Source organism: Falco rusticolus, chromosome 4, assembly GCF_015220075.1.
Source record: "Falco rusticolus isolate bFalRus1 chromosome 4, bFalRus1.pri, whole genome shotgun sequence".
Lineage (NCBI taxonomy): Eukaryota > Metazoa > Chordata > Aves > Falconiformes > Falconidae > Falco > Falco rusticolus.
This window is the reverse complement of record NC_051190.1, coordinates 36,863,246-36,932,565: the sequence shown is the minus strand read 5'-3', so window position 1 is coordinate 36,932,565 and position 69,320 is coordinate 36,863,246. Positions and strand designations below refer to the sequence as shown.

Below are 69,320 nucleotides of genomic sequence, written 5' to 3'. Positions count from 1 at the left end.
GAAGGACCAGCTGTTTGCAATGTCCTTCCAAACACATCCACACTCTTCCCAACTTCACAGTCGTCTCCCTTGCTCCTCCTGGGACCTCGTCACAGCCCATGCTGTAGGTAGTGACTCTGCAGCCCTTCTCTGAGCAGCCTGAGCTCCTGAGAAGCAAAAATTGCCGGTGGTGGTGGAAATGACAGCGTTAGCCTCGAGAGCAATCAGCCGGGTCTCCGTGAGCTGCGGCGTTGGTGTTTATCCCCTGGCTCCTTCCTCTGGGAGGATAATCAGGCTGAATATGCTGATTTACTTGGGCTCTACAGAGCAGACTGTGGGGAGACATGTAGATAACGCTAAATTGCTCAGGGAACAATATATCTAAGGACATAAAAGGATGAAAATACCTTGTCTTTGCTCATCCTGACAAAGCGATGTGCGCAGAGGTGAGATCTAAGGCTTTGAGCTTTCCCGTAGGTTTCTGGCGTTAACAAAGAGAGGATTCAGAGTGGTGTGGTCACTTCTGGAGATGTGCAGTGGGCTGGGACGAGGGTGCAGGTACTTGGTTGTCTCTTCAGGCTTGGGACATCATGCAAGAGGGCACCACCTCCAGCGTCACCATCTAATTTATGGGGAAATTAGTTCCTCCTCCAGAAGTGCCTCACCTCTCCACAGACTGTATAGGCAGCCTGGGCAGCTGGCTCAGATCTCTGCCATCAGCCTTGCCACTCATGGCTTTCGACACACCCAGAAGATGCAGCTGAAGGTAGGCTGAGCCTATAATAATTCCTGAAGAAACACTGAGTAATGGTATTTATAACTAATTAAAGACTTGACTGAATCGATCTGCGGACAGTATATACAGGCTGATTTCAGGGAGACTTTGGGGCATTTTACTCGAGGGGTGTGGGAGTGCTGCTATAAGCCCCCAGCCACAAGAAAACACCTTGTCCTGCAGCAAATGGAAATGCATGCAGTGCTTTGAGGAACTGGGCTGGAGAAGGAGGCAAAAGGACCCCCAGGGCCTGCAAAATCCCATTTTTACATTTAAAAATAGAAAAGCCAAGCCTTCCAAAAAGCTTGAATGCCTCAACAAAACTTCTGGAGCTGACGGTGCTCAAGCGGGGCTGTTATGGATTTTTCTTTGCGGTATGAGGTAGGAAGGAAAAAGCACCCAGGGAGGGAAAGCTCAGCTGCATTCATTCTTCCCCTCACATGTCAGAGATGCTTTGTTTTCCAGAAGTGCTTATTATTCATACAGTTATCTCATTAGACAGCTGAAACACAGCTCCAGCTTGGGGCTCGTCATGGTGCAGGCCCTACCATGGAGCTGTGCAGTGCCGCAGTTCTCCACCCTGCAGGAAGTCCGGTGGAGACAGCAGCGTGGTGCCTGCCCTGGGCCACCAGTGCCAGCGGTAGTTCAGTCATCTTTTCCCCACTGCGTTCCTCTTTTGTCCCTCTTTTAATCAAAGATTTTGTCCTGGATGCTAGGCCACCATCTAGCAGATATGTGGGCTTAGCATTCCTTGTCCTGCGGGTCCTTCAGCTCTAGGCAGCAATCTTTCCAAAGAAGGTACAGCACAAGAGCTGCTATCTCCAGATGTTTCCATTATTCCCAGATGTTTTCAGTAAGCCCCTCTGCTCGCACACAGCATCTTGACCACCTGTGTCAGAGCTGGGTTGCCAAGCCCAGTTGTGCTGGATCCCTATTCTGCAATGCAGCCACTCAGCTTTGCCATTTCCAGACCAACTGGATGGCTCTCAGGATGAGGAGGACTCTGCTTCCGAGCTTTGATCAAACTTCTGTGTCTCCCCACCTCCCCCCAGCTGGTGAGCATTGCTGGAAGCTCTGGTTTGAACCAGAAACCAATCTCAGACTTCTAACTTGTTTCTAACCGTCTTGGGTTTGCTGCTGCAAATTACTGGCTTTGCAAGTGAGGAAGTTGATTTCTGAAGGTGGGAGGAGGCAGCATGGCTGCTACTAAAGGTGTTGGTCCTGTTTCATTGAGAGCATCCTGTGGAGTCCTGCCTTTGGGGTTTTGTTGGCTGGCCGGAGCCCCCAGTGCTGTCACTTGGAGGGACCACGTGCATCGCGGTGTGCTTCACTGCAATTGGCAGCGAGTGCAGCATGATGGATCCCACCTCCTCCCACCGGTGCACAGCGTGGTCCTGGGGGATCTCTTAGCCACCAGACTCTGCTCACCCAAGCAGCAGAGATACTGAACAGGGTGTCAGCCACAGCGAATGTGAAATCCTAAATATTTGTACACAAAGGCCACGCTGAAATCCCCATCCTGCTCCCGACATCAGAGGTGTCATTTTTGATTTCCCAAACACAGAGAGAGCCCTTTCAGCCCTGGCCTGCTCAGACACTGCAGCTTTAATGTCCAAGCACCCAGCGTGTTTCCACTCCCCTCAAATGCATCAATCAGGTCTCGGTGAGGCTCTGAAAGAGCCAGTTTGTTAAAAAAATACACTTAGTGTAAAAAGTTTATTCCAGTTAATTAGGACTTCATTGCAATGGAAACAAATTACCCAGCTGTCATCTGCCAAGGCAAACAGCAACGGGAGAGAGGGGGTCCTGGCCAGGCGGGAGACAAACAGCCATCTCAGGCAACCTTATTTATGGCCTTTTTATGTATTTCTGTATTTATTTGGACATTCCTGAGCTGGAGAGCTGGGTTATTGCCGAGCCACATGCCCCCCCAGCACTTGCCCAGTGTAGGCTGTTGCTGGCGGCAGGTTATCTGCCTGTGGGGCTTCCCGGGCAAAGAACCAGCACTGGCCTGGGTGGGCATTCCCATGGGGACCCAGGGGCTGGTGTCCCTGTCCCTGGGCACATCCCTTTTGACCTTGTCTGGGTCTCTTGTTTCAGAGATGGAGGTGAGATGCTGGATGTGCAGGCGATGGGCAGGTTAGGGCGAGCTGCTTGTCCCTGCTCAGTGATGGAGGTAGGGGATACGGGGGTCCCTGGATGTGGCAGTGGCGTGGGGATGCACTCAGGAGGGCTGGGGACTGGTGGTCACAGGGAGATTTGCCCAAGCCAGGGACTCGCATGCTTCTGTGGTTCCCTGCCCTCACGGCGGGGTGCCCTGCCTCTGCAGTGACCCTGGGTACGAGCCCCCATCCCGGCTGTAGCTTTACTCTCCCCTTCCAGCACAGGCAATTAGCTTTTAGGCAGGAGAGGCGTAAGTGCTGGCTGATAAGGCTCCCACTCATTTCCAGCTCATTTTCATTTCATTTAAACAAACACCCCATCGACACCCTTTTTTCTTTCTAGAGCTTTTATTGAAAAAGAGGGAGAAAGGAGGAGCTGGGATGGGGAACAGGGAAGCTGGGAGGCACACTGGGAGCAGAGCTTGGTAGGAGCCGGAGGCCATGTGATTCCCGCGGGAGTGCTTGGGGAGCCAGGCAGGATGGTGCTGGCTCCCGCAGCTGGTGCTCGGAAGTGACAGATAAACCCGCAGGATTAGCAGCGTGTGGCGTTGCAGGAGAGCAGCATCCCCTTCCTGGAGCATTAGTCACCCGAGCCTGACGCCGGGCTGGGGGAGGCAAGTGCAAGTCATCAAATTACCTCCTGCTCCGGTCCCCCTGCTCCCAGGTGGCCTGTCCTTGCTTGTCCCTCCAGCTCTGCCCTTTGTAACCAGAAGGTGGGCTGTGCCAGGGCTGCTGTGGCCAGGATGGGGACAGGCCCTGGGGACAGATGGGTGCAAGCAGCATGTCTCCGCTTGGCCACAGAGATGTTCCCCTCAATGTAGCCACAAGCATGGGGGCTCTCCCCATGAAGCCTTTGGGGCTGCATTCTCCCCTGCTGGCCTTGGGGACATGGAGGACAAGAACAGGTTTCTGCCCTTGCGCTGGGACCTTCCAGTGGGCTTGGATTTCTCTTGTGTACCTGGTGGATAAACCCAAGGCTGTTCCACCCTTCTCATCTACCATGATCACATCCAGACCAGATTTTTCTGGTCCTGTGAAGTCCTGAAATTCACATTTGAATTTCACATTGCAAGCAAATTGCCATCCGGAGTCTTTTATACACTCTCCAAGAATGTTTCTGTTGCCTTATAGCTGTGAGATCACCGTGGCCCCCACTCCGAGGTTTCTGCCTGTGATGGCACGTGTTCAGGAGGGAGGAAAGCCTGGATTGGGGCAGGCATCATTGGAGGGGCCTGGAAGGAGGTGAATAGCAGAGCCGAGCACTGATGGCTACAGAGATGAGTCCTGAGACCAGACTGATCTCATCTGAGGGATGTAGGAAAGATGGTGACCAGCACTGGAAAGGACAGATCTGGCTTTGTTTCTGGAGCTTGGAAGGGAGCAGAGGAGGGATTGGGGAGTTTGGCGCAAGCTTCTTGGTTCCTTGCAGTCAGCTGGCCCATCTTTAGAGGGAATTTGAAAACGCAAAGATAAAAATCAGCAAGGAACCTCAGTGGCCAGTTTCCCTGCCTGAGAGCTGGGCTCTGTTGGAGGTAGCCCACCATTGCTTCAGAAGCAACGATGCCCCCTCGGTCCCACAGTGACATGTGCAGGGGTCCCCATGCTCCCACTCTTTGTGGGAGCCTCAGCAGGCAGAGCCAGAGCATGGGGTACCGGGCATCTCCTTCCTCCGGCTGGCAACCCTCTATTATTAGGGATTTTAGTTTTCTCTTTCTAGATTGACTTGTTGTCAGCATTTATTTTTAGCTCCTCCAGTGCCTCGCAGATTCCTCGAGGGATTCTTTCTTTCCCTCTCCCTCCTACAGGTTTGTTTGTAATGTAGTTGCGCTGATTTGAGCCATGAGCAGGAGGTTTCAGCATCGGCGGAGGCTGCACTGCGGTGCTTGCAGAGCAAATTACCTTTGTGGGTTTATCTAAGGTTGATGGGTCCGTGGGGTCCAGGCACCCTGGGGCAGCCACTCCAGCAGAGACTGGGATGCTGGGAGGGAGCTTTGCTCCCACCTACAGCCACTGGTGTGGGTGCCTTGCAGTCATCACTCAAAATCACTGTCAAAGCTTGCTGGGTGGCTGTTGTCCCCCTTGCTCCTCTCAGCACTGCCCTCCCTGAGTTTTCTCTCTTTTCACTACCCAGGGGAAAAACTCAGATCAGCATCACCACACTGGCTATGTGGAAACAAAACCCAGGGTCCTCCTGCAGCTCCACAGCCAGGTTGGATGGAAATTTTTAAGCATTTTTTTAAAGCTCTGCATAAAGTAATTCAAAACAAGTTGCAAGTATATTTTGGACTCCAGTGGAGCTATCGTCGTCGCCTCACTTCGCTCGCTGGCTGCCCCAGACAAGGGCTCACTTTGAGCATACCCTTCTGCCGAGCAGGGGGGGAATGTTTTCATTCCTAATTTAGAGCATCCGTCTCGCCGGGGTCCAGCCCCCCGTCTCCTGCTGAGCCCGGCTCAGCGCGGGGAGCCTGGGGCTCTCTGCAGCGAGTTTACCTGTCACCACCAGCTCCAGGGCTGTGCTAATGTGTTCGTTAGAAAATGTGACTCTCTTTGGACTTAGCCTCCTTCTTCTCACCCTGGGCTGGCGCTTGGTGGGGGATGTGTGAAGGTACAGTTTGTGCTCTGTTTTTTTCCAGAATTTCTGTTATTTTGTAGAGGAGGGTAAGTCTGCTTGTTTTTAAACGCCTAAAATATAGGTTGATATTCAGTACAGTTTTGCTGTTTTTCCTGGGGAGAGACAGCACTGGGAGGTCCCGTTCAGGTATGTCTTTGGTGGTGGTAGCTCCATCACTGTGGCGCCAATCCAGGAAAGTGCATTTTTCTGAAGCATTCATCTTCGCAGACCGCTCTTACCTGGGAGATGCGCACATGCTTAAGTGTTTTGTTGGACCCGGTCCTGTAAAAGCAGGATCCCTTCAGCAGCACGGGGAACCAAAGCCAACAATCCAGGCAAACCTGAAAGCCACTTGCAAGGCCACAAGAGTTAGATCCCCTTGCAGCAGCAAGGCCTGAGCATTGTGGTGTGGCAGCTTCTTTTCCTCTCTGTGGATTAACCAGCTGCGAGGGAGAGTAAGGAGAGCAGGCATCGCAGCCACACATCCCTAAGGAGTGGGTGGTGGGATGTGCTGAAGGAGAGGGCAGGGACTGGTGCTTCAGGGTTGCTCTTGGTGGCTTGTGTTTTGCAAAGCCATTCATCAGCTATCGCCTAACGGTACTTTCAGTCATGATGGGGTTATGGCTGGCTGAAGTCATGCCCAGGGTTAGCAGAGGGGCTTGGGGTACCTCTGCAATGAACCTAATGTCAGACTCTGCTTTCATCAAGCAACCAGGTGCTGGAGGTGAGAGGTTTTGAACATGGTCCCAGGTGCTGTGAGGTGCTGGGGCCATGGTGGACTTTCCCCTCTTAACTGTTTTGCTTTGGGGTCTGACTGCAGCATTTCTAGGGTTGATGTTGTTGTTGTGGCTTTTCTGATCCTTATTTTTATAATGTTCATTAGCACAGTTCCTATCAAAGAACAGCACGTTCCCTCCCTGTCCTCGTTTTCTCCCTGGTTAATAACCCTTCGCTGCTTTGGTTCATTCGGAAAAAGAGACAGTAGGTTTGGGAACAACTCCTGGTCGTCCTAATAGACAGACATCAGCGTTTTCAGTCTGATCTGAAAAGCGGTGTTAATTCAAAGCGAGGGCTCAGTGAAATGACTGCAGAAGGCCCACGTTATGCGTCTGGGGAGCATTGAGCCAACCTGTATCAAAACGTGGCAGTGTGCGTGCGTTCCTCCAAGCTGCTGAGAGATGCTCTGAACCCAGATGGTTGCTTATCCTTTCAGAAATGGGCTGTAACAGCAGCCAGAGCTCCCTCCATCCCTCCCTGAGGCTCTGCTTTGGAGATACCCATTGCTGAGGTCCGTGGTGCAATGAGAACCCTTCTAACAGGGTTAACAGTGCCGGAGAAGAACTAAGGTGCGAGACACTGTATAGCAAAGGCTGAGCTGTTGCATGTACTGTGGGGTTGGAGGCATGTGCTGGGGAGCTGTGTTGGGGCTGGGATGGGATGGGAGGTCGTTATGGCTCCTGGGCATCTGGTCTGCTTCTGAAACCCCCACCATCTTCCTCAGCTGGGTTTTATTGGTGCTGAGGAACAGACGGAGGACACCAGGCTGAGGTTTGAAGCTCTGACAGCCTGGATGGAGTTGCAGCAAGATGTGAAGGGTGTTGTGTCCTGAGGGACCTGCCTCCTGTGGTGACCCCACCCCCCAGGCAGCATTTGCCATGCACGGGGGTGCTTTTTTGGCAACGACCTGCCATGGGCTCTGTGCTGGAGGATGAAAGGGGAAGACAAGACACCCGAAAACCACCCATGCTTCTATTGCCAGCATGAATAATGCACCTCTTCTTGATCCTTCAGGACTGCAGGTTTTCTCCAAGCACAGACTCTCCCATGGTTTATCTTTCATTGCTAACTCTTTGCTTTCTAAATGTCTGAAACCACTTTTGGAGACTTTGGGCTCCCTGCAGCCCGTGCTGCAGAGCACACCACGCTGGGGTTTTAAGTCAGCTGGTGCAAAGTCTTGCATCATGGGTTTGTCATCGCGTTTCTGCATTGCGCTCGCGTTGGTGGGCAGATGTTGTCCAATGGCAGAGAGGGCCTTGCACAGCTGTGGAGCAGTCTCACAGTGTGACATGTGAAGGCCAAGCCCATGATGAAAGGCAGGTAGTGAGAAGGTCACCTGCCATGGGTCACATCTCTCGCATTGGCTTCGCCCAGTGGTTGTGGTCTTTGATACAGGATTCCTTGGTTGGAAATGTGTCTCATCTGCATCACTCCAGGCTCAGTCCAGGATGAGCTGCCACCCTCTCACACTCTGTCCCCTCACCACTGCCCTCAGTCTGGTCATGCATGAAGGGCTTTTCAGCTGCAGGAGCTCTACTGATGGGCAGTGCCTCCTCTGGAAGATGTCAAGTGCTGCTGGTTCTCCTGCTGGGAGGTGACTTTCTTGGATGAAGAGAATCCTGTGTTGGAATAAAATTCCTGTCACTGGCCTTGCTGGCACGGCCATCCTTTGTGGAGTCTGAGGAAATGGGCCTGATGGTGATTTAGTGATGCTGGGCATGGTGCAGTGCAGACAGCTGGCTTCCATGGGTGTTCAAATAGAAAGGGCCGGTCCCTGCAGCCCTTGGGTATAGGTGGATAATAAGAGTCCATGGGGAAACTGAGGCATGGAGACTTTGGCTCACAGATGAGGCCATGCAGCCCAGACTGGTGTCCTTTGGTTTTCATAGTGCCAGATGAAAGCCATTGTGCTGGGCCCTCTCACAGCCCGGCCTGGAGGAGGACCCATCCCTGTGCTCAGTCCCTTGCTGTGGTCCCCTACCCGGCCGGTCCTTGGCCAGATGCTGGCTGGAGATGTGCCCCCCACAGGAACCACATCTCTGACAGATCACAGCAAGGTTCCCAGCCCTGGAAATGGCTTTGGCCCATCCTGCTTGGCTCCCGCTGGGGCACATCCCTCCTCCCAGTCATTGACGCTTGGCTTTTGGGTTGTTCGCGCCAGAACTGTGGCCGTTTACTCTTCCCCGAGGGCAGCGAGTGCCTCTCGCTCTCCCTTGCCTCTTTGCTGGAGTCCCTTGTGCCCCAGGCGCCAAGGAGCTCTCCTCTCACTTGGCTGCAGAAACAGGCTCAGCATCCCAGAAATTCAGGCTTTCATGTGGGAGCCAATAGTCACACAACCTCCATCCAGAAACCATCATTATCGGCCGCTTGCTTTTTCTTGGTTTCTTTGAACTACAGCTCCCAGGATGCCTGAAGATATGCAGACATCCTGAAGACAGTGGTTTCCCATAAACTTTTGGGGTTTCATGCTTTGCAGGCAGGAATGTTTTTATTGCGTCGCAAATCCCTTCAAGTCCCTCAAACCTCCGTGGCGCTTCCCCGCCGTGGGGCAGACGTGGTGGCTGGAGGCGGCCGTGAGAGAGGCACGCCAAGGGCTTTTCTCTCCTGCATTTTTCCCCTTCTTGCAAGAGGGACCTTTGTAAATCCTCATCGTGCCTTTTCAAGGGGACTTTTGGACTGGGAGGAAGTTTGGACAAGCTACAGTTTGCCCACAGGGATGCGTTTCCCATTCTCCTTGTCCCCGTTATTTCAAAGGCTGTTAAGCAGTCCCGCATCCCCATGCGCATTGCTGGGCAAAGCAGGGGAGATGCTAATGGGCAGTGCCTTGGGCAGGGTGGTGAGGGGTTTTCACTGTACTGGGAAGAACTGGAGGTGCAGGGAAGAGAAAAAGATGCAAATTCATACACCACTGCCAGAGAGCCCAGCATGCTGGGTTTTAAATCCTGATGTGCTCAAAGACCTAAGGGAAAACCAGAGAGGGAAATTTTCCTTTGGCACAGAAAGATGTGACTGTAACTGCGACCTGATGAGTCCCCACTCCCAGCCCCCAGTGCAGATCTGCTTCTGGGCCAGGTGAAACATCGGGGGATGGTGCATGCTGCGCATGAGCCCCACAGGTGCCCCTGCAGCTCTGCATCTTCCTGCTGCCCACCCTGGGACTGAGAGGAGGGTGCTGGGAGTGGAGTGGGGTCCATGGCATGGACCCGGCTGCCCCTAATTACCGCTTACTTTCTGTAGAAGAGGAAATGCAGAGGGCAGAATAGGGCTGTGTATAACTCAGTGGCATTTTATAGCATTATTCTTCTGACCATAAAAATAATGAGTTTTTCCCATTTGGTGCTTGGTGGACACCAGTGTTATGTTTTCTAGTCAGACTCGTGGTGTTTTGCCTTCCTCCTTCTACCCTTTGGCTGGTTAAAGAAACCTCCAGAATCCTCTGTAGGTGCTACTTTACCAGTTTGAGGAGCTTTGTGAATGAAATACAGAGGTGCTGGGTGCCCTTTGGGGGCCACCAGCATCACCAATCACCCAGCTCTTGCAGGAGACAGCAGAGCATGGGTTAGCTGTGTGTGGCCATGGGACATGTCCTGGCTCTGCTCTGTGCCATCCCTGAGCAGCGAGGCCAGCGGGATGCTGCTGGGGATCTGTTTCTGGGTGGGTGCCTTGGTGCCTCCAGGATCTAGGCTCATTCCCTGCTGCCCCTCTGCCATCCTTCCCTGAGGCGCCCTGTGCAAGCACACCTACACGCATAAGCACCCCCGTGTGCAGCAGCACGCCCGTGTGCACACATGGCTCCTGGCACCTGCTTGCCTGTCCCGACAGCAAGCAACGGTGGCAGGCAGTGTGGTCCACTGGAGGAGGCGGGTGCCAACCCAGAAAGGAAAACCATCGAGGCTCTGCGGCCGGCTCGCGTTAACCACATCACTCCTCTCCTGCACTTGGAAAAGCCTGGCCGACTGGCAGCCCAGAATAACAAGCTTTTCCATTCCTGCGCGCAGCATGGGATGCAGGGCCATTTTAAACAAGAGTCGGCTCCAGCGTGAATGCAGTGCTCAGACTAAACAACAGCACGTCCCCCCGGAGCGCCTTGTCCCCTGCAAAGGGGGATCAGGCTGCTGCAGTCACATCTGCTGGGGCAGAGTGGGTCAGCCTGAGCAGGGGTGCCGGGATGGTGTGGTGATGCCTCACTGTGTGTGGGCTCAGCCTGAGCAGCGGCCAGAGCAGGTGAAGGAAGATGAAGGTCCCAGGAGGGCTGAGCTCCTCCAGGGACCTCATCCATCCATGCTGATTGCACGCAAGGGAAGAGATTTGTTGTGTTTTGTCCTTTTCTCTTTTTCTTTTATTTTCCCTGGTATCTTTCTAATTAGAATAAAAGCTTTAATTTCTATAGAGGAAGTTCTGAAAACTAGCTGTCAGGGCTGTATGCAGAGCTTATGTCACCTTCAGGATCCCACCTCTTCCAAAGCCCTGCAGTTCATGGGCCACGTTCATATCGTTGGGCATGAGGTCTGTCGGCATCATGTCCCACTACCTCCCTGCTGTGCTCGCCCGTGAGATGCTTCCTGGCTTGTGCCCACATGGGGATGGGTTCCCAACAGGATTGTGCATGCCTGTGGGTGATGATGCCCAGGGAGGGAGATGATACAGGTGTGGGTCCCGTCCCTCCCAGTGGTCTGAGCGTGCTGGGGGGCTGCAGGGCGCAGCGTGACTCACCAGGCTGTGGGCACGCATGCTCAGCATCTCTGTTCCTGCATGGACAGCTGTTGGTCAGAGGCGGGACAGTTGTTATTGTCAAAATGCAAATGAATAAAATCATTGTTTTGGCAGAGAATTTTTAGGGGAAGGACATGCAAATTTACCTTCCGTTCAGAGTGTACATTGGTATTAAAATACAATGTTTGAAAGCCAAAACAAAGGAACATTTTAATTTGGGACTATCAGATGGTTCCTTCTGCTTGGATTAGCATCAAATTCTTTGCAGCAAATGCTGTAAGTTTGACAAAACTAGTTTTCAAAGAAAACAAGAAAGTTCTAAAAATGCCATCCATTTCTAGGGATTGTTGCTGCTTTCACTTGCCTCCGCTGTCGTGAAGCAACTGTCCTGGTACTGAATACTGGACAGGCCAACAGGAACAGGCTTTGGGAAATGCGAGTAGGATGTGTAGTTTGGTTTCTTCCTGGATGCTGCTTTAATCTGGCCTCAAAGTAGCTCATGAAAAAGAAAAGAAGCCTGGGGTTCTGCTCGGAGGCACAGGGCCTGAGAGGTCTGGTAGGACCTTGGGGTACACCTGAAGGGTGCTGACAGACCTCACTGTCGTGGTGGGAGCAAGTTGGAGGCTGAGCTGAAGGGATGTGTTCTGTTTCTTTCCTTGGCCTTCTTTGTAAATACCCTCCAAATAAAACCTACTTTTCCACAGTGCTCGGAAACAGCTGCGCCACTTATTTAAACACATCCATGAGGTATCTCCGTCCTTCTCCCCCTGCTTCCCTTCTCCTTTCATCCTTGGGTATACCTACCCGCCTTGTGTTGCAGATCAGAAATAGAGACTAGCCACCAACTTGCTAATTGTAATGCAGCCTGATAATGCCATCTATAATTAGCTGTACGTATCAAAGTGGTTTGGCTGGCAGAAGGTTTTTTGTGACCCTGTTATCATACTTTAAATAGAGGATCCCATCTGCTCTGCCCGACTCCTTGCTACAAAGCCAGGTCCTGCAGAGTCCAGCTTGGTTCTTCCCAGGGAATCCAGCCCAGCACCCATCTAGGTGCCTGCATCTGCCAGGCTTATGAAGAACCAGGCCTGGTAAAGCAGTGCTCGTTGACAATCTTTAAGTGTTGTTTATGCCCCTCAATGTGGCAAATTTTGGCAACCACCGAGAGATCTGCTGCTGCAAAGTCTCTTGCCTGAGCCCCTGGTCACCACAGCTGTCTGGACATGCTGTCCCAGTGACACGGGGCTGCCCTGGGTTGTGGTTATTGGGGTTTTGCAGGTCTGACCCATCTCTCCTTTCTGGCTTTAGGGTACTCATCAACCAAGAGGCAGCTCATGTTGATGTGTGCTATGGCACAAGGAGCAATGGTTCAGGTTCTCTGAACCACTCAGGGTCAACTTGTCTAGAGTTGCAGCATTGTGTCCCAGGGCTGTCAGACATTGCTCCTTGTTCCCTTTTGTCGAGACCTCTAGCTTTTTTCTTTACCATCTTATGCAGCTCCTGCCATGCTTTCCCCATCTGCAGCATCCCCACTGTCCCTTTCTCTGGCCTTGGGAAGCCTCAGCGTGCTGGCCAGCTGTCCTTCCTTGCAGCAGCTCACTCGCTGGGTTAAAACAGGCATCCCCAGCTTTGCTCAGTCCCACCAGACTGGCTGGTTTAGCTCTTGAGACTCATCCTTGTCAGGTGGGTGAGCCAGCACACTCACAGAGCTCATCCCCGTAGTAGTGCAAAAGCCCTTGACTTCTCTGCAGTGTCACCCACCCTTGGCACATCACAAAGCTCACAAGCCTGTGTCATAACAGATGGAGAAGTTTGGTTGGGTAGATATGCCTGAACTCATCACTTGCTCCAACTGTGGCTGCCCACAGCTACTCTGTTGCACTGTCTAATCTGTCCTGAGCTCCTCAGGGAGGTAAACGAGCATGTGTTCCACTGATGTGCTGTTCAGAGCTGCTGTGCTCTGGGCAGGGGCAGAGATTTCCTAATGTAATAACCCGCAGGCAGACCTGAGGCTGTAACAGCATCAGATCTCACAAACTAATCACGGCTGAGTCAGCCCAAGAAGTGGGATGCTGAAGTCCCAAAGGAAACCCAGGGACTTGGAGAAACTGTGGGTGAGTTCCTCTCCCTGCACAGAGCCAATGCCCTGCCCTTCGGGTGAGGAACTAAACCTGCCGAGATGCTATCTGCTGCCCTGCCACAGGGAGTGAGAGCCCAGCTGAGCTCCTGTGCCGGTGCCCTGGGGAAGGCACCTCACTTCTGTTTGTGTTGAACCGTTGCATTTTGTCAGGAGATCACCCAAGCTTCCCATTTCCAGCCCTGGGCAGCATCTGGGGAGTAGGAGGTAAGCCCCCAGAAGTGCAGCAGAAGAGCAGCATCCCATACATGGGATGTTCATCAGCAGAAGCCTTGGCTGGGCAGCCTTTGCAGGCAGTGGTGGCCACGTGCCGTCAGCATCTGTCCTTGCGCTAAGGGAACAGCACATTGAGGACAGGCTATGGTCAGGGGGTCCCCAGTGCTTCCCCCCCAGCACTCACATGGAGCTAAGGTGTGCAGCACCCGTTTGGGCTTGGGAAGTCCCTGTGGGCAGTGTCCTGTGCCGGTCACCTGGCAAACCAAAATAGTGGTAGAAGAGCTCTGTCCATGGCTTGTGCGCCCCAAGCCTGGACGTTGCTCAAGGATTTAGGAGACTGAGGAGGAGGAATGTGAGGAGAGTGGAGTATGTGGCTGTGTGCAGCTCACCAGGTTCCCTGCCTTGTCACCCATGAGCCCAGGGAGATCAGAGAACAGTGGCCAAAACCACTTTCCTGAGTGATGAGGGCAGGGGCAGGGCAGACTAGCAGCAGGAGGGGCTCTTGGAGCTTCCTCCTCCAAAGCTCACCTGGGGACCCCAAAAGTTTTGGTGGGAGTCAGGGCAGTTTTCAACATCACTGCCTCTGCTTCCTCCCCTTCTCAATAGGAACAGATGACGAAGCAGGGCCATGCAGGATGGCAGGGGCTTGCAGCATCCTCTGGGGATGCCCGTGGGGTTTGGTGGCATGTTGTTGCATCAGGAGTGCCGCAGAAAGCCCAAAGCCGGCAGAGGTGAGCTTGAGGCATTGCTGCCTTCTGCCTGGTAGTCCCTTCACAGCTCAGTGTGGCCCCTTTCATTCAAGCCCAGTCCCTCTCATGTGAGCCTGGTTCCGCCATCCAAGCCTGGTCCCTTTGGTCAAGCCTAGTCCCTCCACCCGAGCCCAGTCCCCCCGGCCCAGCCTGGTCCCCCCAGCCAAGCCCGCACAGACTCGTGGTTATGTAAAGCCCCAGCGAGCACGGCCGGGAGATTCTTCAGTGTCGGAATCTGAGTCACATGGGGCTGTTTTATTTCCCCCTCTGCTAATCTCGTTTCTATAGAAACAAGATTGAGAGGAAAAAAAAAAAAAAAAAAGAAAAGAAAAAAAAGAGCCAAGCACAGAGCGAGCGAGAAACCTGAGGTGATGGGTGAGCAAAGCGGAGGTGGTGGATGAGGAGGTCGGGCAGCTCAGTGGGAGAAGGGGATCCCACTCGGGATGGGAGCGTGCCTGTGGTTGTGTGAATCGAGGGGACAGGGACTCTCCCAAAAAGCCACTCTCAGATGAGCTGCTCCTCCATCGGCGGGCAATCAGCGGAGCCCAGAGGGAAGGGAGCAGAGGCTGTGCAGGTGAGTGAGCATCGCTCGCGTGGCTCCTGGGCATCTTTCCTCAGCACGGCATGGCACAGCACGGCACACTGCAACTGTGCCTGGTTCACTGGGGGTCCTGTCCCCGGCTGCTGCTTTGAGGACACGCTCACGGCTGCAGCCACTGTCGGTGGGCTCTGTGCCCGTAGCGCACCACTGCAGCGGGCCGGTGAGCAGGTTTGCTGGAGCGGCATTCACGGTTGACACTTGCCCGGAGGCTGGCTGCATGTGTGCAGTGTGCACGTTCCCTTTCCGAAGCCTCTGTCTCCTAAAAGACTGCTGCCTGCTTGGGTGGGAGGCACCTTCCCAGCTTCAATTGTTTTTCCTCTGTTTTATTCTAACTGCACCTGTGCAAATAAAAATCTCAGGGGAGCCAAGCCCCACAGCTGCAGGGAGCTCAGAGAGCTTTGCCCGCTCCCAGCCCCGCTCGCCCCGTGGCAGGTCCAGCTTCGCAAGATCAGGCTGCAGCTGGGATGCCTGTGGGGATAAGCCCAACTTGAAAGCTGGTTTTGCAGTGACTGTTCTCAAAGGGAGGACCTGCTGAAAATGCTGCTTGCTTGGCTGCTGCCAAGTGCCTGGGCTGCCCACAGCCACCGCATGGCTTGTCCCAGGACTTTTGCTTGCCTGTGCTTGATTCAAGAGTCTGGCAGCTGCCAGCCAGGAGCTGGGTTAGATCAGAACCACGTACAAGCACGTGCTGGCTCCTGAGTCTCGGGCTAGGGAGTGCAACAAGTGGGAGTTATTCCTGCCTGTGCTAAGATATCTCCATCTCTGTGGGATGGATAGCTTGTGCCTGTGCGGTGGTGACAGCTTTGGCTGGGCATGTTAATGGAGCAGGAGCATTGCCAGTGCTGCCAGTCCCATGCCGGTGCCCGCACCAGCCCTGCCTCATGACCTCGCTCATCCCACACCTGTGGCACAGTGCAGCTGTACTGCATGGACCACGGTCTGCCTGCAGCTCCGGCCATGCACGGCCAGGTCTTGCAGTGCCGGCAGCTGGGTGAGGTGCTGCACAAGCACCCGGGTTTCTGCAGCCACACGCTCGCTCTGACAGCTGCAAACCACTGAAATGCGCTGCTTTTTGTAGAGGCAGCCCGCGATGTCTCTCCAAAAGCCACCACAGGGGAGAGGGAGGGCTGCAGAGCCAAGGAGATGAGGATTTTGCTTGTCGTTGCTTTCCAATTGTGGCATGGCGTGGGGGACGCAGTGGCGAGGCATTGCAAACCCCCGGCCGGATTCGTGCCTGTGCACGGCTGGTGAGGCTGGAGGGATGAATTGAGCCCCTGTGTATTTCTGTACTAAGTCAGCTTTGGGAAATGTCATTGCTCATCCGCCTGCCTGGCCAGCGAGGGGGTGGAGGGCGGTGCTTCAGACCCTTGTCCTCATCTGAAAGGGCAGCTGAGCAGATTTTTGTGTTGGGATGCTGCGTCCTGTGATGGCCCAGTGAGCTGGCTGAGCCACAGGCAGCATGGGGCCAGACTGCCAGCCACGGTGTCTCTGCTCTGCCTGCATTCCTCAGCAAGCGGGGGCTTCAGCAGTCACTCATGCTGGGGTCAGACCGCCAGAAAACATGCCTGGTGAAGAGATGGGCATCAGGCTGGTGTTACATGGCATGTTTGGGCAGCACAGCTGGCGTGGAAGCTGTGCCCTGGGCTGAGCCTTGCCCGGGCTGGGCTGTGCCAGCAGCGAGGGTCTGAGTGCTGCTCTGGGCACCCTCTGCTCATCCTGGTTCAACACCCTGGGAGGCCATCAGCACAGACCAGGCTAGGGACAGCAATGTCCCCATCTCCCTTCAGCAGCAGCATCTGCCTCTGGCTGCCCCTGCTTGTTCCATGCCTGTGGCGAGGGGTGGGTGCTGTGGCTGATGCCAGGGGTGTATTTGCCGCACCGGGTCCTGCCACCCCCGCATGCGCACGAAGCAGTGGATTTATGGGGGAGATGTCACGTGCAGGCTTTGCATCCCCATGCCCCACCAACAGCGGTGTTCCTGCCTCCCCAGCAATGCCAGCTCTGCTCTGCTGGGAGGTTTGGAGGGAAGAGCTGAGAATGGGTATTGCTGCAAGTATCTCCAGGGCCAATTATTTCTGGGAAAAAGATGCTGTGTTCTGACTTAAACGCTGACATGGGACTCTGAACATGTGTAATCTGGCTGACAGATGGCAAATCATAGAGGTGTGATTTATGATACAGCACAGTAGCTGAACAACCTTCTCTGGTTGTCAGGAGACAATTCTTCCCAGTGCTGCGGTTGATGTTTCAATTGATGGTTTTTCCCGTGTGTCCCTTGGCTCCTTGGCAGCGTGCGGGGACCACCGGGGAGCCCTGGCAGGTGCTGGTGCAGCAGGCTGGGTCCACCAAGTTGCTGCAGAGATGCTGCTTCTTATTGTGGGGTAGGCAGGTCACCCCAAATCCTGCCCAGGCTGGACCATGCGCACTCCAGGCAGGGCTGGGGGAGTGGTGCTGGCCTTGTCCCTGTCCCATGGCTGGAATGAAGTAGGCTCAAGGCAGCAGTGGCTCTCTGGGGCTGCCTATTCCCTAGATTGACACTTGTGGTGCTAAGTATGCTGGTACCGATGGGAGAAGGCACGAAAATCTTGTCCATCAGTGAACTGCACAGAAGGATGGATGCTGACAGCCACAGGGAACCTGCCTTGCTCACACAGCCTCTCTGTGCCTCAGTTTCCCTGCCTCTACCTTAAGATCCCTAACATTGGTCTTTCTCAAGGGACAGAGGCATCTATTACTGTTTGGAAAGCCCTGGGAAGGAAAAGTATGGTTCCAGCTGCATCCCCTTCCCAACTCGCTGCTGCTGTCCCACAGAGCACAGACCCCAGGCACAGTGCCCAGCATGGCTGTGGAAGCATCCTGACTCTGGGAGCACCCCAGCCCCAGGGGACCAGAGCAGCCCCAGCACCAGGAGCTCAGGGAAGCTGACCCACAAGCAGGACCTCGGTGGGGCAAGGGGAGAGGGGCAGAGGTGGCTGTTGGCGTTGGGTTGCATTTGCCTGAGTGCAGCCATGGCAGAGCAGGTATGATTCATTCCCTCTTCTGCAGTACAGTTTATGTAAAGCAGCACTGTATAAATAGCCAGATGATATGTAACGTGCTCCTGGCTTTCTAATTAGTGATGCTTCTGCTGGAGCTTTTGGGTCTGGCAGAGGTGAGAGGATGTTTGTTCATTGCTCAGTGATGGATGAATTGCTGACAGCTCTCAAGGAGGATGTACCAGCCCATCAGAGCAGTCACAGCCATCTCCTTTAACCTGGCTGTGAGCAGCTGGAGGTGGTGGGTGAACCAGCTGGGTGACTGGTGGGTTGGAAAGTTGGTCTGGGGGGTGAAAGCAGCATACATGTCAAGACTCTTGGTCACCTTTTGGCTTATATGTGGCCTTGCTTGTCCGCCCCGGGTTGGGCAGATCTAGGCAGCACCTGCCCTGAGCCAGAGAGCATCGCCTTTCTCCCTGCGCCTTCCTCTTCGATGCCGATCCGTGCCACCGGGGGAGTCAAGGCAAGGCCACATGTCCCAGAGCACCCAGGTGGCTCCACCCCCACCAGCACACCCTGCTGCCAGAGACTAACGCTTCTTCGCTTCTTCGTTCCCAGCCCTGCTGGTGTGTCACCCTGTTTTCCCCCTGCCAGCTCTTGGTGGATGCTGTTGGCTCTATCCAGTGGCTGCTTCTTCCCTGCCTGGAGCAGTGAATGCGTCCAGGTAAACCTCCTGGGCGTGCAATTGTCCTGGTGGTGCTGATCGCAGGAGGCATGTACCGGCATGACAGGCACTTGTTTGTTGCAGGGGGCAGCTGCCTTCTTGCATCTATGCAGGTGGTTTGGGATTTCCCAGCCCCCCATCCTGGCTGGGGACCAATTTGGGAGGGGTGGCTGTAATGGCACAGGGAGCATGGTGGGGATCAGGGAGCACAGCAAACAGGACAGTGTTCTCCAGGCAGTCCCCAAATATCTTATAAGATCAACACCTCCAGCATCCTGGCAGCTGGGGATGGAGCCCTCACCCCTGCAGGGAGGCCGGAGCCTCTCCTGGAGAGGTGGAATGCTGGGCAGCCTAGGACTGCCACAGCGGGAACAGTCAAATGCCACCGAGGAGATGCTATAGGAAGCCAGCAGCATCCAGTCCCACCACCCATCCCCATCCCTGCGTCAGCCCCAAGCCCTGCTCGCCCCAAGGTCCACATCACACCGGGGGCTGCTGTGGTCAATGCCCATGCCTCTCTAAATTGGGATCCTATTCATTGCAGCTGAGCTTTGACACCAGATCAAGGGAGAGGCGAGGTGGCAGGGATGGTGGTAGCACAGGGCTCTGCTCGATGGGCTTTCATAAGGCACCTGGGTCGCTCCTCTTTAAACACCTCTTCCTCTGGCTGTGATCAGGGGAAAGCTGGGGTTTGGGGTTATTGTTGGGTTTCTTTTAAGGCAAACCTCATCCTTTACATCAAAGTAGTATTTCTTCTCAAGAATGTAAAGAATGACCCTGGAAGGTCTGAGCGGCTCTTTCCCAGCGGTGATTGGAGAAACGAGAGCCTTCTCCAGAAAGCTGTCTCCACCCCGTCCCCAGCAACAGCAATTCATAAGCTGAAAAATAAATCAATAACCAGAGTTAATGAATTGAAGATGTCTGTGTTTAAAATGTATCAGGAAAAAAACGGTTAGCTGGTCGCGGTTGCATAATTATTGTGAGGAAAGGCAGGGAGCTCTCATTTCTGAGAAATACCTTCTTTTTTTCTTTCTTTTCTTGGAGGTATTTTGTTTTGTTGGAGCTGTTCAGGAATCAAGAGGAGGGGAGGACTGGCTTTAACAATGTGTGTAGGTTCAAAGTCTCCCCCCAGGTCTGTCCCTCATCCCCCAGGACCTCTGTCAAATCACTCTTCCCCTTCCCTTCTTAGCCTGGAGCCAGCTGAGCAGGAGGAGCTGGTCCTGCTAGTGCAGGACCGAAGGAGGAGGAGAGGCAGTGGCTGTGCCAGCGTGTGTGGCAGGGCTGGCAGACAGCACCAGTGCCACCAGCCTGGTCGTATGCCCAAGCTGGGTGTCCCAGCTCCCCATCTGCTCCTCCCTCATCACTCCTGGTGAATTGGCAGCAGGGACAGGTTGATGCGCTGTGTTCAGCTGCAAGCCAGAGGTGCTGGCCCTTGGCACAGCCAACACCAGGGTCTCTGTGTGCTGCAGGGGAAGGCAGAGAGCTGCAGGTCTCTGCAGGGCAGGCACCTCCCAAGCAAATCTCAGGGCCAGCTTTCTGCATTGCCCCTGGGTTTGGAGATGGTGTGGTTGTGCCTTGGGACAGCAGTTCTTTTACGGAGAGAGCTGGGGTGGAGGTGGGTGTGCAGCATGACCCCGGAGCCTGGGGATGCTTTTCTTCTGGGTCCCAGGGACTGACAGTGATGCTGGAGCATCCTGCCCAGCAGGAAGGGGCTTTCTTTGTGCAGACACATCTTGCAGCTGAACCAATTTGCTCACAAATATTTCTGTTTCCTCCTCTGAAACATCTCTGTCGTGGGCTGATTTCCATACCAGCCCACCTCAGGAAAGCTGTGCCCAGTGTTTGAAGGCCCCAGCTGGGAGGCCACAGGGGCTCTGGGGTTTCTTGGAAGGAGTGTGCAGCGGTAGAAGAGGCCTGCTTTGATTTTGTCCACTGATGCTTCCCCAGCTGCCGGACCCCTCTCAGGTACTGCAAGAAGCAGAAGCAGCCGGCGTTTCTGTAGCATTGGCCGTCACCAGCTGGCATTTGGGCAGGAGCATACAACCTAGGGAGGTGATTTTGTCGCAGTGGGGAGCAAGACCCAGTGCTCCCAGCCTGCCAGGCTTGCAGCTTTGGTTTTGCTAATAGCACACCACAGACCCGTGCTGATCCTGGCCTGCTGAAGTGATGCTAAATCTGCTGCAGCCCTGCTTCTTCCCCCTGAGGCTGGTGCTATCCTGTCCTGGCGCTGCTGGCCACCCAGCAGCCCCCTCCGTTCAGCTCCGAGCTTCACCTGGCTTTGTGCCGTGGACCTGCTCCTGGGAGCTGGGGTGCTTCAATGACATTAATGCCTTTCCTCTCCCCTTCCCCAGGTCGGAAAGCAGCCTCTCTAGGTTTGCCCACCGCTTGTCAGTTAAGCAGAAGCAGGAGAAGAGAAGGAAAGCTGAGTATGCCTCGGCTGAGCTGTCTGCCTTCCGGCCCAGGTCTCTGAGCATTGAATGGTAAGAGCCGCAGGACAAAGCTGGGGGAAAGGAGCTTGTGCCTCTCCAGCCCCACTGCTGTCCCCTGTCCCCACTGCTGCCACTCTGTCCCTGCCCAAGCAACACCCCTCCAAACCCCTCTCTCTGCAGGAGCTCTCGCAGGACATCAAACCAAAACATCCCCCCTTGCCCCAGTACAGGGAGCAGCAGGGAGCCCCAGGTGGCTCCTTCCTTGGGGCAGCTGAAGGAGACCCCACAAACTGAGCCATGGGGGTCTTTCAGGGTTCATGTGGGATGTGGATGTGCGTGTCTGCTGGGCTGGGGCACATGAGTGCACAGCCTCTGGCAGCCCCCACTGCCAGCTTCTCCTCTCCCCTTCCCTTCCCTCCCCACCTTGTGCTCCTTATAGGAGCTGGTGGAGGAGGCATCCCGCGGCCCCTCACTGCCCAGTGCACCTCTGTTGGATAAACCAGAGCCCAGAGCTGCAGCGAGATGGCCGCAGCCAGCGTGGTGGCACTGGGAGCTTCAGGGGCTCCCTGCTAGTGCTGTACCCGGGGTGAGTGGTGTGAGGGTTTGGGGTGGTCCCAGCACAAGCCACCCACCAGGCAGCCCCGTTTGCCCATGCTGGAGTGATGCAGTGTTCCTTCCTTCCCCGATGCTGCTGCTGCTGCTGCGGTGGTGCCTGTGGGGCCCCTCGTGTGGAGCACAGGCTCAAACTGCAGTCCTTGCTGGAGCACGGAGTAATTTATCCTGGGTTTCTAAGCTCTGATGCAACAGCCTTGGAAGCAGATCACAGTCAACCCTCCCAGCGTTAGAGGTGACCTGCTAAGGATATTTAAAAGAACTGGAAATTGCATTGCTTTCTGTTTCCTTAGATGGGTAAAGGAGGGTAAAACTTTTATTTTTTAAAAAAAAAAAAAAAGAGAGAAGAAAAGAAATGCTTAGAAACTGCAAGAATGTCAAGCTTGGTTCTCATTTTCCCTGCTTTTTTTGGAGATCTTTCTGGCTTTTATTGTATGTTCTAACACTTCAGTGTGAGGTTGCAGAGTCCTCCTCAAAGGCTTCCTCTATCTGTGAGGTTAGTTAGGCATCAAAGCTAACTAGGTATTAATGAGGCCAGACAAAGAATTTAAGCTATTTGGTGACAGATAGCTTTCTTCTCCAGTTGCACAACTTTCTTCCCTTTGCCGAAACGATGTCATCAGGAAAGCTGTTCTGCAATTGCTGTAAATCTTGTAAACAGACAAACATGTGAATTTGTGAAATACCGAATAGGAACACAAGCAAAGAACCCACTAAAAACAGTGTTTCTCTTTATTCATAATAAAGAAGTCAGAGAAGTCAGTGAATCTCTTTTCTCCCTTTCAATGTCTCTCTGAAGCCCCCAGACCCCGTTTTAGCCCTGCAGTGTAAAGGTGTATTTGTGGTACATTTTCACTCAATCTGTAACATTTTCCTGGGGGAAACCATCTATCTTGTATTATTTTGCAAAGCACCTTGTAGAGCAGTGACTCCACAGCAGCGGTAGATGATGCTGGTTTATAGGGGGTTTGTAAGCCAGCTTGGAGCTGAGCTCTGGGTGGGCAGGAATGGCCTTTGCCTTCAGTTTGCCACGTGCCATTGCACCGGAGATCAAGCTGGAAAGCATGAGGCCTGAAAGAGAAGGACCTGATGTCATTGTTCCTCAGGGGCATGGCATGGCTGGTCTGGCTGGCAGGAAGATGACTGCCCTGCAGTCGTGGGATTTATCTATGGCTGGAGGTGTCCTGTGCTGGGGCAGATGCCCGACCTGGCAGCCAGCTTGGGTGGGCCAGGGTGCTGGGGCTCGCCGGCACTCACTGGCCAGGCACAGAGGAGGGGTGACCCGGTGGGTTGCAGTGACAAGTAGCCAGGCGGGCAGCAGCAGGGGGAGGACCCTGCCCACCACCTGCTCCCTGCCCATCTCAGTGCGCTTGTTGATCCTCTCCCCGGTGCTGCTGCCGTGGTTCAGCAGACAGCTAAGGGCTGTGCTAGCTGCAGTGTTGCAGTGCAGGTATTTAATGGGCTTTTACATGCACACAGCCTGATTTTCAGAGAGTGGTGGGGGCACTTGTGCACGGGGCATGGAGCACTGCCTCCCCGGCAGCACGGGCATGCTGCAGGCAGGCTTTCACGCGTGCCAGCGGTGCATGCGCCTGGTTCACACATGCACGCTTGCCTGGGGAGGCACTTGGAGGCTTTTCCCATGCAAGCACCAGCCTCTTCTGCAGCTGTCTCCTGCAAAGGGGGCATGTGGCCTTCTCCCTGGTGTCAAACATCATTTCTCTGCATCCCCTGTACGTCGTCAGGGATCTGTGATCACTATAGCAGGATAAGTGTCCCCGGGCTGCTGCACAAAGGAGAAGGGCCTCTGGAGCCATGGGTCTTGCTGCCCCTGCTCGCCCTGCACCTTGCATGGGAGGTCCTGGGCTGCAGGCAAGGCTGCTGGGCACTGTGGCCAACAGAAAGCATGGCTTATGTACAGATGCCTAATTTGGCTTTCAGAGCAAATATCTACGTGCATCAAATCTGTATGTATTTATAAGCTTAAACCAAGGTCACCACTGCATTATTTTACCTGCCTCTGTGCAGAAGATGAACATTCACACTGCGTATGATGGCGGGTTCAGTTCATCCCATGCAGGTAGGAGGGGGATAGAAAAGTGATGGACTGTGTTTTCCCAAATCAGTGGCTTCTGAGAATCCTGCCCATCTAAATCCCAAGGCTTGAAGCCAAGCCAGGGCTCCTGGACCTGCTGTTACCTGTTGCCAAGGAGGAGATAGAGATTATAAGCAAAACATCATCAGTGCCTGTTGCTTTGAAAAGCTGGGTGTCAGTCCAGAGCAGCATTTAGCATTTTCTGCCCAAAATTCCTACCAAGGCACTGTTAATCCAGCCCCTCGTGTCTCTGCCATAGTGGAAAGCATCCTTACCTCTCATTCCCATGCAGGGCAAGCTGAGCTAGTTTTCCAGAATTCCCAGTTGTTCAGGTGCTCAGGTAGGGCTGGATGAAGCTGAGGTAGAAGAGGAAGAGCTGTACAGCACCGCAGGATCTGCCTGACACTGTGTCCCCCGCACTGAGCGCTGCCAGGTAGGATGGGGACAACAGACCCTTTCACCTCCCCTTGGCCCTTCTCCCCATTGCTGGGGACCTTGAAGCCCTTTGGGGCAGGGTCACCAGGCAGTGGCACCTCTGTGGGCCAGGAGGTGCAGTTATTCACTGCCACAATAAAGAAGGTGCTGAGTGTCCCGCGCTGCTTACCTGAAGGCGCAGGGCTGCTCCTGTCACAGGTCTCGCAGTCCATGCATCCGTCTGAGCACATCTGCCCTGCTTGCCGGGTGGGACATGCTCGTGGGTTGCGTTTCTCTCCGGGCACAAGGCAGGCTTTATTTGCACGGCACGTGTTTATGTGCTGCACCAGGCAAGCAGAGCACGGTCCTGCTCCCCAACTCGGCCGTCAGTGAGCGAAGCCTCGTTAGTTCCACTTATTAAAAAAAATTGCAGGGGGGAAGGGAGGGAAGGCAGGGAAAAAGTGAAGTATTGAGAAAACACTTCTTTCATTCATATGTTGTTTACTGAAATAAATACTTCATTATTAGGCTTTTTTTAGGCTATTTTTTTTTAAAGCCAGCACCACAAAGTCCCCAGTGTTAGGGCCCATGAATGTGCCGTACCACCTCAGCCCATTGCCCCTGTGAGCCGGTGTCTTGCTGCCTGGAGGTGCCCAGAGAGAAGCACCGCAGGGAGCGGGGTAGTGCCAGGCTTTCCCAAGCTTGGGGCAGAAACCCTGGGGCTGCTCATGTCTGGTTTTATTTAGGTTTGCTGATTCCTTCCTCCTCCTCTTTGCCGGACGGTGCATGCTGTGTCTCACAGGGCATCGAGGCCGCTTCAGCTCCAAATGAGGCAAAAACTGGTAACTGAGGCAAGGAAGGATTTGGGGTCTGATTTATTAAAGCTCTGCTCTCTGCTAGTCTGTGATACTAATCTAGCTCCAAAGCCTAAATAGCATGAAGGTGTGCGAGACAAAAGCACTCTTTATTTGAAGCTCGCCACCTTCTGCTGTTGGGAATGAAGATGAAAGCTGGCAGCTCCTGTGGAGACCTGCTGTCCTTACAGCAACCCTGAAACACCAGCAATCCCTTTTCTCCCCAGTTAGGGTGAACTGAGGCAAAGAGAGCCCCCTCTCCTCATGTGCGTGTCACCTGAGAAATAATCCACGCTTATCTTCCCTCTTGAGTGAGTCCTAATCCACTAAAAGACTGCTCTCCGCTGCTTTACTCTTGTGCCTGTGGAGCCTGGGAACCTCTGTCCCCCTCTTGCATCCTTCCAGCTCTGGTGCTCATCGGCAGTTCCAGCCCTGGTAGGTTTGTCTTCCTGGCATCCATTTGTCTCTACTTTTTCCTTTCCTACCTCTCAGTCTGGTTTTCCTTCTCCCATCTGTTCCTCTGCTTACTTTCCCTGCCGCGCTCCTTTCCCCATACTCACCTCTTGTTCACCCTGATTTTCTCTCTGTTTTCTTCTTGATTGTTTACTTCTACTTGCTGCCTTTTCTACTTGGACTCCATGAGTTTTTCATGTCGGACAGCCTCCCTGCGATCCATGGTCAGAATAGCATATTCCCATGGTGGCTCAGGAAAAATGTAGTACATTCCTCACTTCCCCCATCCCATTATCTCAGTTTTGCTCGTTGGCTGCCCACCACGAGCTGTTGAAGCAGCGCTGGCAGGAGCATGTTGTCTAGTGGTTAGAGGCAGGCAGCCGGCTTGGGTTCAGTCCTGCCTGCATCTTGTTTTGCTGCCTGACCCCTGGCACGCTGCAGAATCTCAGCTCTTTGCTTCTCCTATGCCGAAGAGAGGGATGTGCGGAGACCTGCCTGCTCCGCAGCCCCCAGTGCCGACCATCCTTGCCCAGATGGGAAGGTGCAGACTGGTTTTCCCATGACGTCCCAGCACCAGGGCTGGATGTGACAGCTGGCGGGTGTCCTTCTGCAGTGGTGGTGCCAGGAAGGCAGAAGTCGCAGCTGCCGAGTGTGGGAACCTCACTGGCACCATGGGGCTGGCAGAGGTGGCACGTGCAGCTCTGGGGCTGTTCTCTGCCCCATGTTTTGAGTTGGTTGTAAAGCAAAAATTTTTTAACAGAAGTGTTTTCATGAAAGTTATTTAAAATTTTGTGATGTAAGAGAATTTCCTCTTTGGGTTTAAGTGGTCTCGTGTGGTGTGGAAATTATCCCTAAATTGCTGTGCTGGGGGATGAAATCCATGCCGTGGAGGTGCCTGGCACTGCTCAGCCTTCTTCCACGGCTGCTGCCAGCTGATGTGGGCAGGCAGTGAGGATGACTTGTCCACAGGCAGGCTCCTCGCCCTCTGGTACACAAGTGCCATGGTCCCAGGGGGCTGCAGAGCCCGAGGGATGCGCTGAGCTGCCGGCTGATCTGTCTGACTGTTCCTGAGCCAGTGCACTGTCGGGCTGCTGCTTGCAGAGCTCGACAAGAGGCTTGGGCTGTTTCCATCATAGCAGTCTACGGTTGTATAGTGCTTTCCCCAGGACTCTTTGCCTGACAGTCACTTGTGTGCCAGGGGGAACCAGCACAAAGTGAATTGTCGGCAACTTTTTGGGAGGCCAGGAGGAGCAGCACTGTAAAGATAGAGGGCTCAGAGCTCCTCTGGGTTTCACAGCCCTCCCCAAGCTGTCTTACTCCTAACTTAACCTGCATGTCCAAAAGGAGGCTTGGAGCCCCTTCTTTTTCCCAGCCAAGGAAGCTTTTAGCCTCAGCAAGGGAAAATAAGAAGGACAACCAGTCCCTGGGCCTTTCAGCGGAAGAGGAGGAGTGCCAGCACCTGGGATGTGTGTGGGCATCTGGAAGCAAAGGGATGCTCTGGGCAGACTGAGATGTGGGCACCGTGTCTGCACCGGCTGTGGTGTGGGGCAGCCTGCCTCGCCGAGAGCTTCACCTCCCCCATTCCACTAGTCCCAGCCATCGGTCCGGGCTGAAACACAGCCGCCCCCAGTTCGGTTGTGCTGAGCACAGGTCCTGGATGGGCCAGCATGGTGTTGAAACGAAACGCGAGGCGCTTTGTCTCGACTGGGAGCGCTTTAAGCCCTCACTCGGGAACAATGGCCAAGCTATGGGGTCATTTGTTCTGGTATTTCAGCAGCTCCTCATGATTTATGGGATGTTTTGTTCTGCTGCTTGTCTTAGCTTCCCCCTCTCCACCCTCCCCGTCTCCATCCCTTCTCCATTTCAGCTCCTCCTCCCCCTGCTCCCAATTCCCCTAATAGCTGTGGAGCCTCTCTGCCTTATGAAGTCATGGTATCTGTGACTTATTGAATTAGCTGTATGGGAGCTGGACTTCCACACCGCGCTGTGGTCTGCTGGGGTGTCCCAGCTGCCCAGGGAGCCAGCCCACAGCAGGGCCCCTTGCCCAAGGGCTCCAGGCAACCTGAGCTTCCCCCTGGCATGGCAGATGGACGTTGCCACCAGCAGGCCATTCAGAAGTTGGTTTACAGGCGATAAATGCGGGCAAGTGGAGCTGCAGCCCCAGTGAACAAGGAGACCCTCCTGTACCAGGGCAGGGTGGGGGCTTAGCTGCATGCTCCTGGTGCTGCCATCCCCCCACCCTCCCACGACACCTCTCCGTGGACAAGTTGGACAACGCTTAGGGAGCTCCAGAGCTTTTGATGATAAACTACACATGGGGCAATGTGGTCCAAGAGCTTGGCTTTACCCCTGGCATGCTGGGGATGGCCACAGTCAGTGCGTCTGGTGTGTGGGGAGAGCAGGAGCTCACCCGCCCCGAGCTGGTGGGACGGTGACTCACCAGTGACTGTGAGGGACTCACTGATGGGGATGGGGAGGAGCGAGCCTGCAAAATATCTCCCTGAAAGTTGGGGTTGCCTTTAGGAAAGCATTTGAAAGGAATAATTTATTTGTGGAAAATTGCCTTTTATCCTCACTGCCTGCAAACAGAGAGGGGCTCAAGGGCAACTGCTGCTCGTGGTGATACCAGCATGCTTGCTGCAGCTGGTCCTTAGCCCAGATAGGGCTTGCAACGGCAGAGGAGCTGGGGTCTGTGCAGCTCCACTTCTGCTGCCCCGCAGCACTGGCAGTGAGCTGGGAGCACCCGTCCCATGGGCGCAGTGGGGGGAAGAGGGCAGCGTGGGGGAAGTCAGGGACTATCCAAGTCTGTACGGTCTGTGTGAGACTTGTGCCTCCCCTCCTGATGCCACAAGCCTCCATCAGCCCAGGTTCTCTCCTTGTCTGCAGAGAGGCAACTTGGCTTGCAATTACGATGAGGCTGGAGAGGCTGGGAGAAGACCAAGGGCCTGATCCTCTCTGTGTGCAGTGTTGGGACCTGCTGCCACAGGCTCCAGCAGTCCCATCTGCATTTGTTTCTCATGTCACTCCAGCAGGAAAAATTGAGCCTTCTGAGAAAGTGATGGAAGGAAAATGTTCAGAGAAGACTGATTTCCAGGTTCTCCCTGTCTGGGACGAGAGCCCTCAGCTAGATCCCTTCCTCACTGATAGCACAGGAGGCAAATGTCATTTATTTAAAAGACAAATTTAAAATATCGTGCTGATGTGTTATTCTGGCCACTTCCCTCTGCTGGTAGCTGATATCTCCAAACCCCAGTAAGTTTATTTTCCAGTGCAGCATTTCCATTATCCTGAGCACAGTTTGATTTCTCTCAAATAGTCCATTTGCCTGATTTGTTTTGGTTTATTCTCGCCATCTCTATTCCACTTCCCATGGCCTGGATCTGCAAAGCAGGGTGGATGCCTTGGTCCCTGCTGAGGAATGTGGAAGATACTCTTCATCCTGCAGGATCTCCACAGGTTCTTCTTCATGGCTGTGTCCATGCCCAGGTGCCCGTTGCCTGGATTTGTACAGCAGGCAGCCCAAGCCCTACGGTTGTGCTGGGGTAAAGTGCAGAGATGCCACAGTCCTTGGTATGAAAGGGAAGCCTCATGAATGTCTGAATCTCAGTGTGAGTCAAGCCCTTCCTGAAGGGGCCATGGGTCCTCCACACCAGCTGGTATTCCCATACACTGGATTTGGAGGGTCCTTGCTCTCCCAGCCCTCTTAGCCAGCACACAAGAAGTATCTCCATATATTTCTTTCAGTAGGGATAGCAATAATAGTTCTGGTTTCTACCGCTAGCAGGACCTGCCAGCTTTGAACCTGGCTTCTCGGTGAGCCGATCTGCACCCAGGGGAGGGCAGTACTGACAAGTTGTGTGTCTGGAGCAGCCCCAGCAAGGCAGGCAGTCTGCCCCAGCCCCCACGCTGCCAGCCTGCACCTCCCCCAGCCCTGGGGACAGCTTCTTCCTGGGAGCAGAAGGGATCGCCGGCCTTGCTACTGATGCTGCTGGGGACACTGGGGTCGGGAGACACAGAAGCATCAACATTTCCAGATAGTCCTGACAGCTGGCACTTGCAAGGTATTTGAGTACTTTTGATCCTCCCTTGTCCCTTAAACAGTGGTAGTCCCTGTTGCGTGGGTTTTCTCTGCTCTTAGATAGTTTCCTACTGGCTGAGATGCTTCTGCCTGCCAGACCTTGAGAAAACTCCTGTTTATCTTCCTGGAGAGCGCTTCTCAGTGCCAGGTCAATGTTGGACCTACTGACTTGGATGCTGCCAGGATGGGCAGCGCTCAGCAGGGAGGACCAACTGGAGGTAGGAGTCAGCCCAGGACACTCAGGACACCAAGGAACAGGTCCTCGGGGGTGATGGGATCTCTTTCCCTCTTTGCTTGAGTTTTTCCTACTGCCTGCACACTCACTCTTCCCCATCTCTTTGCTTCACACCCATCCCTCTTACCCACCTTTCTTCTGCTGGCTTGCTTGCTTCTCAGAGACCTATGAGCCAAAGTGAGCTTCGCATCTGCTGAGCCTCATGCCTAATGGAGCTCAGGGAGGAGATATGTTCCCCTCTGGTCCTCACTTCCAGATTTCCTCCCATATTTGTCCATATACTCCAGTGTGTCCTGCAGTAGCTCACTCCCCAGGGGCATTCCTCCCCTCATCCCACTTGGCCTTCCTTGCCTTTATTTGCACTGTGAACAGGGAGGGTTGCAATCAGATGAAGATCTTCCACCACAAAGAGCTGTTGGGCAGTGTGGAGGAGGTTTTTCTATGTGGGCAGTGCAAAATGGTGCAGATGAGATTAAAGTTCCAGTTTTGGGGGCCAGGAAAAGACAAGGTTCATGCCTTGCTTTGTCCAAAGTGGAACTGGACACTTGGCAGCAGCCACCAGCATCGTTGTGAGACTGCACATGGTCTTCATTCTGCCCATGGTGCGGAGGTTCACCTGAGCCCCCTCCCGGTCTGCTCAGAGTCTGGTTTCCATCCAACAGTTGTCCCAATGAGCCTGTGAGGGCTCACCAGTTAGCAGCTGGGAGGCAAATCTCTCCTGCCTAAAGTCAGGGCAGGCTCCTTACTGATGGTCTGCTGTGAAAAGATGTTGTTTCGGAGCTTTGAGACATGAACGTACAGCATTATGTGGTAGCATTTGTTAAGCATGGCCACCAGAGCAGCTGCTGAGCTGAGCAGAGCTCCAAGAAACATCTCTTCTTGGCGCTATCAGGATCAGCTGTGGCCCACTGCCCCAAGAGGAGCCATCATCCCCTTTGGTGGGATGCTGTGGCTGGTTGAGTTGATGTTCCCTGTGCAAATCCTACAGGTTTCTGAGTGCGTAGCTGTTGCAGCCTCTGAGGTGGCAGGGACTGCAGGTAGATCTGGCAGTGTGGTTACTCAGCTCTTCCTGCAGCCTTGTTTCTCCTCTCCACCCTCAGGCTCCTCCTCTGCCTCTGTTTGTGCCTCGGTTTCTCACTCTTTAAAAGCAGCATAGAAACACTGACCTGTTCTCTCAAGAGCTTTGAGATCTCCTGCTGAAGGAGCTGGCTGTTGCATCAGTACTCTTGGTAACGGGGGTCTTCTGCTGGCAAACCCATTCCCCCACCCCCAGGGACATGATGGGGGCTGGCTCTGAGCTCGGAGCTAACAGGTCGAGCTTTATTGTTAGGGTTTGTAAGCTTGGGATCCCCACCTGGAGCTGTTAGTTTATGTTACCACTTCAGCGAAGAGCACCAAGATGAAGGTGTCTGTGCCACGTGTGGCACCCCAGGTGGCTGGAACTTACTCTGCCCAGGAAGCAGATGCTAAAAGTCAGTCCTTTTTCCTCCCCTCCTCAAATGGTGTTCTCCTTCATCAGCATCTTTGCTGGGGAAGAGGTGGTAGTTATTCTGGTCAGAGGCAGTGGCAGGAGCAGAGGTGGGCAGACAACTTTTTCTAGGTCTGGGGAGGTCCAGGCAGGTAATGTCTTAAAAACAAATTCTTTTGGGTTTAAATGTCACTGTGCGCTGGGGGTCACAGAGGGTGCTCGTTCCTGCTGTGTGGTAGAGCCTTCAGCCTTTCTACAGGCCTGGCTATGTCAGGAGACCAAGCCTTGAAGGGGACAGCCACCAGGGGGGCAGCCCCTGCTGCTTGTGGCCAGGAGCAGCCCCGAGGGCAGGGGCAGCCCGGTGGGGCTTGGCTGTGTTTCTGCTGCTGGGAGGGACTGCTCTGCTTCTGGACCTCGTCAGAAAGTGAGGCCGGGTGAAGCATGCATCTGCTGGTGAATAAGCAGGTCGTCTGAGGTCTAACACGTGCCAAGACACTGCCAAGGTGCCTTGCCACTGCCCCGTGCCCCTCGTGGGCAGCCAGCCCACCTCCCGCTCAGCCTCCCTGCCGCAAGCCGGGCTGCCAGCGCTGCCGGGCTTCGGGGGCAGCTCGGAGCCAAGTCCCGCTGTGCCCCGCGCCGGGCAGGTGCTTGCGTTAGGAGAGCTGTGCAGGGTTCCTCTGTGCACCAAAATCCTGCAGAGCAGTGGGCCAAGTGCTGGGAAGCAAGGAGGCTGCTTCTGGACACAGATAGGCTGGTGTGACATTTGGCTAATGCTCCTGCTTTCCTTGTCTACACGTGGTGTCTTGCTGCCTGGCCAAGGGGGTGTCTGAGTGAACCTCAGCCATGAGCATGTTCTTGGAGCTCCGTGGGGTGGACAACCCAGTGGAGTGCTTGCCTGCTTTCTGTGCAGGTGGAATGCTGATGCTGCCAAGAGGTCTCATCCTCCCAGCGGTTTCGTGGCCCTGCTCTGCCCTGGTCACAAGCTCTGGAAGGCTCGTGGCAGGCAGAAAAGCAGTTCTGCTTATGGAGCAGAGCTCCACTCGGGTGAACTTCACGTGAACTCATGAAGTTTCTGCGGCCGTTTTCTGTCCTGACGATGCAGGCAGGTCAGGAGCGGGATGCTGTATCACACAGGGACCCAAGGCTGCCTTTCTCATGCACCAGCACACTCATCTCATCCTCCTGCTGTGCCGTGGAGGAGGTATCTGCTGCCTGAGCAGTTGCTCTTCACCCTGGGTAGAAACGCCAGCAGACAGACAAGGCTGTCCCTGGACTATGCTGGGACCATGCTGCCGTAACTGCTGCTCTCCCGGGTCTTGGTGGGGATGGTGGGCACCCCATTGCAGCACCTTGGCTTTAGTGACCTGCTCAAGGTCACCCATGTGGTCTGTGACAGAGGTAAGAGTTAAATCTGCCTGCCTTGTCCCGCTCCCACACTTCACCTGGGGATCACGCTTGCTAGCTTCTGTGTCTGTGTCACGCCACACTATTTGGTCTGTCACCAGAAAAATCGGGGGTAATGGAGGAGAGAAACCCTCTGGGCTGAGGGCTTGTTGGCACAGTAGAGTGGAAGGTGTGACTGCAGCCTGAGCCAGCCCGTGTTAACATGAGGGACAAGGTGTGGCGTCCCAGGCCAGCGTGTGCCAGGATGCAGTGGGTACCTGGAGTGGCTTTCCAGGTCCATGGGCATCTTGGTCCTGAGGAAGCTGTCTTGCAGTGCACAGCCAGGAGAGGCAAGGTGAGGAGCTTCACTGGATGATGAGAGTGTCTCAGGAGAGTGAGGACGTCTGGCCCCATCTCTCACTGTTCAGGGCACAGTGAGGGGGAGGAAGGAGACACCAGCACCCACCTTGGGTTGGGGCCACCAACTCTGTGAGATGTTTCACAGCCTCTTGGTGATGGAGGAGCCCAAGCTATTTAGGTCTGGCTTGAAGGTCCTGCTCTGTGTAACAATGTGAACAGGAATCTCCTAAGTGCTTTGAGACATCTCTGAGGTGCTGGGGTCGGAGTGGTCTCCTCTCACCTCATGCTGCCACCTCCCACCTCCAGGGCCCCCTGCAGCCATTGGCCCCTGCCGCCCTTGCTCTTCTGTGCTGCAGCGAAGTCATCCTCGCGTGCTGCCATGGAGGGGCGAGGAGGACACCTCTCACCCGACGTGCTGGTTGCAGATGGAGCCAGCAGACGTCTGTTGTTAAGGCTGTCTAACACTTTCCAGCGGAAGTTTGTTTGCTTATACCTTTGCCAGACTTTAACTGTTTGGGCTGGATTTTTCCATGCTCACTCTGCCTCAGGCTGAACTTTCACTCTCCCCTCCTCACCGCCCACCCCCCACCCCACCCTGCCAAGTTTCAGCAGAAGATTGGGGGGAAATGGTAGCTTTGCCATTTTTTATTTTTTTTTCCTCCTGTCTCTTTGTTTGAGGACTTCTGGTGCCTCTGCGCTTTGGAAAAAAGGTTTGAAATTTGGCAGGGTTGGTGCATTCCTGGTGGAAATCAACACGGATTTGGTCAAATTGTTAGCCTGTGGAAAGCATGGTTGTGCATGTCTGGAAGAGCTCTTCACAGGCTAGCTGCTAAAGTCCCCAGCTGCAAAGAGACTCTGGCCACTGCACCCGCTGCTCTCCAGCTGCACCCAGCACCTCCTGTTCCCATCTCTGGAGGCATCCCCTTGCTCACACGAGTCCAGGTCAGGCTGGTGACTGCAAGGAGCCCAAGCAGTTGCTTGGTGCTCCTCACTGGCAAGTTTCAAAGCACTTTACAACAAATGACGTTGTCTTTATCTCCATTTCCCATGCATGGAAGCTGAGGCACTGGCTGTGGGCATCACCTGCCTCTCACCCTCAGTGGCAGAGCGAGGAACAGAGCTCAGGTCAGCTTGGGTAGTATCTTGTCTATGGACCAGGAGAAGCTGAGGCAACACTCAATGAGAGGAGAGAGCATTTCCCAGTGCTCCCATGTTTTGTGAGACCTCAGGAAAGGGCCTTTGCACTGGTTGCATCGATACATGAATGGATTAGAGTGTCATGATGACTGGAGATCTGACCTGATGATTACTATGATTTTTAACGTTGCTTTTTTATAGTAGGGTGGAAATCTTTTCTACTTGCTATCTTGGGGGCTCTGACAGTTCCTCCACAGGCTCTGTTATCCTCAGCTTGAGCTTATCTACCTGATAATATCTCAAAGCTTTCTTCAGCTAGAGGGAGGATAAAATGATGCTTGAGGTGGGAAAGCTCTGGTCTGATGGAGGCAGCAGGCAAACCTCTGCTGGAAGGAGGCCGGGCTGGTGGTGAGGTCTCCCCAGCTAGTGCTGTTACAAGAGTGCTCGAGCATTTGTGGGGTGTTTTCTAGCAAAATGGCAAAAGAAAGTTGGCTTCCTCTCTTGGACTGCAGCCTTTCGACCCTGACTCCACTGGAGATGCATGAAGGGAAGGTTGGCTCTGGCACAAATGAGTGCTTTTGTCGTTGGATGGCAGTCAACCAACTCCTTTGGCATTGCATTGGGTGGTGCTGGCATGAGATGGGCACCAGGGCTACGTGGTGGGGTTGGTCAGAGAAGACCCCAGTGAGTGCTGGGCAGGGAGCTGGTTGTGGAGCAAGCTGGGAGTAAATCCTGGCACAAAGCTGTGCCAAATGGGGAGCCAGCCTGGGACACGCCACCAACAGTCCAAGGAGATCCCCAACAGGGAGGTGGCTGTTCTTGGTAGCAGTGCCAGGGACACCCTGTGGGTAGCGGCCAGTGTGCCCAGCACGGCTGGCTGGCTCCTGCTGGTTGCCTTCCAGCGGGAGAGGGGTTTTCTGACTCCAGTAACATTTACCAGCTGGGCAGCAGCTCTGGAGCCGGGTGTGTGCGTTTGTCTGTTCCTCCATTGTATCTTGGCCGTCGTCTCCTCCTCCCTGCCGAGATCAATGTCTGTGGCCTGCCTTTTATAACCCCTTTGGGTGCAGCTCTGGAAGTCTTCAGCCAGCGGAGCTGGTTTCCATCGTGCAGCTTCAGTGGCTTGAGCATCTTGGTCCCTGTCTAGCTGGATGGCTTGGGTAGGGTGATGGACTGGAGGTGGGTTCCTACCAGAAGGGACATCCCAGTGATGGGCTGGGGACGTCCCCTGGAGGGCTGTGAAGTGCAGGTCGGCTATAGTTGGCTGAGGATGGAGACCAGCCACAGGTATGGGGGACTGAGCTTGGATGACCTCCAGAAGTCTTTCTTGGGCCAATTTTCTACAATTTCATGGTTTTGGAGAAGAGGTGGTTTCCAGTGAAAGCCGGATCTCACTAGTGTATTCTTCCTGGTGGCACCAGGTGGCGCAGGAGGTTAAAGGATTTGCTTGTCATCCTCGCAGGCCTGGGTTCAAATTGATTGCCTCTCACTGCTGTGATGAGTCTGTAGGTCTCAACCCCCACGGCATGTGGTTATGCCCCCGTGCAGGGCAAGCTGCAGCCCCAGGGCCAGGCAGCAGGGATGCGGCTCCCAGGAGCCCTGTTTCCAGCAAAGCGAGGAGCTGAGCCAACCTTTGAACCATAGTGGGCGGCTTGGGTGGATGGGTGCTGCGGAGCCCCAGCATCCCATGAGCCAGGCATGGTGGTGCAGAGGAGCCAGTGTCAGGGGAGAGAGCCCCAGTGGGTCTCAGTGGGGGTGAGGAGGAGGCAGGGTGGAATGTTACCCTGGTGTGAGGCCATGCTGAAACGCATGTTTCATTTTTGGAAGGGCTTAAAGATCCCTCCCACGCGTGCTTGAGCCATCATGGGGGAAGACAAATTAGTGCTTCTTCCTGGCTGCTGGAGGGTCCTGGGCATTTCACTGTGGTGCAGATACATAGCGGCAGCCCTCAGAGGGGCTGGGGCAATGCCATACCGGCCCCCGTGGCCCCTTCTCCCATCAGGACAGTCTCAGATGCAGCTGCTGGCCCTGCGCAGGCTGGTGTTGCCACAGCAGCTTCACCAGCAGCCTGCCACACTCCTGTCCAAGCAGTGGGTGTCAGCACCTGAGCGAGGGGACAGGAACAGTCTTGGATGAATGTGGCCTTACATCCCTCCTCACAGCATGACAGCCTGGCCCTGGTTGCCCACATGAGCATCCCCACACTGAGCATCCACTTGCTCCAGCTGGGTGCCTGTGACCCCACAGAGATATTTCTTTCTCCCTCCTTTTACCTTCAGTGATCTTTGAGACCAGGCGTCGTATGACTCAGCTTCTGCATTTGATACCCCCTGAGAAGCGTTTGCACACATGCATCTGTGGCACAGAGCAGTGCTTGTTGCTGGCAGGCCAAGCAGCGATAGGATTTCTTCCTGAAAGAGGGGCAGTGAGTCCCTACTGCTTATCCGCTTTTAATATGCGGAAGTCTGATTTAGCCGGGATGGTGCCAGCAGGTCGGGGGTGGCTTCCAGAGCGCTGTAGACCTGCTTCAGCATCCGGGCTTGTGAGATTTTGGAAGAAGGGAGGAAACACCATTGTAATGCAGAGCAGGTGCTCAGCTGGTCCCTCTGTGCTTTGAAAATCCATCTGTCCTCCTGTCCCTACCTGCAAAGGTCCAGCTGGTTGCTGGTGCCAGAAGCATCAGGCACATTTTGGGTGCTTGGGCTGAACTGCTAGTTCTGGCAGTCACTGTGGGGCACGGTCAGCAGAAGTTGACACCGACGTAGATCCTGTGAAGGGCAGTCTGGGTGCTGACCTTTAGGTCCTGTCCGTTTCTGCTGCCTGGTCTTTGCAAGCAGCTCAGGTCTGGAGGCAAGTCCCGGCTTGGGCAAGGAGCACCCAGCCAGCCACAGGGACCAAGCAGCCTGGGCAGCGGTGCTGAGCTCCCTCTCTGGGGTGCTGGGCAAGCACAAGGTCACAGACCCTGCAGTGCAGAGGTTTGCAGGGCACAGGGGTTTGCAGAGTGCAGGGGGTTGCAGGGCATGGGTTTGCAGGGCCAGAGGTTTGCAGAGGGGTTGCAGGGTGCAGGGCGTTGCAGGGCACAGGGGTTTGCAGAGTGCAGGGGTGGCAGAGTGCAGGGAGGTTGCAGGACACAGGGGGTTGCAGGACGCAGGGGGTTGCAGGACGCAGGGGGTTGCAGGACACAGAGGATTGCAGGACGCAGGGGGTTGCAGGGCTCAGGGGGCTGCAGGGCTCAGGGGGCTGCAGGGCAGCTGCAAACCCCAACCAAGCCAGGCCCCAGGGCTGCGTGCTTGGCTCCTGGCGCTGGAGGACTGGCTCCATCTGCCTCCTGCCCAGCAGCAGCAGGGTTTTGGGTGGTCATAGGTGTGTGGTCGCTCCTGGCGCTGCCTGCTGCTGCCATGGGTACCTGGCACCGGGGCGGCCACGCAGGGCTTCTCCATGAGCTTCAGTCACAGCTTGGGGCAGCCCATTCTGCTTAGTCCTGTCTCCATCAGGTTCCAGTTAAAACCAAATGCGTTCTTCAGCCTAAGCTGCGCTGCTGTTTAAGCCCTTCCAAAAATGAAACAAATACCCACGGACTGCAATCCGAATTGCAGCTCAATTAGGGCTTGTTCCCAATACGATCATAAAACCTCCAGTATGAAAACAAACAACCCAACCAAACCACATCCAAGCCTGACAGCATCCTCTGGAATGCCTTTAAAATAACAAGGGAGGCAGAGGAAGATGAAAGCAGCATGGCCGGTGGGAAGAGGGCTCTTTGGCCCCGAGGGGCAGCTTGGAGGTGGGCTCAGCAGGTGAGGGCCAGGCGCTTTGGGATGGGGACCGGTGCAGAATGATGGGTATGATGGAGACAGGGTGGGATGGGGACCAATGTGGAAGTGATGTGTGTACGATGGAGATGGGGCAGCTTGGGGTCCGTGGAGCAAAGGGTTAGGCTGTGTTCCCAGCAGGATTGAGTGAGGTGAGGAAGAAGAGGTTGCATAGGTGTTTCGGAGCGTGGTGGTTGTGCTCTTAGCTGCTTCGATGGCGGGTGCTTGAGCAGGACAGGGGGGTGTGGGGCCGGAGCAGGACCCAGGCGGCTGGAATGCATGTCCCGTAACCCTGGCTTGCACCGAGTCCAGCCAGTCTGGTGCCGCGGTTCGAGTTTCACGGCGGACTTTAAACCCGGCCATATTTAGCGTGCGCTTTGCTGGCCTGTCAGGGAGGGGAAGCCACAGCACAACTAATAAAAAAAGCCAAACAAAAACAATGTAATTAAAGAGACTCAGCACTGTGTGTTCCCATAGCAAGAACATTTACCCAAGACTTCCTTGCTCAGATACTTAATGTCAAGCAGCAATTAAAGGCTGGCATTGTGGGGAGCAGCGAGGAGGGTTTACCCTGGCTGGGAGGTGGGAGCCCAGGGCTGAGCCCAGCTTCCGAAGGCAGAGATGCCATCCCCCCTGCCATGCTGATGGGGAGGGACTGGGGGCTTTTGGCACTGGGAGGTGCCTTAGGGACATGTGGTGCTGGTGACAGGGAGATGCTGCACCCTGAGCAGTGTCCCCTGAAACCCTCCAGGCAAGGGACACCCTCGGTCTGTAATGTACATACCCATTTAGTTCAATCCCCACAGTAATTTGGTAGTGCAAAAGCAGAAAAGCTGATTTTCTAGGTGTGAGCCTCCAGACATGGTGGGCCAGGAGTTCTGCTGGGGTAAATCCTCATGAAACAGTGAAGCCAGCAGAGCCGGGCTGGGGTGCAGAGCTGAGGGCCTGTTGTGGACATCACTTCTCCCCTCCAGCATCTCCTTTCTGACCCAGGTCTGCGACTGGAGCCTGTATGAGCCTCTGAGATTTTGTTTCCCCTCCCGCAAGGGGTGACTCAGGGTGCCCGGAGCCAGGCTGTGCCAGCCAGTGCCACCTTCAGAGCAGCTCAAGGCTGGTGCCCATGGGCTGATGGTGCTGTCAGCATCATCTGCCTTGGCTAGAGAGACAACCATCATGCACTGTCTCTTATCAGGGTTCCTGACCAGAAGCGCCCCGGTGTCCTGGCGGTGCTGTGTGAGGTGTGTGTGCGAGCAGGGTAGGAGCTACCCAGGAGGGATGCACGTGTGTGGGCACAGCCAGGATGGTGCTGCTTTGTGACTGCAGTGTGCACGTGGCAGAAGTCCTAACCATGGTGGCAGACTGTCACGGGGGACTGAGGAACTGAAAGCCTGATTTTGGTCATCTTTTAACTGGGGGTTGAGCCACAGGCTCCTTCTGGACTCACTTAAAAACAATGATCAGGATGCTTAATTTAAAAAAAAAAAAAAAAGAGAGAGAAAGAAGCAGCAGCATTAGCAGCATTATCGTGTTGCAGTAGAATTTGCTCCAGCGTTTCTGCTCCCTTCCTCCCACAAATGTACCACTGGGCCTGCAGACACAGGGTGTTTTATGGGAGGCCTCCACAGACTGTCAGCAAGTGATCTACTTGGTTGGCTCCGAACCTCCCTTGGAGTCCTGAAGTCTCCGTCTCTCCCAAATTCAGAGCCTGTGATTTAGGAGGGAGGTGCAGTGGGGGCAAGCCATGCAGGCAGGCTCTTCCCTGCTGTGCTGCACTGGGCAATGTGGCCGTACCTTGGAAGGACACCACTGCCTCACCAGCTGGCCCTGTGATGTGGGACATCGCATGTCCAGCCTCATGCCTCCCTGCTGCCACAGCCTCTCCAGCAGCCGAGTGAGGCCTGCTCCCAGGGGGTCCTTACTACATGCTGCAGCTGCTGCGCTCCCAGCGCAAACATTCCCCAAGGGCTGCAAAAGCCTCCTGATTCAGGGAACAGCCTGGATGGCAGGTGTGACACTGACCCCTCTGCTTCGCTGGGAGAATCCTCCACTTCTTCCCCTGCAGAGATACAGGGTGCTGAATGCTGGCGGGATGTTGCAGATCATGCCCAGGATGCGCTTTTCTCCTCCAGTATGTTTGGTACTGATCTGTTGGGAGTCGGCTTTCAAATCCAATGCTGTGCCATGACGCAGTGGGCTGTGGGGCCATGGGGTCCATTCTCAGCTGCTTTGGGTCATGAGCTCCCCAAGAAGCACCTACATGCACCGTGGTGTGCCTGGTATGGAGACAGCAGAGACAACGTGAAGCCATACCAGCATCACCAGACCAGTGCCTGGGGCTCGGGAGGCTCTGCACTGACCTGGATGCTGTGCAGCAGCTTCTGGTCTTGCATCGTGCTGAGCTGCTCCAAGCGTTGCACTGAGAGCGCTGGGCTTGTGGAGCCAAACAAAAATGTACTGGCAGGAGCAGGAGCTATATAAGTTAGTTGTTATTGCTAAACAAAAGAGGCACGCTCATTTAGACTCCATTCAAAACAAAATGCAGCGGGTTTGCCAAGTAGGGAAAAAAGAGAAAATCTGTAGGAAACAAACAAACAAAGCCCTGGATCTGGTTTGGTGCTTTTTCCCGGACCCAGGTTTCAATATGCAAGTGCATTTTCCAGGCACGCAGATGATTCCGTGGAGCAGGAGTATTTTGCTCCATCTTTGCATGGCCAGGTCACTGAACAATATTTAAATACCTTTGAGGTCTGCACACCTCAGGATGGGTAACTGGTGTGCAGGCTGCTCCTGTGAGCCCTGCTGCCTTGCAGGGATGCCGAGCGCAGCATTTTGTCCTAGTTTCGAGTGTGCCTTTTGGTGGGTTATGAAATCCCACTCTTTTGGAAGGGCTCCCCTAGTCATGCTCTGGTTTGGATCCAATCTCTGTTTCACCAGTCCTGAAAATTTGCTTATACTCAGGCATTAAGAGTGGAAAATGGGAGTGCATCAGCAGCTCCTCTTCGTGCTGGACGCTGTGCTTCTGGTTCATGTCCCTATGAGCCGAGAGGGGCTCCTTGCCGTGTTAGGAGCTTGACTGGTCTCTGCTGCGGATAGATCAGTGTCAGGTGTTAGTGGCTGTAGCATCTGGTTTCCTGTGTGCACCCAGGGTGAGCGTGGCCCTGCCCGTGGGGGCGGGCTGAGTGGGCTCAGGCAAGGAAAGAAACTTCACACTCATGTCTTTGGAAACAGCCTGTATGTTGACCTTGCCAGCCAGTCTCTTGATGCAAGCTCTCGCTTTGGGGTGAGGTTGGTGGGGTGGGGTTGGGTTGGCTTACCCTCATAACTGTTTTTTAGGCTGCTCCTGTCCTGTTCCTTCATTGGATAACCCTATGGACTGAATCGGACCGCAGTTCAGGAGAGCATCCCTGGCAGTTTGTGCTAACGTACCACTGACATCCACGGTGCCGTGAGGCTACAAGCTCTGCAAGGACCCAGTCCTTCTCCTCCTCCCCCACCCCAAGCCTTGTCCTTTCAAAGCATTGACACCATTCATCCTCCACCCTTCGGGCTCCCTTTCTCTCATGCGTGGAGCCCTGCACCTTCTCTTTCCGCTGCATCAGGCTGCAGACGGTGGGGAGCAGCTTCCTGAAGTGACAGCCACCCACACCAACCCTGAGGACGGGAGCGTGGTGCTGAGCTCATGTCTGCCGCTGCGAGCTGGAGTCTGCCCTCTTGCTGCCAGCACGGGCAGGCACCCATGAGCTAATCCTTTCCACAGCCAGCGTGGGGGGCGGCAGGGACAAGGCAGGCTCAGTTTTTGGCTGGAAGGTCATCGCCACCACCAGCAGCATCGCTTTCGCATGAGCCTTTTCACAGCCTGGGTTCCCACTGGTGGGAGATGGTGTGGGACGGCCACCATGGTTCCCACCAGCCACTTCATAGAATCGTAGGCTGGGTGGGTTGGAAGGGAACCCAGCCCCCCTGCAGGAGCAGGGACACCTTCCACTGGATCAGGCTGCCCAGAGCCCTGTCCAGCCTGACCCTGGATGTGTCCAGGGACGGGGCATCCACCACCTCCCTGGGCAGCCTGTGCCAGTGTCTCACCACCCTCAGCGTAAAAAGTTTCTTCCTTACATCTAGTCTGGTGACCTCTGAGCCTCTGAGGACGATCATTGCCTGCCTGTCCAGGTGCCTCTAGTCCCTGAGACAGGAGCATGTGGCAGCAGGGAGGGCAAAGTCTCCCCGGAGTTTGCACATCTGGTGCAGTGGGTGCCCGGTGTGGGCCCTCCTCATGGGTGCTCAGGGAGGGACAGCCAGGTCCTGCTGGGCTCGGGGCGAGCAGGGCTCCTTACAGCCCACCGGGGCTCTGGGCTCCACTGGCAGGATGGATCAGCCCTGTCTGACACGGGCTCGTTCTCTGCTCAAGACTCGGAGAGGCTACACCTACCCTTAAACAAAATGCACTTAAAATCATATACTTACAACAATTATTAACACTGTTTACTAGACCAAGATCTGCAGTGTTGGAAACATTAAAACCCAGCATATGCAGGAACCACAACGTTATAAACTACCCAGCTTGTGTTTGTTGCAGAAAGAAGGATAAAAAGAAGTTGTCTTCTGCACATCTATCCTCACGTGAATTTTAAAAAATATCCTCATTACATAGGTTTCATGAGGTGGGTCTGGCCATCCCTAACACATCCTTTTGCAGAACCTCAGCCTTTTCTACGGAGAGGATGGCAGAGTTGCTATATAGGGATTTATGGCATCACAGACCTGATGGCCACACCATCTCCCTGATGGTCACAAACACATCCCATGACCAGAAAATGGAACTGCTGGGGCAGGCAAAGCACCTGTCCCCTGCTGCTGTGTTTGCGGTAGGTAGGTAAATTATTAGAAACAACTGATTGTAGTTGAGATAAGTTTAGTTCAGCTGCACTGACACTATAAAGGCAGGGGAGTGGACCCTTGTCCTACCACCTCCCTGCAGGATGGGGCTTTGCTGCCTGTGTTGGCTGGTTGTACCTTGAGGGCATGTTGTCTGTGGGTGTTGTTTTCGGCTATCAGTTGCTCCACTGCAAAGTTTAGTTCTAGATAAATCAAGACTATTTCACTGAGTCTGGATGAGTCATAACCACAGGGCAGGAAACTCTTTTATCTTTGGGGCAGCTGGTTTAATATAGATAGATGTTCACTCCTGAACTCTGAGTAATTTCCATCTCTTCGCTTCTCATTAAAAGCAGATCAGATGAGGGGAAATAGTGAGATGTTTCTCTATGTTGCCTCTGTTTCTACCATCTTTGAGAGAACTTTCTTTAAATTGTGTAGCCTGCCTGTACTGGGTCATTCGCCATATATTTTAATTGGTGATTTATTTGATAATTACAGTAAAAATTCAAAATGCTTTTGCTCCAAAGTACCACTCCTTTTTTTAAGCCTTGATTCTGCAGGCATGGAGGGAGCAGGGATCTGCTACAGCAAGGTCTATTCCGGCTTCCAGAGAGGCACTTCTGAGATCTTCCTTCCTTTCCTGATGTGGGAGCACATTGTTGCCCCCTTGGGTGAAGGGGAACTGCAGTACAATTAGGCATCTTGTTGACAAGCCTGCTAAAAGAGCTGCCTTTGCCACCAAGCAGCAGCTGGAGGTGGAGAGAGGAGGACTTGGTCAGCATGGAGCTTTTAAACACAAGAGAAAGGGAAAGGTTTTGCTGGAGAGTCTCTCGAGTCACTTCTCTTTCCAAAGTGTGTCCAATAGCACTTTTCTTCTTGGGCTTGGTCCAAGGGTCAGGACTTGCCTTCCTGATTGCCTTTTCCTGCCAGAGTGACCTGCCTGCACAGGCATGGGTGGCTTTTGGCTCCACCAGTGACAGCAGAGCTGTGTGATGCTTTTCCACACCTTTGATAGCTGGAATCTTATGCATGCCATCTGTAGAGGCTTGTATGTGCCGTATGAGGAGCATCCAGTAGCAGCCATGCCAGGAGCTGCTCCACGTCAACAACGAAATACAAGGTGCTTGGGCTACCACATCTGTAAGCTGAAGACTCTGCCCACAGCTGGGTAAGTCCCAGCGAGCCCAGGGCTGGTTTTCTAGCCCTTCCCTGCATTGTGCAGGTCTCTCCCCCCATGGTGATGCCCTCCTGCTGTAAAGCTGCTCCCTTTCTTCCCCACCAGAACCAGCAGGACCCCACTGCACAGATCTCCCCAGCCTCCCTGTGGTTGCTCCGGGTGCCTTGCCAGCTGAAGCTCACGTGGCTGGTATTCACTGCCTGTCTGGTCCACAAAGCCCTACATTAAGATAATGCCCGTCTCTGGAGGAATCTAGGGCAGCAACTTGACACCGTGGCTTGGACCACGCTCAGGACCTCTAAATCCATAAGCTGAAGCCAGTGAGAGGAGCGGTTGGCAGGAGCCAACCTCCTCATCATTTTCTGCTTTTAAATATCACAGTAATAAAAGGTAAAATCACGAAAGGCCTCCTGCAGCCCACTGTGCCTAATCTGAAATCGGGAAGATGAAGAGCATGTAGTGAGGTTGTTATTAATATCCGGCCTCCTGATGATGGCTTTATAAACATCAGCATCACAGGCACAGCCTTGTGGTAGCATTTTGGCATGACCTTCTAGACAACTGTTGTGCTTTTTATCACGCTTACCCCTTGCTTGATCTTTAACCAATGAAGCGATACAGGGGAGACCTTGCCCCTAAATATCTGACCTTAGACACAGCGGTATGAAGTCAAAACTGAGAGAAACTGTGTTAAGTGTAGTTGTGCTAAATGCTCTTTAGCCCTGATGCTCCTTGTCTGGGAACTGTGCCACAGGCTATGGCAAGAGGGGGATCAGATGTTTGACGCCAGTGAAAGCCCTCTGTGCTGTAAGGGATGACTCATGGGCAAAAGCCCCACGCAGCAGCACGGCCACGCTCGCCGGGGACTTTGCCTGCTGGGGATGAGGTCTTGGTGGGGATATGAGGGTCACAGCTCCAGGGAGAGGGGCAGTCCCTCCCTCTGGGAAGCCATCAAAAGATGTCAGCTTTCCTAGTGACTTGTACACATTTATCATGGCTATTTAAAGTAGAAATCAAAATCGGAGTGGAGAAAAGATTTTGTAGCTTAGTCAATGTGGATGGAGCAGGTGAGGAGCAGCTGTGGAGTCTGGGTCTGCTGGTAAGCAGGAGGCTGGAGTTCACTGGTCCCTATCAGGACCTGATGCTGTTTTGGTGCCATTAGAAATGGCCTTCTGTCCATCCCCATTCTCACTTCTCTTTCAGAGGGTGCCCTTTGCTGGAATAAAGGCCCTGAGGAGAGTCACGTACCACGGAGGGCTAAGGGACACAGATGAGCACAGGAGATGGGTTCCTGCTAGAAGAATGGATGTGGAAAGGATGTGCGAGGCTGTCCCAAACCAGCTGTGTGGTGGGCAGCACTCACCCAGCACAGGACTGGGGGACTCTGTCCCTGTGGCCCCCACAGCTGAGGGGGACGGGGCAACCCATCTCTGCAGAGGCTGGATGGTAGAGACTGGGAGTAAGGAGAGATTTCCTGGTTGTGATGGATGAGGGACTGGTATCAGAGCTGAGCAGCCTGAAGTTGCTTGGGGCATCCCAACTCAAAGACAGTGTGAGGCCAGACCGGGAGCTGGGTCTGGAAGGAAATGTCTCACCCGCAGGGTTCATACGAACCCCTTGGGACCCCCGCAGAGCCAGCAGCAGTGATGGGGAGGAGGAATGGACCGACCTCAGCTGATAACAGGTGGATGAGGACATTGATGGCACAAGCATCTGCCTTGCAGCTGCTCACATTGGTGCTGTGCTGGCACTGCTCTGGCTCTCTTCGGTCATGCCTTGGTCCCGGTCCCGATGCTGCAGATGTGCCTCTGCCTTTTTGGCATGTCTTCCATGCCTCATTGTCCCACATCTTCTTGCCCTTTCCCAGGTCATCCTCCCCTAAAATGACGCAGCAGATGCGGGACCTGCAGCTGGCACAGGCCAGGAAGCCACCGGGCCCTTCCTCACCAAACGCAGCCAAGAGGCTCTACCGAAACCTGTCAGGGAAATTCCGAGTCAATTACACTTCCTTCGATGAGGGCAGCCTGGTGGGACGGGGCGAGAAGGAGAAGCTCCGCAAGTCCTATGTGGTGAGTGCCTGCTGGCTCCATCCAGCACTGCTGTGGCTGGGAAGGCGGGGATGGGGGTGTCCCTGTGTGGACAATGCTGTCATCTGGGTGGAAGCACAAGAATGTATTAAGTGAGGCTGCCCTGGAGCGAGTTCAGCTGGAGCTGGTCCAGGTGTTTGCTCAGCATCATTCGGTTCTGCCTGCAAAGAGCTGGTGCTCCCAAGCCCTTGGGACCAGGGCATCCCCCTCCTCATTGGGTTTGTGGGATGCTGGTGAGGGACTCTAAGGTGTTTGGTGGGGTGGAGGAGGATACCCCATGCTCAGCCAACCTCTGTTTCTCCTTCCACCCAGTTCCAGAGCAATGCTGCCCTCTTTGAGGCTGTGGAGCTGCAGGATCTAGACAGGGTCCAGGAGCTGCTGAAGCAGTACAGCCCTGAGGAGCTGGACCTCAACACCCCCAACAGCGAGGGGCTGCTGCCCCTGGACATCGCCATCATGACCAACAATGCTCCCATCGCCAGGGCCCTGCTGCAGGCAGGAGCAAAGGAGAGTCCGCACTGTGAGTTGGTGTGGGGAAGCTGTGCCATGCCTATCACCTGGGTCTCCATCTTGGTGGGGTGGAACACCCCAGGCAGTGGGATCTGGGTGGGGAGGTGGTCACTGGGCTCTGGAAAACTGGTACATTCTGTAGCATAGGCTCAAGTGGAGCCATGCTCTTGAGTGGAGCCCAGGAGCAGGGCACAGAGGGGAGGACGGAGTGTTGGGGTGGGGACTTGGTGCCAGCAGAGCCTGGGCTTGCTCTAACCACCTTCTCTTCCCTCCTTCTGGCTCCCTGCCCTGGACCCGTGGCCGTGCTCACCCACCCCACAGTTGTAAGCCTGGAGAGCCGCTCACTGCACCTTTCCACGCTGGTGCGGGAAGCAGAGCAGCGCGTCAATGAGCTGACAGCGCAGGTGGTGAATGAGGCGCCCAACGCTGACTGCTCTGAGAAGGAGAAGCAGCTCAAGGCCTGGGAGTGGCGATACCGGCTTTACAAGCGCATGAAGGCAGGGTTTGAGCATGCCCGTGAGTGCCCACAGGAGGGCTTGGAGGGCCGGGGGGCAACCCCCACACTGAAGGAAGGAGCCAGGGCTGGGTGAGGTCTGGGCACAGGGCTGCACCGGCACCCATCAGATAATCCCCATGCCCTGTAACTGGGACTCGCTGTACGGTTGCACGGGGTTGAGCACTCTGGAAACATGTCCCTGGGAGTGGGGGGAGGCCCAGGAGGGACACTGAGGGGTTCAGGGTGACCATCCTCACTGTAGTGGTCGCTGCCTTCTCTGCCCCCAGGAGTGCCAGATGCCCCCACCAATGTCCACCTCTCCGTGGCCAGCAGCTCCTCGGTGCAGGTGACCTTCTGGGAGCCCCTGAGTGTCAACTCAGCCGTTGTCACCAAGTACAAAGGTAAAGACCGGGGTCTCCACAGCAGTGCAGGGGTCATGTAGCTGTGGCAGGTGCCTTGAGTGTGCCAGTGGGGTGTACTGGGGCGCTCACCCCATGCAAGCCACACCAACGTGCTGGGAACATGGGCAGTGCTGCCAAGCCACTGTCAAGCCACCTTTGTGCTCAAGTGCAGGAGTAGCTAGGGCTGCCTGCTGCTGCACAGCCTGGTCACCCCCAGATGGTCTGAGCTAGACCAAACCACTGTCCTACACCAAGGCAAAACTTGAGGTGCCACTTGTTTGCTGCCCACTCACACTGCACGCCAGGGGGGAGCTTTGCCATCCTGCCACTCTTGCACCTGTCACCCACTTAAACCAGATATTTTTGGCTTCTGGAAGAATTTCCTCCATCCCCAACTAGTGACCTGTCGCTTGAGGGTGCTGACCCCACCTGATGTGGCTTGGTGAGGAGGACTGCAGCTCCCTGTGCCGGTCCCCCTCTCCCCTGTCTCCCCTGCCTTCATGCTGCTGCCCCTGCTCCCTGTGCAGCTGCGGGCCCCGAGAGGCTGCAGCCAGCCCTGGAAGCCTGTCCCAGCTCCGGGGCCATGTGGCACCTTGGGGTTCTCTTCTGCTTTCAGTGGAGTGGAGCTGTTCCCCCACCTTCTCGCCACCGCTGGGGGAGGCCGTGATTGATAAGCTGAAGAACCTGCACTTCACCATCCGGGGGCTGGTGTCGGTGAGCTCTCAGGGTGCACCACGGGGGTCTGCACTGCAGGGGGAGACCCCACAGCTGGAAGAAGCCGCTGGCCACGGTGCAGTCTGTGGGGTCGTTCCCTTCAGCCAGTGCGGGGAGGGAACGGGGCTTCACTGTGAGCAGGAGGGGTAGGGTTGTGCCGTGGTGCGTGCCATGTTCAGCACAGCCTGCGGGCAGAGCTGGGAGCGTGGGGCCAGGAGAGGCGTCTGTCTGTCCCTGCATGGCCACAGCTGCCCTGGCAGTGGGGAAACCCCTGCACAGGGTGCCTGGGGACTCTCGAGTGAAAGGCAGAATGAGCCCATTCACCGAGCGCCTGATTTATCCTCTGTCCACCACCTCGCTCCCGTCACCACCCCTGCTCTTCCTGGGCAATAAATCAGTGGCTCGTTCCTCTGCCACCTGCACAAATCGACCTCTCACGCCGGTCCCGCTGCTCATTGGAGAGAAGGGACCAGCCCTGTCTCCATCCCTGGGAGCCCAGCAAGGTCACAGGCTGGTTGGGTCTGGGGCTCCCTGCTGTTTTATCTCCCTGAGAGCCGCAGGGGCCATGCTGCCTGTCAGCTGTCTCCTCCCCGGGGGCTGCCTGCCTGTCCCCAGCACACACTGGACCAGTGGAGGGCAGACGGGGCAGGATGGGGACTGTGGTGGGATGGAGCTTGGGATGGGAACACGGGGAGATGCTGGGATGGAGAGGGTTGCCCTTACCAGGGGGTGCAGTGCCAAAGCTCTGGGGCAGGCAGGGACCACTGGCTCGAGAAGCAGGGAAAGCCCTCAATGTAGGTAGAGGAGCTTAGCCCAGGCAGTGATGCCAGAGCCCAGGAGCTGCTGTTAGGGCAGGAGCTGTCCTGGTGCCTGCCAGAACGGGGCTTGAGTTGAGCCCAGAGCAGCGCCGCTGCAAGGAGCTGGCCCAAGCCCATCAATCATGCTTTCAGAGCTGCTTCACAGCCTTCTGTCCACCTTCATGAGTGCCTGGAGGCTTTGCAACATCTGGCAGCTTGACTGGGCTTTAATCAGAGACCTTTAATCACTGTCGCCATGCCACAAGCCCTCAACAGCACTGGGCCAGCTCCATGTCTCCTTGCACGTCGCAGCAGGAAGGCAGCATCTGACCTTCCAGGCTGTGGAAGCCCCATGTCTTTGGGGTCAGCACATCTCCTGGCAAGGGGCACTTGCAATGTCCCATCCTTTGCTTCCCCCCAGAACCACCCACCCGGGCCATGGGACTCTCTAGTGTCTGATAACAAGAGCTTTGTACAGCTAGGGAAGGTCAGAGCCAGTGGGCTGTGGTCTCCCAGTTTAGTACTGCTTGTGGTGTACTGGTGTACTGGGCTGGGGGGAATCGTACCCCTGCATGCCGAGCCGGGAGAAGTGCCGGTGCACTGATGTGGCTTCCCTCCTTGCAGGGCACAGCTTACTACGTTCAGGTGTCTGCTTATAACATGAAGGGCTGGGGTCCCCCGCAAGCCTCCGTGCCCCCTTTCGCCATCCCTTCCAGTAAGTACCAGTGGGAATGCCTGTGGTATCTGGCACTGGCTGCAGGGCAGAGGTGGGGAGGTGACAGCTCCTTGTGCCATCTGGGGGTCCCTCTCACTGCTGGGATGGGGTCTAGTGGGCCTGGGAGCAGAGGCAGCATCTGGGTCTTAGGCCAGGCAGGGAGGCTGTGCCCGGGGGTCCAGGTTTCTGCCTCCAGGTAACAGGAGCTTTGCCAAATACTGATTTTTCAAGCTGAAATCCTCCTGGCTGCCTGACAAAGGCTGAGCACTTTTAGACCACGTGGATCAGCTCATCATAAGGAGGAAGCTAGGAGAGCGGATGTTGTGCTTTCTCAGTTCAAAGGAGAGCAATGCAGCCATCTCCTCTGTAGGAAGGAAAAACATCCCTGTGTTTTTTTAGCAGAGGTTCGTAACAGTGCGGGGCAGCTTTTGGGAGGGGTCAGTCCCTACTGCTCAGTGACATCTGCCCCAAAGTGGCCAAGCTTGTGCAAAACCACAATTGGCATATGCTGAGGGGAGATGTGGTGGGATGCCCCAACTCAGCCCCTGGAGGTGCCCTCCCAGTCCTGGGTGGCAGTGGGCCTGGAGTCCTCCCTGTGCCACCACATGCTCTTACCCATCCAGCCCAGCCCCAGGGACCTGCATTCCCTGGCATCGAGCTGGGATGGGGGTCACAAGCCCCACCAGAGACCAGCTGTGAGCTGTCAGCACTCTCCTCCCCACGCTGGCACCAGGGCAAGTAGGGGAGGAAAAGCCACCCTATGTCACACAAGTCACCCCAGGGTGCTAGGGGAGACAGGCCAGGAGGACTGAACTGGAAGGAGCAGCCCCAGAAGGTGAAGCTCAGGGCTGAGCGATCTCTGAGGTGGCCTCTGCCCCTCGCCACCTGTCCCAAAGTGGTTGTCACTGTGTGGCAGTCCCACAGGATCAGCACTGGCGGATGTGTAAGAAGCAGCCCCCCGCACATCCGGGGAGGTGGAGGCTGAGCCCAGCCTGACGGGCAGGCAGCAGGGTGGTGGGCACGTGGCCCCTGCCATCGCGCTTGCAGGCAGTGAGGGACCGAGCGTGCTGCTGCACATGAGCAGCAAATGCACCGCATATGGGTCAAGGTGCAGGTCTGGCAGCACATGAACAGCAGTGGGGCCAGAGATGTGCAGCCACCGTGCATAGCTCTAGCTGTGGATACGGCGAGTGCTATACTGGTATGGAAAGGTGCAAAAATATATTTGCATGTATATGAGTGCATATAGTGAGCCTATGTGTGCACTCCATCGCCCTGGCTTTACCCTGTCCTGGCAGCGGGTGTTGGTCATGTCTGCACCCACTTTAAAGCCCCTTTGCAGTCCTGAGTGTGTCACACTCCCTGTGACCAAGATCCATGCATCACTGATACTGTGAGTCTGAAGTAAATCAGACATGAGTGAGATTTATTTATTTTTATCTCCATTAATATTTCTTCCTTCGGTAAAGATCCTTCCCTGGCCCAGCAGAATATAGTCAGTCACCTCCCTGGGTGTTTTTAAAGCTCCTAAAAATAGTGGCAAGCCCCAGCCAAAGTTAACAGAGCTGAACTTTCCATGGAAAACAGCAGCAGGCAGGACACAGGGGGTGTTTAAAACAATTAATGTAAAGCTAACGTAGAAGCGCCGTTGGGTCCCCAGCCCTTCTCCCAGTCCTGCTGCTGTCTCGCAATGGGTGGAACTGGCAGGAGAGCTTATTTATGTGTTTGCCGAGGTGAGCCCAACTCTCTGCACTCGCCTGGGGAAAGCTGCAGCTCTGGGGAAGACCTGGAGGAAGACACTGGAAAGAATTTTATTTTTTAAGGCCAGTGAAGTGTGGCAGCAACAGACGGGACCTTGTTCTTTCCCTCTGCCGCATCCTTGCTATGCTGTGGGGTGGCCAGTGGCCATGGGGTGCTGTGCAGAGCTGGGGTGGTCCTGGGAAGAGTGGCACAAAACTGGGCATCTCCCAAAGCCTAGCCCACCCAGAGGTGCCCAGCACCCACAACTGCTGCTGTGCCTGTGGGACACCCAGGTCGGGTACCAGGAGGTGACGTGACATGGGGAGGAGGGTGCAGAAACCATTTTTCCCCCCAGGCCAAGGGGTGCTGGGGGTGATGCTGGTCTATGCCCCACAGACTGGCGGGAGTATGATGGCCGCGCCCCACGGAGAAGGGGACAAGCTGAAGCTCTGGACCACCTGCTGGGGCAGGTGAAGACTGTCCACCAGCACTGTGTTTGCCACGGTGAGTGCATGTCACGCCAGGGTTGTGGCATGGTCCAGGGGGCTGGGGTGGTGCTGGGAATAGATCTATCCCATGGATAAGCGTAGCAGAGAGACAGCTCAGGCAGTGGAGACCTTGGCAGAGCCTTCCCACTGGGCTGGCATGCTGTGCCACAGGCTGCTGGTGCACCTCTTCATCTCCTGCTGCAGCATCCTCTGCTCTCTGCTCCCCAGAGCCCTGCAAGAACCAACCCCAGAGCAGGAAGCACTCTGTCTCCAAGAGCCTCAAGCACCTCTTCCACCCTGGCAGCAAGTTTCTAAAGACACTGAAGCGGTGAGAGGCTGGTGATGATAAGACCTTCCCCAGCAGGGACATAGGGCTGTGCATCCTGGGTACAGCTGGGAGCTGTGCATGCAAGGTGGGGGCTGGGCATGCTCAGAGGTAGGTCCTTGCCTGTAGCAAGCTGGTGGTGTCAGTGGAGATGGGTCCCAGTGCCCAGAAATCGGTTTCTCCTTGGTGTTTCTATTTGGGCTGGCCAAATTGCACCTGTACCCAGATCCCTGCACCATCTCTGAGTGCCACACAGCACCTTCCCCTCCTCGAACCCCACCACCTTTCCACCGCTCACCTTCACACTTGGCATCCAGGTACCCCAGTGTGTCTCCTGCACAAGCCTGGCCCCATTGTCCTCCCTTGTGCGGGCTGTGGCATTGGCCATGGCATCAGCTGTGGCATCAGCCAGGCTTGCCTTGCTGGCAGCATCATGTTCCTGTTCCTGCTCCTGTACGGGCCGTGTGCCTGCTCTGCCATGGGCTGTTGGAGGGGAGCTGAGACCTGGGGCAGCACATGTTGTCTGCCCTTGGGAGACGGACCCTTTGGGAAATGAAGCTGGTAGCTGTGGGCAACACTGAAGTCTGTCATCCCTCCCATGCAGGGGCCTCTACCTGACAGCCATCTTCTACAAGGATGATAACATCCTGGTGACCCATGAAGACCAGATCCCCTTGGTGGAGATTGACGACACCTACTCGTGCCTGCTTATGCAGGATTTTCTCTGGTTCACCAAGGTGGGTGGCCCAGGGACCTTGTGCTGTGTGCTGGGGCATGCAGCAGTGTGTCTCCTGACACATCTCTCTCTGCCTGGCCACCACCCTGGGTGCTGCTGAGATGATGACCACCAACCCAGCCACTATGTCCTCAGGGGTGTCACCATCTGCAGAACACACTCATTGCAGCACCTTCCCTGGCGCTGCCCATGCAGGCAGAAGTGCCTGTCATGCGTGGGGCACTGCAGGGCTCTCGCTGGGGCTGACTGGGTCCGATATGGGGCTGGGAGCAGAGTCGGGGACCCTCCACGGGCACAAAGTGAGCATGAGCTACTCCAGCTGTTCGCACCAGACAACACATCTGGCAGCGCCTGGGCTGTGCCATTGCCCTCGCACACTCCACAGGGCAGAGCACTGAGAGCCAGCAGCAGCCCAGGATGCCAGGGTGAGCCAGGCAGGCATCACACACCACTGCTGCCTTTGACTGGCAGTGGCTTCTCCTGCATCCCGGGCGCTGGGGCTTGGCAGCACAGGCAGCTGCAGGCTTGCTGCTCACCAGGGCTCAGCACGGACCAACAAACCACCAGGGAATGGCATTTCCACCCCAGCTCCTGGAAGCCCAAAGGTGGGCGATGGACCGGCGCCGCGCTGGGCAGGCTGTGTGCCATGATGGGTGGGCGATGGACCAGTGCCACGCTGGGCAGGCTGCGTGCCGCGACGGGTGGGCGCTGCCTCTCCGTAGGGATGCCAGTGGCTTCTCAGCTGTTTAACTGCTTCACCACAGCATCCTGCCATGGCAGCTCTGCCTCCGTTTTAGAGAGCAGGATGTGCAGGGTGCTGCTGCCAGGTCCTCTGCTGTCAGGAAGCTTAGTGAGAGGGCAGGTGGGCAGCTCAGGGCCAAAATTTTTTGCTGGATGGTCCTTATCTACTGAGGGAGAAGGCTGTCTTCTCCCTTCTTCTCTTGGCTATTTTCTACTCAAAATTAAGGAAGTCTCAGTCCTAGATGCAGATGGATAACTGAGTGGACACAGCGTGATGCTTCCCTCAGGTACAGGCTCTGGAGGCATTTTGGGGTGCCTTTGGCACAGGAAATTGCACCCCTGCTGTGAGGCAGTATGTGCCCATGCACATTCCTAACCCAGCTCAAACAGAAAGGCAAATGGATTTCCCCCAGACACCTTTGTGTGAACCAGCTGTGGGCAGCGGCAGCTGGTGGTGATGGCTCTTTGCTGTGCTGCAGGTATCGTGCATGTGGGATGAGATCCTGTGGCTGCGGCAGTGTGTCACCGTCTCCCAGTCGTCCTGCTCCTGCATCCTGCAGACGCGCTTCAAGATGCTGCTGGCCATCTCGCAAATGCAGGTGAGGGCAGGCCTGGGCAGGGAGTGAGTGCTTTTTTGGGGGCACTGTGGGCTGGGCTCCCTTAGGAGCAGCACATGGATGCACCACAGGCAGGAAAACCCCAGGCTCTGCTTATCCTGCCCAAAGCTTGGTCAGTGGCAGGCCTGGGTGCCCCTGCCTTGTCCTACCTGGCAGGACCCTGGTCATGGGGCAATGAGGTGTCAGGCTTCATGGTAATCTTGTGCAGAAGAGCTGGGGGCTGCCAGAGAGTGCTTTGCCAGGCAGGCTGGTTTCCAGCAGGCAGCTGCCAGTCATATCCCAGCTGCCCAGACCCACAGAGCACTGTGCTTCGAGGATGTCCCCTGACATTCTGCATTCTCCTGCCTTCCCATCCCATCGCACAGGGGCTGCTGGGCATCCAGGACCTGGGACAGGTCTTCTTTGAGCCCGTCAAAGACAAGCAGGGCAATATCCTCATCGTCACCCTGAAGGAGGTGAAGACCAACCAGACCTTTGAGAGCGTCCGCTGGGTTCCCATCTGCAAGCTGCAGACCAGCCGCAAGTCTGTGTCCTCCCCGGAGGAGCCCACTGCTCTGGACACACTGCTGATCTCCATCCAGGTGCTGCTCTGGTGCCGTTGTGGTAGGGTATTGCAGTGGGCTCTGTTGTGGGACCACCAGCGCTCCCTGCTCCCCCTCAAGCTGGAAAGGCCACAGCAGAGCCTGGGCCACCAAGGGTTCAGCCCTGGCTGTGGGTAGAGGGGGAGCAGAGCCCAATTATCCTGCAAAAATCCTGTTGCTTTGAGGGGAGGCGTCAGGCTGGTGCCGGATTCATCCCAGCAGCACTGGATTGTACTTGCTCTACTACTTCCCATCCACTGGCTGGGCTGGCTGTGCCATGGGAGGGTATGAGAAAGCCCTGCTGCGAGGGCTTGCTCTACCCAGCGGTGCCTTTCTCCTCAGGACAAGTTGGCTTACCACCAGCGGAGCAGCCATGCCCTCTCCCCGGGGCTCTACCTGGGCTACTTGAAGCTGTGCAGTGCTGTGGATCAGATCCGAGTGCTGGTGCCGGAGAGGGTCCCCAACATCCTGTGCCATGTCAAGATTCGCTCCAACCCCAACATCTCCAGGTGGGGCTTGCAGGGCAGCTCGCCTGGAGCAGCCAGGCTCCTCTGTGCCACCTAGCCTAAGAGCACCTATCACCTCCTGCTTCTGCTCTCAGGCTCCTGGCAGCCATGTAATATTCCCTCTCAGCTCCACTGCCTGCTGTGCAGGAGAGCCTGGAGCTGGAGCAAATGCAAGGTCCCTTCTACCTCCGCAGTTCACACACCCCTTGGGGTGCCGCACCATCTGGGGGAGGAACAGCTGAGCAAACACAGCTCTTGCCCCAATTGCATGTTCAGATCTACCCTGAGCTGCTCCTTCCTTCACGTGTGTCTCTGTCCTCCAGGGAGGAATGGGAATGGCTGCAAAAGATGGCCAGCGTGGAGGAGCCTGTTCCTGCAGAGCCAGAGGCTGAGACCTCCCAGAACCACTTGTTCCAGGAGCTCCAAGTGGCCATCAAGGAGCTGATGACCCTGGTCAACATCCCGTTGCAAGAGGTATGGGCAGGTGCCAAGGTCTGGGGAGGAGGGAGGGGAAGAGGCTGTGCAGCACCACGTTGGTCACTGTGGCAGGCAGGGTACCACAGCCCTAGTCCCTCTTTAGGGGCCTGAAGCATTGATGAGAATTTAGTCCCATGCAAATAGAAGGCACGTGGTGGACAGCCAGCATCTGAGGCATCTGCCTGCCCAGGGACAGTGTCCACGGGAGCTGTTTGTCTTACCCTCATCTGTACCTCCGAAGCAAGGACGGTGAATCTGGGTTTGCATTATAGTCATGTGGTTTGGTCCTGGTTTCAGCCCTTGCAGCATGAGACCAGCCCAGCTCTGCCCCTCCAAAGTGGGATGGTCCTGGCCAGTGGTGGGATGGAGCTGCAGCCCCCTGGGCCAGACTGCATGGGGAGAAATCCCTCCTCCACCATGCTGACTATTTGCTGGGAGGGTGCCCACCGGCCCTAGTGCCAGACACGTGCTTCTGGCCGGGCAGCTGTAAGGGCACCCCTCTGAGCAGGGCTGAGGCCATCACTGGTGGCACTTCTTCTGCGACCCTGTCATATTCACTTTGACTAGTAATTTGGAGACTTTTTGGAGAAATAAGACAGAAAGGCAGATGTGCAGATTATGCCAGAAGCAAGGAGTGTCTGGTTGTGTGCTGAAGCAGCAGTGTCCCCTGTCTGCAGCTGGTCCCTGAGGACTCCTCTGTGGATGAGGACTCGGTGGGGGGCCCACTAGGTGAGGTTTTCAGCTGTGACCTGCAAAAAAATGTGTCTTCTTGCAGGCCAAAGATTTCCGTCTGTACAGCCAAGAGGTGCTGGACTTTGGGGGCCAGGTCTCCTTCCTGCTGCTGCTGCCTCCGTCGGATGATGTCTGCACTGCTCCAGGGCAGAACAACCCCTACACCCCTCGTTCTGGCTTCCTCACGCTGCCGTTACAGATCTTCGAGCTAGGTGAGGAAAGGGAATGCCAGAACCCAGCCTTGCTGGTCTCTTTGTTCTCTGAGACCACCTGAGAGACAGGCAGCGGGGTGGGCTGGAGCTTCCCCAGGAGAGAAGGGATGGGTAAAGGGGGATGCTGAGGGCTGTCCACGCAAGCTAGAGGACAGCGTTGCCTCCTCCCTGTGTTGGGTGAGTGGGGAGGAGCCTGCAGGGCATCCACAGCAAGGGACATGATATTTTTCATTCCCCCATCTCTTTTTACCTTTCCTCAGTCCACTTCTTCACATACGACCGGGAGTTTATCACCCAGTACTGCCAGGTGTCAGCCCTCCTGGAGCTGGAGTCGCTCCTCTCTCAGCAGAGCCTCAGGGAGGCATTCTCTGATGCTGAGCTCTCCACCGCGAAGCAGAGGCACCAGCAGGTTCAGGACTACATCCAGGTACACGGAGTGGGAGTGCGCTGGGAGCGAGCCAGGCTCAGCAGTGCCTGTGGGATGTGGCCAGAGCAGTCATGCCCTGGATGATCTGCAGGAGCATCCGCACTGGGGCTGTTCACTGCTTTTGGTGGCTGTGACCCCACGGCACTTCTCTGATGTGGCAGATGGGTAGCAGCAGACAGGGCTTTGTCTAGCAACTTCATACTGCAACAGTCAAATTAAAAATGCTGATTAGAGAGCCAAAGGCTCCTGCTCTGCAGGTCCCCACCTTGGTAGAAAAGGGCCTAGAAGTGCTCTTGGGATGGACGTGCAAAAGAGCACCTCAAGCTGCCCCTTTTCCCAGTACCCCTGCCTGCAGCAGGCAGGTCCTGCTGAACCAGCAGCCGCTGGTGGTCAAAGCAGCATCTTCCTGCCTGAGAGCACTTTCTTGGGATTTTCTGGCTTGAGGATTCCCCCAGAGCTTTCACCTCTGGTGAAAGGTGTCTGAGGAGACCCTGTGTTTTGCTGTGGGGCTTTTTTGTTGCTTGCTTTTTGAAAGGGATCCTTCATTTCCTATTCTGGCAGCAAATGGAGGAGATCTGGCGTGAGATGCGCTGGATTATGGATGCCCTGCAGCACGCCCGGTACAAGCAGCCCTCCTGTGGGGTGTCTCTCAGTGGCTTCCTCAGCGAGGCTGGCGGTGCAACAAAGGAGAAAACCCAATCCACCTCGTCCCACCTCGACTACCTTCCCTCCCCAGCACCCTCGCCAGAGACAAGCCGTAAGCTCAACTCGGGTAAGGACCCAACTTTGCAAAGCTCATGCTAGGTGGGCTCAGGGGCTGCCCGGGTTCAGGGGGGCCAGGATCTGCTCTGGCTGGCTGCACTGTAGCATCGCAGGCTGAGCCAGTGTTGGGAGTTTGGGCAGGGCAATCAGTCTTGACTGGGGCAGAACCTGCTCTGCCTGCGCCTTGGCAAGCACAGCACAGGTGTATGGCAAGGGGGTAAACGCTTGGGAGCTGCCTTGGACTCTGCCTGGTGTAAACCCTCTGCCAGGGCTGCCAACAGCAAGCCTGAGCCCCTCTTTGTTTCTCTTACACTCCTCACAGACTCACATGGGCTGTCAGACGAGGAGGGCTCCTCAGAGGTGTTCCTGGCCACCGACAGTGACTATGACTCCAGCAGGGCACAGAGCCCGAAGGAGCTTGACCTGGTGTACTCCTCCTCTGGGCCCGAATGCTGCAGCAGGAGAGTTGCCCGCACCCTGCGGGACAGTGCCCCTGATGTCCTGCAGACCCACGAGCTCAAGACCCCACCACCGCCGCCACCACCACCACCACTGGAGGAGCCCCGGCCGCCCCCTGAGCTCTACGACAGCGACTTCGTCCTGCCCAGCCGACAGATTGAGCTGCTGCGCATCACGGAGAAGCGGCAGGCTTACTGCGTTCGGACCAGCAGCCTGGACTTCCCCAAACCGCTCTGCCAGGTGGCCAGAAAGTCCTGCCCTGGCTCCGTCGACAGCTCCCCGACGGAGAGCAGGACCGTGGGCCACTGCAGCCAGCTCAGGCTGGGGACTGGCTCGACACGCAGCCCCGAGCGTGGCCGGGGTGGGCAGGGCTCTGAGCCTGTCTTCCGGACGCGCTCAGCTGAGTGGACTCAGAACTTCCAAGAGCAGCCGGAGCAGCCTGGGTGCTCGGCCAACCGAGGGAAGAAGCCGGGCTCTGTCGCCTTGCAGGTCTGCCCTCAGTACGAAACTGGACTCTCCAAAGAGGCCAGTGTCAAGGTACCAGAGCCTGCGAAGGGCAGCATTGCGCTTCTGCCATGCCCGGACAAAAAGGGCTGGCAGGGTGGGGGGGCAGGCAGCAGGGTGTCGTGTGTCCCTTGCCTGTCACTGCCCTCTCCATCCTCCACTGTCCCAGGGGTGAGGTCCTCTGGAAAGCCACAGCCCTCCTGCCCTGCATCCCTCTGTCCCTGCAGTAGTCATGGGGCTCCTGGCAGTGCGGCACGGAGTGTGCAGCTTTGCAGGAGCGATAGCCGGTGCTGCAGAGGGAGTGAGCCAGGGCCAGGGGTAGAGTATTTTGGGGGGACAAGGCAGTAGAGCTGCGGTTCAGTTCGTGGTCTGTGGTTCAGCAGCTGACAGCAGGCTAGTGCCACCCAGCATGGGCAGGCAGTGAGCAAAGGTCACACTGATGGGTTTCCCTTGCCATGTCCTGGTGTTCAAACAAATCAGCCCCCTAGCTGAAACCCAGCCATCACCCGCCCGTCCTGTCCCCACCCCCCCCAGCCTCCCCTTCCTAGGGTCTGCGCTCCCCCCCACCAGCCCCTTGTGCCTTTGCGGAAGGGAGAGCAGGAGCCACTCATCTCCAGCCCACAAAGGGGAGCAGGCAGGCAAAGCTGCCTCCTTGCTGCAGGCATTGGGGTCTGCTGGAGCTGCTGTGCAGCCTGGTTCCTCTCTGTGAGGGCTTTGCTACCGAGAGCTCACCCTCAGTCTGATCATCCTCACCTGCTCTGGGTGGGATCCCTATGGAGGAGGTATCCCAGGGCACGCATCTCGGACAGGTCCCCCTCCAGCTCTGCCACGTCCTTTGCTCCCAGCAATGAAGCTCCTTCCCCTGTTGAAATTTCCCTTCCCATGTTCCCAGTGCCCGGAGCCGAGGCTGACAGAGCAGCCCGAGCGCAGCCTGCCCATGAAATGGCAGAGGAAGGACAGAGCTGATGGACTGATGGGTTTTATTGCTGGGGTGTTTTGATAGCCGGTTTCTCCACACACGGTGAGGACATTGGAAGCAGAGGGGAATCTGACTTGCAGTATTTATTTTCCATTCGAAAAATTACCATAGATTTCTATACAACTGAAGTGCAGCCCTCGGGTTCCTGGCGGGCTGCCCACGTGGCTTTTGAAGTTGCAAAGCTCTGGACACGCCTGCTTGAAAGCGTTTTACGATGTTCTTCTCGAAGAAAGCCAAGTTCAAAGGAAAGGCTCCTCGGCTGGTGTAAATCAGCTGAGCCCTGCGATGATTGTTCGGAGCTGGCAGAGTTCACGTGGGCTGAGGGCTCGGACCACCCTGACGGGGCACTGCTCGCGGCGCTCTGCAAGCCCTTACGGATGTGCCAAAGGAAACTGTCGCCCTGCCTGAGTGAGGATGGATGTCCCGCTTTAGGGCCTTTGAAGTCAAGTAGTGGGCTCCCAACGGTCATTAGCAACCAGAGCCCAGATGGGCTTGTTTTCTCGGCTGGATTTGGGATTCAGAGGGCAGTCCCCAAGGAAGCAGATAGGCAGGGTGAGGGTAGCTGCTGGTGGGAGAGCCCTGAGCTTGTCAATGGGTCGAGGTTTAGTGCTGATTCCCAAAGAGGCTTCAGCTCAGCACCGCTAGTTTGGCAGAGCCCTTGTGGTTCAGCTGGCCTGAAAGTCTGGATTCTGCTCATGAGAGGGACTTGATGCAGATCCCTCCATGGTGCCAGGAGCGAGGCTGAGACTACCCCTCTCTGGCTGCAGGTAATGGGGTGATGGGGCAGCCTGAGTGGAGCAGACGAGCTGTAGGTGACACATGCAAGAGTTGAGCTGCAAGGACTCGGACAGTACAGTGGAGGCAAGAAAGCAGTGCATGAGTTTGGGTCCCAGGTCTCCAGGTGCAGTGTGCCCACAGCTCTGTGCCAGGATGCTGCCACTGGCTCACCAGGCGCCATCGCGGCAGCTCTTCCTCCACCCTAATGACTGCTGTAGGACACTCTGCGTGCTACCTCTGTCCCCCAGTTCCTCCTCATCCCTCCCCCTTATCATCCATTTCTCCCACCTTTCTCTCTCCACAGCTGCACATCACCAGCCAGACGTCCGCCGGGGAGGTAGTGAAGCTGGTGGTGCTTGAGATGAACGACGTCTCCCGCAGCATGTTGGGGGGCTCAGCTACCTTCTGCTACAGTGAGGAGCAGCTGGACCACTTTGGACTGGTGTTCGCCTCCGACGAGAGCGAGCGGTGGCTTCCCAATGACTTCTTGCCTCTGTCCCTCCAAACCACCCAGCCCGAGGGGCGGTTCTACGTCCGGATCAAGGAGACGTCCCCTCTCGTGCTCCAGTACGGACCAGCGACTACTGTATGAGAGGAGGAGAGCTGGCCGAGGGGACCTCAGCTTCCAGACAGCAGACAGCTCGTCTCTGATGCTTCCTTCTTCCACAGACACCCTCTCATCAGGCGTCCACGGGGTGGAATGGGATCATACTGGGCTGTGTGTTATTTGTGTTTTGTTTTTTTTTTTTTTTTCTTTTTTTAACCAAAGAGACATCGAGACTCAGTTTTTCTGACTGCAGAAGAGGAGGGTGGAGTGCGGAGACCTCAGAGCTTGGGAGGAATCTCTGCAGGAATGGAATTTTTGAAAGTAAACATTTTTAAGGGGAAAGGGGGGGAGAGAGGGAGGAAAAATATTACAAGAAGAAGCAGCAATACTTTTTTTTTTTCTTTCTTTCTTCTTTTTCTGAAAAGCCTTGTTTGGGAATCACTGAAGGCAAAGCCACAGAGGATTGCTGGGGAGGGTTGTGGTGTCAGTGAGGAGAGTGCACGAGTCACAAGGGCAGCACTAAGAAGGGTGCTTTTCTGTCTGCCCTCCTTTCACTGTACCTGGAGAAACAATTCTTGCACATAGTTCTTGGAACAAAATGATATTATTTTTTTCCCGAAAAAAATTAATAATTGTGCTAGAGACACTGGAGTTGTGTAAGAGGTGAAAACCCTTTGACTTGTTTTAAAGGCAAAAGGAGTCCATGCAGCCAGCCCCATGCGCACACAGATGTGCACGCAGCTGTGTTGATACCACCGGTAGAGGTTTGCTATAGGGCATCCTCCGCAGCACCCTGCGCACCACCCTGGGATTTCCTTTCCTCCTCGGTTGCCGTTTTGTTCTGGTGATTGTGCTTGGCCTCTCTTGTTTGTCCTATAGCATGACATTTTGTTAGCCACTAGGTCTCTTGTTAACAAGGTTATTTTTCTGATCTGTGGTCTATAGTAAAGATGACTGCTGCTGACTGCGTATCACTCTTTTCCTTCTTGCGGCTTGATGTGTGGTGTTCCTTCATCCCCCAGATTAGCCCTGATTTCAAGGACTGAGCTCATCTTTCCTGGAGTGTTTAATGGGATGCTTTCCACTCGGTGGAGGTTTACGTTAATGTGTAAATCACATGTGTGGCAGCAAAGTGCAAGTTAAAAATGTTTTTCTGGGCTTCGTTGTTCTCTAAGGCAGTAAAAAAAGCTTTGGCATGCAAAGGCAGTCACCTCCACGTGGTGTTGGAAACCCGATGGTCATAGGGCCCGAGCATCTGCAGTTAAATGCGTTAATCCGGTCCTGCAGCCTCCACTGAGGGAAGAGCACCAGGAGAAGAGCGTGGAAGGCTGTGAGAGCTCACAGCTGTATTGCAGCTGGCGCAGACACTTTCAAGCGAGTGGCAGCAAGCAAGGTGTGAGGCTAGCGGTCCTTCACAAGGTGAGGCTCATGTTGCTGGTGCCTCTTCAGCAGCCAGCTCCCTCCCCTTCCCTTTGCACTGAGGGGTTAGGGCTGGGCAGCAGACCCCTGTCCCTGGGTGCTGGGGTGAGAGTGGGGGCTCTGCAGGCAGCTGTGCAGGGTCTGCCTGCCGATGACTGCCGTTGCTCCTTGCAAGTTCGTTGTTCCTCGCCTTGCTGCGAAGAGCCGGCGGCACGCTGTGCGGTGCGGGCAGGAATATGTCCCAGCACGAGCCCTTCGCCACCCCGCGTCAGAGCCACTCTGAAGGGGAGGATCGTGTGCCAGCCCCTCAGCTGGTGCAAATCAACAGCACCGCATTGACGTCAGCGCAGACACCGCCATGGGACGTGGAGGCAAGCGGCAAAGGAACATTTAAAAAGGCATTTCTCCCATCTCCTTTCCCCTTTGCTCAGCTCCTGCCTCAAGTTAAAACCAATCCCACTTCCCCAGGTCAAGGAAGAAGCAGGTCAGGGTGGGCAGAGGTTCCCATGGAGTTTGTCTGTGTTGGGCATCCACGGGCATTGACATCCCGAGGAGGCAGGAGCTGCAGGGTAGCCCTTCCCTAGCAAGAGCTTGTTCACACACATCACCTACTGATGCTCGGAGCCTGGGGCAGAGGAGAGGGAAGGCACAACTGGTAGAAAACTATTAAGTGGCTTTCTGGAAGTCACACAGTGAATTCAGTATGAGAGCAGGGCTATGTACAGAAAGCTACATCTGTGTTCCTGATGCTCCTGAGCACAGATCCATGCAACTCTTACTGACCTTTTATTTGACCCCAGAGGGGAAAAAAGCTTCCCCTTTTCTTAAGCAATTGTTCTCCATTTCTAGAGCCCTGCTCCATCAAGAGAGATGGGGCTGTGATGCAAAGCCAGGCACTGACTCTGGCCAGGGTGGGCATGGGGCCAGCTCTGCCACTAGACCCTGCTGGGGTCTGGTTACCCACATTTCCCAGTGAAGATCCCCTGCCCATGGGAGGGTCTCGCTGGCCACAGAGCAGGGTGTATTACTTGGCTGCAGGGAACAACAGCAGTATGTGGGTTTATGGGAGTTCCTCCCTTTGCGTGGAAAAGGATGGTGGAAAGAGCAGGGGCCTGTGCAGAAGCAGAGTTGGAGGCAGCCGGAGTGGGAAGGTTGGGAGTTGAGTAGCAGTTGTGTAGGAGATCCCCTACCAGGGGCACTTGGGCATGGGATGTCTTGGTGAAAGCTTCAGTCCTCCTACAAGCATGTCTTCAGCCCCGTGAGATGGACTTTACAGACACCTCTGCCCTGTGCTGGTAAATGATGCATAATAAGGTGGGACTACCATAAGAGCAGAGCAAGGTGGCCTGGGTGAAGAAGAGGGCTTTCTGGGGCAAGCTCTGCTGCACAATGTTTCTTGAAGAATGGCTTTTGCAAGGGGGTTACATCTTTTCACATTCACCTTCTATCCCTAGGTGGCTTCATGGGCACATCCCAATGTTTTCTTTCCAAACAGGTCTTGAAGCCTTCAGATGCTCTCCTGCCCTTCCCCATGGCCAAGGAGTAGGAGCAGAAACCATGCAGGCTCTGTATGCAGCAGTCTGTAAGGCTGTAATCTCAGTGTTGAGGGCTGTGGGGAGCCCATGTGGCTGCTTGAACCAGCCTGGAGCCATGAGCTGTTTACGTGGTGGCTGGTTTTTAATATTTGAAGGCTGTATCACACGTGGGTTTTGGGGTCTTAATGGCTCAAGGCCTTAAAGGGCATTGAGGCTCTGGGTTAGGCCACTCAAGCTTTGCTCTGTAACTTCTTCACACACATTCCCATGACTCAGTTGCTCTCTGTTTCCTTCTTTCTTCAGCCCAAAGCCATGCACCTGGCTGAAAGTGGCCCAAGCAAGGCTGGTATGGGGCTGACAACCTCCCACCAGCTTTGGCAGCCAGCATGGTGTGATGAGCTGTGCTCTCAGGTGAGGAGCAGCCAGGGCACTCATTCTCAGCAGCACAAGGATTAACAGCGTTTGTCCTGGTAGGTCTCCTTGCACTAGTGGCAGAGGTTTGGTGAAGGGACTGTCTCAGTGGGGACCAGCCTGATACTCGCTCTGGCATGTGCACCACAGCACAGGCGATGAAGGAAGGTCCCCCAGGCACCTGGTCTCAGCCCTGCTGTCTCCTGCCATGGGGAAGCAGTGGAGATGGAACTGGAAGAGGCATAATTTTACTTGTAGAAATCCCTTTTCTCCAATATTTTAATGAGCAAAGCAGGCTAGAATCCTGGGAGACTGTGCCTGCACAGACCTGTATCACCAGGCAGAGACACCTCTGCCCCTGCACTGCCCACATCTCCAGAACTGCCAGCCACGGGTGCTGCTGATGTCCAGGCCCAAACACCGCTGTGCCCACACATGCATGCACCCACCCACTGGGCATGCACCCCACCTGCAGTGTGCATTAACCCCCTCCCCGCCAGTGTGCCACCCAGATGCCCTGCACGCACATTGTCCCTACCTGGTGCTGTGCACTGAGCTGCCCTGGACAACCCCACATCCCGGCGGGAGGCACCCTTAAAAACCTCAGCTGGCTTAGAGCAGAATGAGCAACACTCGTCTGGGAGATGGGACAGAAGCAAAGGGCTGGGAGGAATTGAGAGCAGCCCATTGTCCACACACCTGAGCTCAACAGGAAAGCTGGCTATGCCAGCGCTGTTTGTCCCCTGCCGACCTTCAGGCAACAGCAAACCAAGTGGCTCTGGGGTTTCCTTTCTGGCTGGCAGCATGCAGGGTCCGAAGGCAGCGGTGGGCATCGCATGGGGATGCGCTTCCTACCTTCCCTGGGAGGCAGGGGCCGGTCTCCTCAGCTGAGGCATGTGGCCTCCTCTTCCAGGAGCTCTGGAGAACCAAAAGATGACGCTGCAGAACAATCTGTGAGGGTTTTTTCATCTGTTTGTCAACATCACTTCTGTCAGTAACAGCAGTTAAATGCAGATCAGTGTATTACTTTTTGCTGTTGGGGACAGTGAAAGCAAAATATCAACTTGGCCAATCTGGCAACCAGGTCTTCTCCTCCCTCCCCTTGGAGGTAGACCCAGGTCCAGAAGTGCAGCAGGAGGAAACTGCCGCGCTTCTGTGAGGGTTAGGGGGAAGGTATTAATTTACATCACCAGAAGAGCCATGCCTGCATGGTACTTTGCTCACATTGTACAGCTTCATAGAAACAAGCTTGAATTGTGACATTGAATTTCCTCCCCAAAATCAAGAGCTTGTTGGCATCAGTTCTGCATTTCTTTTCTCCCATCCAAAGGAAGTTTCTCGGTTTACTAGAAACAAATCCAGCTTTGTGTTTCCCAAGGTTTGGTCCTCTAAGTCTGGGATGTGGGATTTTTTTGCTTTTTTTTTTTGCCTTTTCCTCTGTCCCATACCGCATCTTCCACCCTCCTCCCCAGACTCTTCTTCTTTGTTCTGGTTACAGGGGAAAGCCGAAGTGTTACCCTTTCTATAAAGCAGCTGCAGTGTCCACAGAGGAGAGGTGCTTTGAGCCTGATCTGTTGAAGTCAGTGGAAGCCTTCCTTCCCTCAAACAGGAGGTGAGAAAGCGAGCAAGAGTCATGCCAGCCATCCAAAACGCAGTGGAAGTTCTAGGGCTATTCCAGCACATGCAATTACCAAGTTAATTATTGCTCTATCATCTGTAGGAACTCGGTACAATTACTGTGCAGTTACATTGACTGTTTACCCACGTAGCTTATAAATAGAGTTGCCACTTAATTGAAATGTGGTGCCGTCAGATTTATGCCGGGTGAATGAGGGGGTTGCAGAGTGCCCACACTTTCCATCCCCAGCACAGATGCCCACGGAGGACGCAGCTTCGCCGAGCAGCCGCTGAGCAGAGCACTGTTGGCCTGAGGCTCGCTTTCAAGCAGCCTTTACCCAGGTGGCTGAGGTTTCTTCGAGAAGCCACACACTGGTCTACTCTGTACGCTGTGGGCAAAGCCACTTCCCATGTGGAACTGGGCTGGGCAACACAGATTTCAGACCAAGGTTGCAATTTCCCAACCACAAAGACACTTGGACTGGAGGAGATGAGAGTCCTGGTAACGTTAGCACCATCGCAAAGTTCCGGCTTTGGTGTGTCTAGGATTTCTTGGCTTGAGGTTCTCCAAACCCACCTATAGACCAGGCAGCAAACAGCTCTTTCCACCCCATGAAAAATCTCAGGTCACAGGAAAGTTTCCTGTTCCAAAGCAACCTGAAAAATAAAACAACATGAAAACAGTAACTGAACATACAAAGGCAAAAATTCATGAGGAAACGATAGTGCTTTATTTGATATTTTCCACTCTAAAAAAAAAAAAAAAAACTGAAAACTTTATTCTTTAATCAAACTCATTTTCACTTGAGAAACCAAAACACGGCAACAGGCCAGTGACTATCTACAATTCTGGTTTTGGAGGACAGCATCTGGTGAAATCAAACAGTCCCTTATGGACGTTTATATTATGGCTAAAGTTGCTTTTTGGTGGGAAGAAAAAAGAAAAAACCCAACAGATGACGTGTTAAAACAACATGTTTATATGGTTTTTCCCTCCAGCCCTAATCCCATAGATTGTAAACCACGTGCTTAAAGCTGAGCATGCACTTTGCTGACTCAGGCTTCAAAGAACCTTTGGAGATGTGTTTGTCCTGAAGTAGTTTAATGTGATCTGTAAATGAAGATAGCAACAAAAGTATGATTTTGCTCTTGTTTCTTTGACAGTTTCTGAGCTGCTGGACCACATTCCTAGACTTGCTGTGCCACTGTTTGAAATGGCTTGGCAGGCAGCAGGAGCCACAGCCGCTGGCTAAGAGCAGACGGGTGATGGGCACATCCTGCAGCTCCTTGCTGGGGAGTCGCTGGAACCCACTTTTCCCCTGCCCCTGCCCCCAGGAAATCCCAGGCTGGAGCCGGCTGCCCAGCCCACAGGGGAGCACAGCAGCTCTGCTGTCGAGGTGCGGTTTGCTGTGGCAGAAATAGCTGCAAGAGCTGCTCCTGAGCCAGCTGCATTCCTCTCTTCCCCCAAAGCCCCGTGTGGTGCTGGCCACAGCCAAACCACAACAGAGCCCTCTGCGCAAACAAATGTCACTGCTCCTGTTTGCAGTCATAGAGGGCCCATCGCTGTGATGGTATCAGTTGACCTGATTCCCAGTATTTTCCCTTAAGACATCTAGTTTCCAACAATGCCTCAAAACTGGAAATTAAATGCACTAGGTGCTTCTGCCAAGGTCTGGAAATGCATCCCACCCTGGCCTGTGCTGCCTGGAGAAGGAGCAGGAGAAGGGTGAAGTGTCCCAGAGAGGATTAACAGCGTGTGCTGCGGTTCACGGGTGAGTGTTGCAGTGGGGGAGCGTACCGGGAGATGTTGCCTTCCCAAGTGTTGTGCTATTCCTGGACCCAGCACTGCTGTTCCTGCTCCTTCAGGAGCAGCACACTCAGTTAATTGATCTGCCTTGAGAACAAACCCAGCCTGGTGCCCTGCAGGGGACCTGCATGGTCCTGCTTTGCTCATCGATGCAAAGCTCAGCAGGTCACAAGGTGAAGACTTTCAAACAACAGCACAGCTTGTATGAAGGCACCACCTCTGTGCATCTTAGATTTTCACTCTGCCCACAGTTTACCCTGTAACAACACCAGTAAGGTGAAACCAGGTGCTAAACTCTACTAAATTTATCTTAAAGGATATGGAAAATGACCAACTAATTATAGATCCATATATCCATAAAGAAAACATCCTTCGGGTGGCATTTGGTAGAGCAGCCACAAATACCGCGTGTGTTTGGGCACAGGAGAAAGGGAGGGAGAATATGCCAGGGCCCCACTGTCACGCCCTGCAGCCAGTGTTGGTAAAACATGAGCGTGGCTCACACCACCAGGCTGGTGGGCAAGCCCTGGCCGTGCCTGGTTGCATCCTCTCGCAGGGGCTGCCTGGTCCTGCCACGCTGCCCATTGCCAGCACCACGTAAGAAGCCACTGCAAGGCAGTAGTACCCAGCACCCTCACACCAGGGCGGAGGGTGTGAGACAGAGGCAGCCGGCCTGCCTGCATGGTGGGACCCGGTGCCGCGAGGTCTCACCCCAGGGTTTGGCTTTCTTGGCGTCTAACGAAGGGCTCTGCAAGGGGCAGACCCTGTGACACAGGCTGCATCACTCCACTCGGCTGAGCACTGAGCATGGATTAACGGTGCACCCCAACTGCCACGGGGACTTAAATCCCAGGTTTTGTTGTTCTGACTGTAAGTGGAAATGTACCTTTTAGCACCAGACTGAAGCATAAATATTGGTACAAAGTCTAGGGTGCGGGATTGACCGGCTCAGGGCCATCTGGTGCCATGTGCTGCCATGGCAAGCAGAGATGGAGCCAGGCTAGCAGAAGGCTGTGGCCCCTTGCTGGGCAGGCCTGATTGTGCAGGGATGTGCACAGTGGTGCAGACAGGGAGCTTGTATGCTGTCAGAGGTTGGGATTCCTGGATGGCCACAGGTTAACTAAAATAGAGGTGGAAGATACATTAGAAAGTCTATAGGAAACACCCATCTGGACTATTTTGTGGTGGTGTTTCCTTCCAGACGACTTTCCCAGCCCTCCTGCTTTGCTAGGTTGACTCAAGGTCAAGTCTCAATGAAGTCAACTGGAGACTTGCCCTTGGCACTGGTGGGACCAGATATTTGGCCTGGGAGCTGGCTGCTGGGCAAGTGGTGGTGAACCACCACTGCAGGGAGTGCCTCTCCCAGTGAGTGCACATGCAGCAGGTCCCTCATCCCTTGCCAT

At 55.1% G+C, this 69,320-nt stretch overlaps 1 protein-coding gene across 1 annotated transcript; it reads left to right on the top strand.

The window, feature by feature from the left end:
* The first annotated feature begins 20,779 nt into the window (after nt 1-20,779).
* ANKFN1 (ankyrin repeat and fibronectin type III domain containing 1) lies at nt 20,780-62,063 on the top strand. Its single transcript, XM_037387249.1, has 19 exons — nt 20,780-20,899; nt 45,666-45,867; nt 46,198-46,405; nt 46,717-46,911; nt 47,179-47,292; nt 47,909-48,006; nt 49,428-49,518; nt 51,655-51,762; nt 51,975-52,074; nt 52,676-52,808; nt 54,028-54,147; nt 54,531-54,746; nt 55,089-55,255; nt 55,576-55,726; nt 56,505-56,673; nt 56,934-57,100; nt 57,662-57,872; nt 58,185-58,858; nt 60,886-62,063. The coding sequence occupies exons 2-19, from the start codon at nt 45,682-45,684 to the stop codon at nt 61,171-61,173; spliced, it is 3,396 nt and encodes a 1,131-aa protein (XP_037243146.1). The 5' UTR covers nt 20,780-20,899; nt 45,666-45,681; the 3' UTR covers nt 61,174-62,063.
* The last annotated feature ends 7,257 nt before the right edge of the window (nt 62,064-69,320 follow it).

Bases quoted from the DNA above. Each gene is read 5' to 3' on its own strand.
- ANKFN1 (XM_037387249.1), top strand. From the start codon at position 45,682: ATGACGCAGCAGATGCGGGACCTGCAGCTGGCACAGGCCAGGAAGCCA. The intron at 48,007-49,427 runs GTGAGCTCTCAG...CCCTCCTTGCAG, and splicing joins CCATCCGGGGGCTGGTGTCG to GGCACAGCTTACTACGTTCA. The intron at 52,075-52,675 runs GTGAGAGGCTGG...CCTCCCATGCAG, and splicing joins TTTCTAAAGACACTGAAGCG to GGGCCTCTACCTGACAGCCA.